General features: G+C 48.4%; 1 protein-coding gene across 1 annotated transcript; it reads right to left on the bottom strand.

Annotated features, from left to right (window-relative positions):
- Positions 1-42,037: 42,037 nt before the first annotated feature.
- Positions 42,038-71,715, bottom strand: Pgd (phosphogluconate dehydrogenase). The gene is made up of 12 exons (XM_077675865.1): positions 71,209-71,715; positions 59,665-59,740; positions 56,490-56,634; positions 55,458-55,677; positions 54,262-54,328; positions 51,495-51,629; positions 50,942-51,067; positions 50,377-50,440; positions 47,821-47,948; positions 47,590-47,723; positions 44,006-44,228; positions 42,038-42,299 (listed from the first exon to the last, which is right to left on the bottom strand). The coding sequence occupies exons 1-12, from the start codon at positions 71,256-71,258 to the stop codon at positions 42,180-42,182; spliced, it is 1,488 nt and encodes a 495-aa protein (XP_077531991.1). The 5' UTR covers positions 71,259-71,715; the 3' UTR covers positions 42,038-42,179.
- Positions 71,716-72,089: the final 374 nt, after the last annotated feature.

Below are 72,089 nucleotides of genomic sequence, written 5' to 3'. Positions count from 1 at the left end.
CCAACCATATCCTCCCCTTTGCTTTCCGAGGTTTTCTTGACTGCCAACCCTTATTTTCTGTCTTATTTCAACGAGCCCCTCATTTCCTATTCTGATACGCTACATGCACAGCGAGGGCCTCTGTTCGGGCAGTCTTGGTGCGATAGGAAGCTTAAGAGAGTTCAACGCTGGTCGACCACTCTGGACATGTCGTAGACACTCAAGTCACGGCCCGGGGGTTAAAAAGAAGGTCCCCTTCACCCCGAGTAGTCCGAGTGGCGCTGGCTACCACCCCCAAGCACAGGAAACAGAAATACCTAAACATAAATACCCCATAAAGTGGAAAGGAAAATCGCCCCGCCGGTAGCGTAGTGGTTATCGCATCAGACCGGTATTCTGGAGGAGCAATTGACTCCGTTCTTTGCCGCCGTGACAGCATTAGTCTTACAAAAGTAAAGACTAAAGCTAAGATGCTATGCAACAAGTTAAACTTGTAAGAGCTTGCTGGAAGGGTAGACCAGTCTTTGAATTCGGCCTTAGAAATATGCTTCAACGCGAAAACGCATAAGGTTCACTGGCCCTTGAGGGCAATTGTTTCTGAGAACGGAACTTGGCAGAAAGCAGTATCTTTGTTTTTACAGGAGAGAGAGAGAAATAATTTTTATTTGTCCAGTTTGTGGAGGAGAGCCAGACCTCCACCCTAGGCGTCGGCCAGGAGCCCTTGGGTCCTAGCAGCGTCTTCGGCTAACTGGACGGCCCAGACTTGATTCGCCGGGTCTGAGCTGAGCAGTACGGTCTCCCACTGCTCATTACTGCTAATTTTGCGGCTCTGAGGAGTCGCCTGAGGACATGCCCATAATATGTGTGCAAGATCGGCCCGTTCAGAAGCTACGGATTTTACATATTAACGATCCCTTCATGGTGAAAAGTCCTTCAGATGTTATTAAGGTTTTGGATGCTAAAGCAGACAACCACTACACGGCATGCTCATTTGATGTCAAAGACATTTATTATTCGATTCCGCAAGGTGAGTTGCTTCAGTTTTTAGAAGACGAGATCGACATTCATGGACCCGTCGCATTTCCGAACGCTGCTGGTATGACGGTTGCGGGATTTTTAGAACTTGCTGCCTTTTATCTGAACTCTACTTTTTCAACCTGGAACGGCGGAACTTATATCCAAAAGAATGGCATCTGCATTGTTTCATGCATCGCACCCATATTAAGTGACTTTTATTTAGCTCGCAAAGATAGGGTTTTAGCAGACCGACTCAAGACAGCCATGTCAGCAGACATGTTTAGCTTTGTTGATGACTACCTAGTAGTGTTTCCATGTGACAAACAAAGCACTAATACTTTGATGCAACAACTCCTAACAATTTTTAATGACTGTTTGAAGTTTCTAGTAGTAACCCATGGACTAACCGTTGGAGGATGCATTCGTTTTCTCGATCTTCAACTCTCTTTTAATCATGAGCAAATTTGTTGGAAATACGAACCTCGAGCAAGAAGTCGCTTCTTGCGTATGACTCTGCCCATTCGAAACTTGTTAAAAGAGGAATTGCGAATCTGTGCCTGAAAAATTCACTTGTTAAGTCATGCGTTCATATGATGCGCTTTAGTTTCATGGATCAGGTTAATCGCCTAATTAATGCAGGTTATCCTACATATCTATTGACGTCAGTTGCCGAAGGTTTGCTGAAGAAAATGAAGACTAGGCAAAAAAATGATCGGAATAACAAAAAGAAAGGGAAGGTTGCAGTATTACCGTACATACATACGGTGTCGCATAATCTAAAAAGAATTTCCAAGCGTGCCGATGTAAGTGTTGTTTTTTCAGCTCCAGATAAACTTTCCAGACTATGTAGACACGTGAACAGCGATACCCCAAGTTCTTAGGTCTGTAGGGAGAAGCACCAACGACAGTTCATCCCATGTGCCACAAACGCAGTATGCAGCATACCTTTATTGTCTGGCAGAGAATATATCGGGCAAACGGGGAGATGCGTTACTGATAGGCTAAAGGAACATAGTTACAACGTGGAAAAAAGCAAAAGTGGCCATCTAGGAGTACATTGTAGGGACTGTCCGGGGTGCGAGCATATCTTCAGTAGTACCGCAATATTGTGTAGCATAAACTGACAAGGGAAATTATTGAGGCTCATAAGATAGCAAAAAGAGAAGAAAAGTGTGTAAGCGTCCCTTCTGTCGCGCTATCATCAAAAGAAATCAAGTATCTAGACGGTTTGTAAGCACGTGGTGGTAGTGATGTCGTTGCGGAATTGTTATATTTTATTTTCACATGTTATGTGTCGATTTCTTTGCCTTGATTTCTGCTGTATTTATATTCCAGACGCGTCACAGCAATAAACTTCAGTTGTTAGTCAGCGCCTGTGTGTCGTGCCCTCCCTATCGTCCTCGTTTCTTGTTTGCGCTGTGAATTCAAGATTACCTCTAGAAGAGAGGAGCCCGCTGATAACGCCGCAAAAACAGGATTTGTTTCTTGGGTATCTTTCTTTTTATTTCAAGCTTTTAGGTAAACCGAAAAAAGAAACCCTGCACGTTTCAGTCTGACCGTGCGATCGGGTCGGCTGTCGTGCGTGGTGATGTCCGTAAATAGAATTAAATATTGCCACACTTGCGCAGCATCAACCGCGCTACCAATTTGTCGTAACTCGGTCATTCCGTGGCATGAGCGTTGGCCGTACACAAGTCGCCATACTGTGAGGAACCATACCGTATACATTTCACCCTTTCTTCCCCCGCACGTGTGCCTAAGCACAGAACAATAGTTACAGCGTAAGATATCTATATTTGATGGACACGTACTAGGCGAATTAACCATTTAATCGCGATATCTTATTTTGCTCTCTTAAAAGCACGGCTCGCGTCTTTCCGGACTAGGAAGGCCACCCAAAACACCTTCTTCCTCTCCAGTAAACGTTTATCAACAACAAAAACATTTTCTCCGTTAAATAATTATTCAGCGAGTGGTCCCCGTTTTTTTTTTCTTTTTAGCTAGCAAAGTTAACTGTTTCTTTTAAAATATTCATGGAGCTACGGAGCTGAATAGCGAATAGCATTGAAATAAACCGCACAATTACGACGGGCATTGAATAGAAACGAATTTTGAAATTTCGACGGGTATTTGCTCGTCATCGCCCGATGAAGTGAAAAAGAAAATTGTAGTTTAAAGTTTTCCCGGTCGCCTCTGCGAGGTGGCAGGGCTATGAATTTTTCATTCCGCCAGAACCATCCGTTACCCCATCAATCAAATTCTGTCAACGCTTTCTAGCTCTAGAAACTGGCGGCTGCTTTTCCTTCAACATCACCCTTTCCATTCCACCTGCGCTTTTTCACGAACGCTCTCTATTCTTAAAGCGAATGTGTTAAAAAGACATTTGTGTGTAATATCACATTCTTTCTCGGGCACTATTTTTCATGGAATGTCTTTAGCGGTACCTACCCACCTTAAAGTTCTGGCGCCTGCGCACGTGCATGTAAATTTTAGGAGAGCTTTGAACCAAAAAAATGCACTCATTAGTAGCAAGGCTGAATCAAAACACCATGTGCACTTGTTCCGAAACTATACTCCCATACATTTGGCCGCGACTGCTATTGTCCGCTGTACTATCATGGGGTTTACCTGCAGGTTTTGTGACCTACTGTGAAGATCAGAAGTCTGAAGCGATTTTCTCTTTTCGATGAAGATGAGGAGGGGAAAATCGGGAGAAAAGATCGCTACAGGCCCACACCCAAGTGAGTAATGCACCCATGCTGTGGATAATCAGAGAACGTGCAGGCCACTCAGTTGCTGGGCGTGTCTGGAGAGCTGTATAGAGGGAAGAATCTGTTTGCAGGTCGTTTTTAAGCACCACGGACAGGCAGCCACAAAATAAAAGGGACAAAGTGACCGACGCGCAAGAAGTATCGGCCCAGCGCCTGCTGCCGAGATAGCTATAGAATGCGCATGCTGTTTTATAGTCGGTCACTGCATGTCAATTTTCTTGAGTTCAGCGGCAGGGCCTCGTTTCTCTTGAAAGCGGGGGCGCCCCGAGCAGCGCACCGAGCGAGCGGGACGATTCGTTGCAGCGGCTGCCAGGGTGCGGCGTGTGCGGTAGCTGCGTAGTGATTCTGGTTCAACTTCGAAATAATATGTGCGTCAGGAGCTCCTATTATCATTTTGTTGGCTCTTCAGACCGGCATTGGAGCAACTCGACGATAAAGCTGGGCGATATGTGACGGAAACTGCGCCGCTTCTCTCCGGTCTTTTTTTTTTTTTTTTTTTTTTTGACAAACCATGCACATTTGTTTTCATTAATACAACGATGAAACGTCCCAACTACGCCTGTTATGCAGTTTAGTGCATATAAACGGCATTACATTGTTTTTAGATTCATGATTTTTTCGGGGCATTCTTTTATTTTTGTCTCCGTCGTGTGACGTCGGTGTATGAGAAATTTTTGTTTTACTATATTTATTATTTCTTATTGCCATAACTTCTGATATTTTCGGGGTTTTTTTTTTAATTTTCTTTAACCATCACCTTCACATTTGGAAACCTTTATATATAACTAATAGAGCCATTGACTTCGGAAACTGCGAGTTTTGTGCAGATATAAGGCGTTACACGGTTAGTGCCATGGGGTACTCGGCAAAGTATGCTTACGTATTAAAAGAGGGCCTGACAAAGACATCTCGGAGCTGCACAGAACTACGACTTCAGCTGCCGCACGCTGCCAGTAATCATGCCGCTCGCTGGTCCTGCCGCGTAAGGCGCCGCCGGATGCTACTTTCGGGAGAAACCAAGCGCTGTAGCCAAAATATTGCGAATTGATACGCATTGACTGGAAAAGGACCCGCATGCGCTATCAGATACATCGACAACAGGCGCTGGCCCGGAAGGTGTCCCGCTGATGCTCCTTGTGCGTCGCTCGCTTAATCCGCTTTAATTTGTGGCCGCCTGTACCTGTCAAAGGGCATTCTCAATTTAACAAGCCAAGGCTCAGCTGATATAACAACGGAGCTTGTATGGCTAGGATTCCGTTTGTTTTTCGCGTCTGCGAACAAAAACTGCCGAGGCTGCACGTGCCTTCGAAGCGCAAGCCGTTTTAAGGCGCGGAGCCTTCCACACACACCAAACTTTTTTAAATCCTTATTACCTCAGAAAGGAGTTGTTTAAGTGGAATAAGGGTGTTCGGAAGTCAATACACCGTTTTTCTTACGTGCCAACACCCATAACTTGTACCTTTACGCCCTTTTGTGTGGCAGAAAAGGTGTCGGTTTTCTGTAGGGTGTTGAAAGTGTTTGAAGTAGGTGTTCAGTTGCAAAAATAAAACCTGGGAGCTGGGGGTCGACCAAGCTTTTTCCGGTGTTGCTAAGTTTTCCCAGGTATTTCTAGGATTTGCTAAATTTTGTTAGGTTTTGCGATGTTTTTGCTAGGCTTGGCTAAGTGCTGAGGGGTGAGGCCAAGTTTAGCCGGATTTTAAAAGGCTGTTCCAGTGTGTTCCCCACACCGACAGCGGATCCAAGGTGAAAAAAAGCTAGGTCCACCCCCAGGTCCGCTGTTTCTCCAGTCTTGCACAACTAGTGCAAGTTGTGCCAATATAGTTTTACGTTTTAGAAGCCCAAAAAGTCTATCACCTTTAAATGGTATAGCATTAGGTATACCCATGCCTCAGTATACGCATGCGCCCCTTATTCTGATACTCGAGCAGTCGCGAAAGCCGGCTTCACTGTTAAAATAGCCTGCCTGCGGTGGTGCACCCTTTACAGGCGGCACAGTTTTTTTTTCTTGGTATTTTTTGCTAACGCCACCGAACCAAGCTAATGCTTAAACGGCTCCACTGGTAATAAATTATGACAATTCATATTGTTTTAATCATCGTAAGGTACAAAACACCCTCCCTATCTCCGTTTCTATAGAATGTTCAAGTCCACCCGTGTATACGGGTAGAAAATACCTCGAAAGTTGGAGGTCTTTTACACAGTTTATCTTTGTTTCGAACACCCTAATTTGTAGCTTTATGCCCATGTGGCAAAAGGGTGCTGAAATAATGAACACCCCCTGAGGCGGGTGTTGAAAGGGTGTGGAATAGATGTTTTGTATTTAATAAAATTTCATGATTTACTGAACATAACCACCGCACGATTAAAAAGTTTTGCAAATCTACATGCTGACGTGTATATACCCACATTAAAACGCATAATTCTAAAACTAGCACCAAAATACCTGATTTTTGTGAAAAGCCCACCGACTCATTATTTAAAGGACTTTCCTCTGTCGGCTATAAAAGCAAGAAGAGCCGATGTATTTCTAAGTAAGTACTCGTTGGTTTTTTTCGTTGGTTTTCTTGCTCAATTCATTTGTGGTCCAAGTGTGACGTGCGTGTTGAATGTGTCTGTATGACATGCTGCGCGCACAGCCGATCCACACTGTCACGCGCAGCAGCGCTGCTCACACCCTTATTTTAGGATGTTAAGCAACTTCACGCCTTTATTTTAGAGTGTTCACAAGCACACCTTTTTTTTCACACCAAATTTTAGGCCCCAAATGGTGTAAAAAGCTTGGTCTTGCACTGTGAAGCGAACTACCCGGCGCGTGTCCCCTCATGTTTCGTACGGCCTGTGATCTCGATGATGACCCACAGTTATAGCACGCACTGGGATGTTCGCCTTCCTCACTTCGAAAGGAGATCGGGACTTGGGCTCGAGAGCGACACACGCAACGAACGCGTCGGGAAAGCATTTCTTTCATTGGTGCTACTTGAAACGCATGTCCGAATGCAAGGCGGACATAGGCTTGTACTTCGTGTATTTTTGTTCTACGTGAGCAAAAACGCTTTACGGCAAAGCCAACTTTATCGCAAATGCGCAACAGAGGGACGGTTGTAACTGCATGCGTCTTCTTTTGAAATAACTGCCACCAACGCTCAAGCGAAATAAAATTTGCTCCTGCCGTTCACCCAAATTCCACCTCCCCTCGATGTCTTGCGCGTGGAAGCATCGCTCGTAGTGCAGCTTCAGATAATGCAATGGCTCAGGATTTTTTTTCTTCCGCAACATCACGTAGCCGGTAAAGGCTGTTCCAATGCAACCTAACCTAACCTAACCTAAGCTAAGATAAGTGGATTCTGTTTTATTTTATATTTTTGTAATGCAATAGGCGCGCGATGCTGCGGGTCGACAAGTTAAAGGAGCCATGAAGACAAAACAAAAGTTTGTTTCATTCGAAAGATTGGGTGTTCTAAAGCGCTTTCCCGGAAGCAAACGATGCTTTCCTCACTGAGAAATAAGGCAATTTAAGCCAAATTTTTAAATCTCCCGCTATGTTGTACATTTCGTGACGTGAACAATGGCGTACATGGAACAGATACTTAGTATGTCGACTCCATATAGCACCCACACGCGGGAATCAAACAGGAACCGGAACTCGTGCCAGAACCGAGACAGCGGCCATTTTAAAAATACTAGTAAAACCTAGTACACCCGCAGCCCTGGTCATGGAATCGCCTGATCCGGACAACAAAGCTCTCACCGAAGAGTTAGGGCTTGCATTTAACAACCTCACACCACTTGAACGGTCGATGCTTCTAAGTGCACGAGCGGCAGGAGTTGTGGGATACACGGATGGACCGGAAAGCGACCATTCCGCGATACCCACAACAGACAAACGCCCAGCCGTCGGCACCGCTGCCTCGTCAGCCCCGCCGCGACGGACGAATACAGACTGGTACGTATGTGCCGTATTTTTATTACGGTTAATGATAGTTCAATTTCAGTAGCAGTATCGCTTATGCCAGTTGGCCGGTGTCGTGTATGGAAAGCCGTTCGCGCGAGCTCTCTGCTCCGGCCAGAAAGATACGAGCGTCAATGCGCGGTGTATACGGCATTTTTTTTTTTTTTTTTCAAGCTCAGAGCGCTTTGACGGCGATTTGTCGAAGTCGGCGACGAGCGGCGGCATGTCCCAGGAGTGAGCTAACGTAATCACCGTAATCACTTCGTCAGAAATGAAGCGGCACACTCGTACTTCCTTTAGCTCCCTTTGTCCTCCGTTTGCAAAGTTCACAAAACATAGCCACGCAGCCACTTGCTTCGCCGAGGTCCGTCGTTGGACAGCGCAAGAAATAAGATCTCTTCACCGGCGGGGATGCCGCACTCCCTCGACGATTTGCCCGTACTACATGGGAATTTCAGGACGTAGCAACGAAATTCCATTGTAAAGGACTCGAACAAACTGAAGTTTTCAGTGGTTGTAAACCGAAAACGAGCTCATAATGACAGCAGCAAGCCAACACGACCACCATTCCGAAACTTCTGCGACGAGTGTTCCTTACTTCCCTCGTTTCTATTTTTACCTTTGCTGGTTGGCGATATGACGCCAACTTCCTGTCAAGGGATTAAGACACCAAGCAAGGTCGCGGCTGTGCGTGCTAGAACGGTTCGTTGACCCGAAGAGCCTCCAACAAAAATTCGTCTGCGCAACGGCGAGATGTCGAGCTCGGCCGGCGGTAGTTTCGTACGCATTGGCATATACGCTTGCGTGTTTATTCGGAACTTCAACCGTTTACTCCACCGTTCTTAGTGTCATAAGAGGAATGTGCAGTATGTTTCACGGGCATATAGCTCGCTATGCAAACTGGTAAGCCCTGCCAAACTTGCGTTTGTTTTTGCGGCCTCCGCCAATCTCAAAGCATTCTAGTATGACACCTTAGGTTCTGTTGCGGGAAATGAGCTTGTGGGTCGCATGGTCATTCCCTTTTTTCCTAATTTTTTTTTAATTCGCATTTTTGCCATGCGGCATATAAAGAAAAGATAAGACATTAGGTAGAATAAAAATACCGGGTACAAAAGCACAGGTAGTCAGGAAATTGATGACCCTGTACAAGTCTAAAGGTAGGCATGGAGTCCGGTCTCATGTAAAAAGTTCAGCAGTGACCTGCAGTAGCGGTCTTCGTTCATCCACCGGTTGAAGTCCCCCGGTTTATCCCACCGAAGACCAACCACTCTTAGCGCATTGTCCCGAGCTGTTCTGGTTCCTGTGCACGTCCACAAGAGATGATTGACATCAGCTTCAGCCGCCGAAGCCGGACACTTGGGACATGTTCCTGGGTCTTCTGGTGCGGGTCTCCAAGTCCAGGTGACTGAAGGTGTGAGAGCCACCCCAGCCCGAAGCCTCCTCAGAGAAACTTTTTTTCCTAATTATGTAGCTTATTTGAGCGAAGTTTGCGTTAAAAGTGGTGTCAGTGTGGTTATAACGAGGCAATCTTTCGAATGAACCAAACTTGTGTTTTCTATTTATGGCTCCTTTAAAGGACTCTCGTCATATGTAGACATAAAAACAAACCTACCTCAGACCTTTCCCGACACTAGCGCAAGTCGAATATCCATTTTCATGAGGGATTGGCCAAGATTGAATAAAAGGTGCTCGCCCCACACCAGGAATGCCGTCTAGTTCGTATACCCTCGCTCGTTCGATCGGAAGGCTCACTTTGGCATTTCATACACCTGACGACTTCCTCGAGGCTAAAGTTTAGTGCTATTTGTTTTACTTTCCTGCACCCTTACGTCCCGGGTGATTTCACTAAAACAGGGCGCGAGCACCACTGGTGAAGTAATACAGCGCAGCGATGAGGCTGAGTTCCGCCGCAAGTTTTTAATTGAACTGCACGCGACAACAGGCTTCAGCGTTAATTAATTTCCTTAAACGAACCTAAAACAAAGCGCAACCTGTCGCACGAATGTTCTTTTTTTTTCGTTAATTTCTAACAAGAAAACGAATTATTCGATGCTCTGACTCTCATTGAGAAACCCGAAATTTTATTCGAGGTGGGCCATTTCATGGACCGGCTCTTTCTGACTTGCCCATTTCACTGTACAGCACACTTCGTGCAATTTTACGGCGAAAAAAAAATAACGCAAAAAAGAATGGAAGAGCTCAGTTTTCAGTCGACGCGCAAAAGCCATCTCTCTCAAGTCTAGGCGAACTGTGACCGTCCCGGCGTCATTTCTGTTCCCGGGATTCGGAAAGTCGATTGCCTAAACGTTTCCATTTCGAACGCACTTTGATGCCGGCCGCTCCCCGCGGCGCCTTGCTTAATTCTCATTTCATTTTCCCCGTTCCCGCACGGTGCTCTCGGAAACGGAAACACAAGCTACGGAAACGGGTAAGCTCCGCATCCCGAACGCGCGCATCACAATGCGATGTACTGCCTTAGCTGTCAAAAGCAGGCTTCAAGACTTAACGTTGTCTATATTATTTTTATACATAAGGAAGAAATTGGAAAACGTAATCGGGTGTTTAAAATTCAGACAGCTGACGCGCGAAGTCCTGTTTTTCTTCCCCCACGATGGCCGACACTGTAAAAGAAAGAAAGAAAGAATAAAGGAAGGAAGGACGGAAGGAAGGAAGGAAGTAAGGTAGGAAGAAAGAAAGACAGAAAGGAAAAAAAGAAGAAAAGAAAGAAAGAAAGACGTCCCACGTGAAACAATCGAGTGGTGTCCACGCAAGCGCCTGGAATCAATTCCGCGAGCATAGTGTGCCCTGACCATTTCGGTCGGTTCCCCAGAGCGTTCGCCTGGTTCGCCGGGCACGACGCAGCGGTGAAGTCCCCTACGATACCGTGGGCGCGATCACAACGCAAAATTTCATCTCGCCCTGCGCCAACTAACTGGATATTCGCCCGCACTTTTCATTTGCCGTTCGTTCTATTCACATATCTGCATCCTTTGACCTACATAACATCATTATCTTCTCGAAGGTCGGCCTTCTTATTAGCGAGGGTGGGCATGCATATGAAGCCCTATAGTAATCCCCTCCGTGGCATAACAATTCCCAGCCTACGCGCAGTGTTGCGCTTCCATGGAAATACCTGGAGCGCATCCCCGAGGATTAGACGGAGCTGCCTGCGCAGCACCGCTGGCCCGTGACTAACAACCCGTAGCGAAAAGGAGAGACCCATCGGGACGACGGAGGACAATTTTATACCTTGGGTTAAGATACAGACAGAAACTTTAATGAAAACTGAAGAAGTAGCCCCACTAACGGTAGGGCTTGCTAATTCAGATGGGGGTGAATACAGTGGGATTAAAGAATGAAATAAGAAAAATAAGGGAAAGGGGAGAATAAAACATCGCGATATATATCGGGATACGGACGGCGACAGACACGATGACACGGCAATTTTAACAGCGGAGCTGTTGTTACTGGCCGTATAAGCTCGCCATTGCAGAAAAAAATACCAACAAAATGCTGAGCGCTCCTGAACGCGTGCCTCGCAACGACCGCCGAGCGTACACGGAACGCGAAGCGGCTTTAGCAAAAAAAAAAAAAAAGAACTTCAGCGCTGTCGTCACACGCTACTGTGCATCTAAAAAATTAAACTCCAGCGCTAATGCTGAAGGTCAGAAGACACTCTGCTTGGGAGAGGTCACCGCGGTTGCCGCATTTTCTTGAAGCCATTATGGACGACTGGAGAGAGAGAGAGAGAGAGAGAGAGAGAGAGAGAGAGAGAGAGAGAGAGAGAGAGAGAGAGAGAGAGAGAGAGAGAGAACCTTATTACGCAATAATGAGAGAGTGGCTCCTCAGTCCAGGAGCTCATGTGCTGTCCTGGCTGCCGTAGCCCTGGTCACAAGCAGGAGCTGGTCCTCAGGTCGAGAGCTGGACAGCAGTGTATCCACCACTACTCAGGTGAAGGGGACGGGTTCAGGTGAGGAAGGTCCGAGTTTCTTGTGCAGTCGAATAATATGTGTGTCAGAGTTCCTGGTTCGTGGCAGAATTTACACTTATCAGAGTACTGTGTAGGAAAGAGTAAATGCATACGGATAGGGTGGGGGAAAATACCTCCTTGAATTTGTCTGAGCGTGATTTGTTGGCTTTTGGTCAAAGATGTGTGAGGACTGGGGAAGGTCTGTCTCGTGGTTCGGTAGTATTGGGTGATTTCTTGGTAGGTGAGGAGAGGTGCGGAAACAGCCCCGGTCTCAGCGGCTCGGTGAGTGGGGCCTCGAGCCTGTCGATGAGCAAAATCGTTGCCCTTCAATGTAGAGTGGGTGGGAGTCCACACAATGTCCACCCGATGGGCAGGCGGGTGTTCTTTTTAAAATTCGGCATGTGGGGACGGCTGGATGACTGGAGACGTGGCTACGAGTGTGCCACCCCTTCCCGAATGACTTGCAGATCCCGCTACCACTGCATATAGTCAATGACGAAGAGCTGGTGGAAGTCTACAATGCTGAGAGTTACTTTGCATCCACCACTCGCCACGAAGCAGACGACGACGTCTTCGATGCATATGACGACGATTACTAGCACAGCAGCTATGCAAATAAACAATGATACTGAAACTTAACTATGTGTCTGGTAACGCTCACCTACCACAGCCTCGCCATTCAAGTCTTGCGCGTGAGTGCAGGCGTCCCTGAATTTTTTAAGTATCGCTACACAAAACATGTTGTAACCGCCTATGATTGGGAGATGCACACATATTTAAAATGTATATGTTCAGAGTAAACAGGGCAAGAACAGCAATTAAAGCTTTTGTCCCCAGCACCACCTCGGACCCTGGTGCAGCGTTGCAGAAAAGAAGCTGTGGTTTATAAGAAGAAAATTAAAACTGGCATCAACCAAAGCAAAGCTTACGGCATATTTGACGCTTGTGCGGCCTACGCTAGAATATGCGAGTATTATATGGGATCCGTATAGGAAATACCAGATTGATAATATAGAAAAAATACAAAGGCGAGCAGCTAGGTTTATTCTGTCGAGATTTAGAAGCACTGATTCGGTTAGTGACATGCTAAGCCATCTTAACCTACCTAGCCTTTCAGACCGACGGAGAATAGCTAGGTTGAAGTTTCTTTTTATGCTAAAAAACAATTCCCTAAACTTAGACACTAGTCCGTATTTAAAACCTAGGAACACTCGCACCGTCAGGGGTAGCCATGCGGGCCAGTTTCTCGCAATTAATTCCAGGGTTGACAGTTTTAAATATTCGTTCCTACCGAGAACAACAAAAGACTGGAATGCACTTCTACAGGCTGCAATTTCCGCAGTCACGGTTAATCAGTTTGAGTCGTACCTGCTTCGTCATTACTCACTTATAATTGATTGATAGCTCCTGTAACGTTTTATTCGTGTGTTCTTGCATTTCCGTGTGCTTCTGTCTTGCGCACGCGCTGTACACATGTTTCTTGGTGTAGTTCTTGCGCATTCCATTGCAGAACACTTGCTGCGCCGCTTGTATGCGGGGATGTTGGTTGGCCGATGAGACCCCGTTGTTGAACACGTGTTGCTCGTTTTCATTGTCGCTATAGCTTGCCACTGCGTGCAAATGGCATCTGTGCTCAAATTTGGTCTTGGTTTTGTGTATAAAAATGCGTCTTTGTATCGGGCTGAGAAGCTTTGTTAGTGTTGTTTGTTTTGTTGTCTACCACCCTGTAATGGCCCCACTGGGGCTAACAGTATCGTTAAATAAATAAAAAATAAAATAAATAAATAAATTACTTTCGGTTAAACCTCTTATATTGTTACATGAAATAACGAGAAGGTGCAGTATTCAATGTCAATGAAAATGCCGACAAGAACTTCTCTTTATGCTGACTATTTGTTTTTTATCTTCTGTCTCAGTGAAGTGTACAAAATGTATCGAGTCAATACCCAGAAAGAAAATTTCGGGGAAGGAAATAAGAATAAGAGCCTATTGACATCAATTAAAGGGAAGCTGAAGCGCTTTCTAAAAAAATTGAGTTAGAGACACGTTTATATATTTCATGTGCGCTGACTCCGAATATCACATTCAATTTTAGCGTGAGTCCAACCGGCATTTATCTTGCAAAACGCGCGGTCCCATTTGAAAGACGCGCGCTTTTCGTCTTTTGACGCCCCTGATTGGTTGTGCCCGTCATGACGTCAAAGGAGGACACCCTTCGGCCGCCCGGCTTGTCGGAAGCATTGGGAACGATCACACGGCAGCGGCTTTTGCCTTTTCGGCAATTTAGCTTGCAGTTTAATGTTCGCGCATAACTGCATGTTTATTTTATAACTTCCCGTGCCGTTGGTTCAATTATCTTGGAGCTTAAATTTGCTTTACATGACTGAGAATCCCAAAGCAGTGACTGTGGCGTCGGCTAGAGGGTTCCGTAAAATATTTATGAATTAGGCAACCAGCCTACGGGGTTTCTATTTCTTATGTTAATATTAGGTACTGCCTGAACTGTTTGCTCCTATATACGAAACCATTTATGCCGAAGATTAAACGGCGTTTTATAAACAATCTACCATCGCAAAGTACGTACGTGTGCACTGCGCGAAAAAATAGCGTTCATGCGCTGTAAACGTACATGCGAGACATATGTTGCCGGTACACGCATGAACCAACAAGCGGACTCTGCTTCCGAATTTCCTTTGTTCGTTGTCGCCCACCCCAGCCCCGTTACTCATCCCCATATACAAACCCAAACGCGCGCGTGAGCGGGCAGCGGCGCTAAGGCGCCTCCGCAATCGCTAGCTGCACTTCGATGTGTGGCGTCTTGCTGCTTGGCATGCATTTATTCTGAAAACACTGTAGCATATTGGTGCGTCCGTAGCACTATCGGCTCTAGTAGGACTTGATTTTAGCGTGTGCGTTGCGCATTCTGCTACAATATTACGGCCCCCTCATTATAATTAAAAGACCAGTCGGACAAGTCAGTTACGTTGTAGTTACGTTACTTTAGGTAACAATCACCAAATGTGTGTGATAATGAATAGTTGACCTGCTTCAGCATTTCTAGATTTAAGCATTTACTGCGGTAGTCGGACAAAGGCCGTATATATTTACTCTTCGCTCCTAATTTTTTTAGTCTCGTCGTAATATATATCAACGAATATTATTGGCGCACATTTGAGGTTCAGCGGCAACAAGTGCTTGCCAGGTGATAATATGCAGGCACACGGAATCTTGGGCAAAGAATTAGGCCCCCGCAGTCAACACAAATTATGGCACGGTGGTGGTTCGGAGCGGTGTTTTTTTCATTCCAGACAAATATTACGTTGTCGTGGCATGTATACTTGCAAAATAAGTAATGTGGTGGTCTTGGTTCTGCTACTTTGTAGGAATACTTTTACCTCTTAACCTGGGGAGAACTTCTATCAGGACTGGCCCCTTGCTTTAGTTTCGCCAGAAATTGGGTTTTTGAACACTGTTGTAAGCCTATAGGGAAAGAAAACCGACGCATTTAACGAAACAGGTATTTCCTAAACAAATGTGACTTTGTTTCTGGAACGGGACGGCAGTATTCAGCATGAAAGTACGGCAGTATTCACCATCCTTCCTAAATCTAGAATCTAATGTGAACATTCACGTCCGTCACATCAACAAAAAAAGAAAGAAAAACGCATTGGAGCGTTTTACAAAGTATCTAACGTAGTGTAGTATATTCTCTATCATCAAGCACAGCCATCGCGGTTGTCGCTTCCGTATGTCATCAAACAACCCGGCGTGCATTATCCTGCTTAGGAATACGGCATGGTAATTACGTATGCCTGGTTTGGCGTTCGTGCATACTTTTTGAACACGAAAATTGTACATATAAATGCTATCAACCACAACAACGACAAGTATCATTCACAAGGAAACACGGCGAAAAGAGCATGGCAGAGGCGGCTGATCCGGCCGGAAGTCCAGGTATGACGTTTTTCAGCCGGCTTTCGCCCGCGCTCTTCGGGCTTCCGGCATTGCGCGGCGAGATGGGGGCGGGGCATCGGGCTACTTTTGCTTGCGCATTGCGCTGCTTCTATTGGATGTATTGTGAAAATATTTCGTACACGGGAACTATTCCATGTGTACTTGCTGCTAGTCAACTTTTCTTTTAAATCTAAAACCGCTTCACTTTCCCTTTAAGGCAATGTGGGAATTTTCGTAAGATCTCCGTCGTGGACCAATTCAGATTTATAATTGAACGCAATCCTAATGCAGCTTACGCATGCGCAAGTACCAGCTCCAGTAAGGTAATGTGCCTAAAGTGCTCGCATACGACTTCGGCGCCACTTTTGATAACTGTTTGAACGGATTCAGAGAATTTTGCGGTAACAAGCACGGAATAGGGCCATGGCCTACTCATGATCAGGGGCGCTGTAATTGTACAGTTGGCAAAAAAGGAAGGATCTGCAATGAAAACGCGATCGATATGCAGAAACTTGCGTTTGTTTAATCCCATTTCTCGCGAAAAGCGGGGTAGGGATGAACGCGCACGCGCACACACACACACACATACGGACACGCGGATGCACACGCGTACACACGCAGAGAGAGAGAGAGAGAGAGAGAGAGAGAGAGAGAGAGAGAGAGAGAGAGAGAGAGAGAGAGAGAGGGGGGGGGGGGGGGGGGGGGGGAGGGAGAGGGAGAGAGGGTCGTGAGGTGAAGTCCTCTAATGCAACGAGCCAAGTGACGGGTCTAGGGTAAACAATACCGCAACGTTCCGACATGTTTTCGAGAACCCGAGCACGCTTGGTTTTCTGCGTCGCAATCTCAGATCCGCATCGCCGGCTATTAAAAAACTCGCATACCGGACATACTTCCGGCCTAAACTATAATACGCTTCATCTATGTGGCATTCCTCGCAAGCTTATCTCACCTACGAATTACAACCTATCCAGAATCATGTTGCATGCTTCATGGTGTCGAACTACTCGCTAAACCCCGCATCTTTGAACTGAAAAGAATACCCTTCCCAGTCTTGAATCACGCCGTCTAATCTCGCGTTCCTGCTTGCTTCACCCTTTTTACTATCACCCAATAGCAAGACACCCTCGAGACTACAACCCCCGCCTAGAATCTCTCCGCGCCTGGAGGGCACGTGCCCGCTCGGGGTGTTCGAATGAGCGTCACGTCGGCTCCATTGAAATCGTTCAATTTTATTGGGAAATCACCCCCGGCGAATGCAGCTGACCACCGAGCGTTCTTCCTAACGTCACCAGGAACACCAGGATACCATCCACATCTCTGTGAGTCCAGAATTCGCAATTTGACAAGCATCTAAAGAGGACAGGCGCGCTAAGCCTAACGCCTCGCCGGCGAGGCAACCCCGCCGCCGGCTCCTTTGCCGGCAAGCATGGCGTCAGCGCGCCCCCCCCCCCCCCCCCACCGACGACCCAGTTGCAAGTTTGTCACCTCCTACAGACCCACCTGAGGGAATTATGGAAGCGAATGACACAGACACTACATCCCCGGCTACCACGGAAACCGAGGAAGAAATCTCCAGCCCATGGATTGAAGTAGTACGCCGCTCGCTTCGACGACGTACTCCTCCCCCGTCCAAGCCTGCTCCCGAATCGCCGCTGCCACCAGCGCTCCGCCATCGCCCATCAACGCGTCAACCCAGGCAACCACCTCTACCCACGGACGACTTTAAAATAGGCATCCGCCCAAGAAACGGCCTACAGCTTTCCCGTGCAGACCCGATTTCTCTCACTGCGTCAATCGCTCGAGAGATCGGGCTCCCCACTTCACCAGCACCTTTCCAGCTCCGCGTTGGCGCGGAGCAGAACGTCATAGTTGTCAGCACACCTTCCCCAGCAGCTGCGCGAGCGCTCGAGAGCCTCCAGAAGATTGTGGTCTTCGGCAACAGACACGAAGTATCAGTCTACCCGATCACTCCGGACAACTCCTGCTGTGGCGTCATACACAACATCGCACAAGAACACCCAGAAGAGTACGTCAAGTCGCTCATTACCGCTCCCGGCTACGAGGTGCTCACAGCTCGTCGACTCGCAGACTCCAAAGCCTTCGTCATTACATTTCGAGGCAAGCGAGTACCGTACTACGTCTACGTCAATCAAGCGCTCCTCCGATGCTACCCATATCGCCGCACCGTCGCCTTTTGCACGCCCTGCCATCAAACGGGCCACCGAGCGGACGTTTGCCCCTGGCCTCCCGCCACGCCCAAGTGTAAGGCATGCGGCGCCTCCCTCAACGAGCTTCAGCACATCTGCACACCGCGGTGTGGGCTTTGTAAAGGCCCACACACAACCGCATCTAAAGACTGCCCCAAACGCTACTTGCCCACCGTGTACAAGGCCAAGAAAACTGCAAACGAGTCCACATCGAACGAGTCCTGCCGGTCGCGCTCCCCCTCTCCTGGCTCGCGGCGCAACCGGGGACCTCATCGTTCGAGCTCAAGACCGAGCCGAGACTAGGCTCACGGGCCACAACACGGGCGTTCAGCAACCAGGGAGCGTTCAACCACCAGGGAACGCCCGACCAGCCAGTCACGCAATCGAGGTACGACGCCAGTGACGCAGCGCAAGCCACCCAGGGACCAACGCTCCACAAGCTGCTCAGTCAACACGGGCACCAGGCACAAAGAACCACGCCAGGAAGACTCTCCCAAGATGAGCTGGGCAGGGGTAGCGTTCTCCAGAGCTGAGGATAAATACGGCGCAATCATAACACATCTGCAAGCTGAAAACGCGGCTTTAAGACAGGAGCTCGCAGAACTGCGGGCCTCGTTAACAAAAACAACAGCCAACTCCCCTTCATCTTCTCTGCAACAACTCTCCCCCGCTATCAAGCGCCCTCGCACTTCCCTCCCACCAGGAGGTGGTGAAACCCCCCCCCCCTCTTCCCACAACCTTCCCCCCCACGTCGGGCCAGGTAACGCCAGCAAATCCCACGCCATTTATCACTCGAGACGAGGTGATGGGTATCATGGGTATGCGTTCTATCCTGCAGCAGCTGACCTCCTCGCAACAAACGATTACGGAGCAACTCAATCAGACCATGCAAGCCCTCAAAGATATGCATGCCAATTGCGGGGAACGACTCGCGAAAATTGAAGCTTCTCCCAGACAGTGCACTCGCGTCACTAACTCCCTTCCTCCTCCACCCAAAGATGCCATGGAAGAAGATGGGTCCTCCTAATAAAAATAGACGGAACCGCGGCGAAACAGTAGTTTGGCAGTGGAACTGCCGCGGTTTTCGCGAAAAACACTCAGAACTTATCCAGTACATTACAACTCAAGAAAAACCCTCGCACGTTATCGCCTTACAAGAAACCAATTCATACGCTTCGCTACCTGGATATATCACCTTTCATGCTGATGGCACTCGAGTGTTACACACGCTGGTACCCAGGTCAGTCACCGCTATACAGCACCCCCTACCCCTCGCAGGAGCCCCAGGCATTCTCCTAGAACTACTGCTCGCCAAAGGCTCAAAGAACTCCTTACCCATCTTCCATCTCAACGTATACTGCAGACCCAAATGTTCCCCACAGGCCCTAAATGACACGCTAGAAGTGGCTAGAAAGAAAGCAGGCAGGCACCAGCTTATCGTCAGTGGAGACTTCAACGCGGCGCACCCGCTTTGGGGTTACGCTTACGCGAATCCAAGGGGCAACTACCTTCACAAGTATATAGACGATAAGGCGTGGGTGATACTTAACGAGCTCAACATACCCACTCGCACGGGCACAAGCACCTGCCGTGATACAACGCCAGACCTTTCCCTGAGCAACAAGCAGGTGACGTGCGTATGGCGAAACAAGCAAGAGGCGCTGGGCAGTGATCATTCTATTATTGAAAATGTCATTTCAGGCCCTGAGCTGGTCCGCACAGTGGGACGTGCCTCCTTAACAGACTGGGTTGGTTTTAGGAAAATGAGGTCATCACGGCATACAGAGGACATCCCAGATCCGATGGAGGAAGACCAGTATTCCGCGTGGATAACCCAACTTATTCAGGACCAGGCCACTTGTACTACGAAGTTACATACAAGTACCGACAATCCCTGCGTGGACACACACCTTCTACACATATGGGAAGCAAGACGCAGCCTTCAAAAGCGCTAGAAAAAACGACACAATAGAAAACTCCGCAAGCGCATTGCGCAGCTCACTGAAAAGGCGGCAAAATAGGCACGTGAACTTTGCCGTGAGAGTTGGCTCTCCCTTTGTGACGTCATGGGTAATCATGTGAGCACGTCAAAAACCTGGAAAATTCTTCGCTACCTCCTGGACCCCTCTACCTCGAAGACAACGTCACTGAACCAACTACGGACCCTCCTGCACAAGCACTCAACAGACACACTTCTGACGAACCTTGAGGCAAAATTCTTCCCACCTGGTCCTCAACAGTGCCGCATAGACTACGATGGCGAGCCAAACCCCACACTGGACAGACATCCTCATCTCGGAGGTACGAGCGGCACTGGCTCGCTTACGGAAAAACACTGCACCGGGTCCCGATGGAGTTTCCAACAGGCTACTAGCCAACCTCGATGACGACTCCATCGTGTCCCTCACCGCGTGCCTCAATAGAGTGTGGCGAGAGGGCAACATTCCTGCCGAATGGAAGCTCGCCAACGTTCACCTCATTCCAAAACCGAACAAGCCCCCCTCCATTGACAACCTCCGACCTATCTCGTTAACATCCTGTGTCGGAAAACTGATGGAGCGTATCGTCCTCGCTCGCCTCCAGCGTCACATAGACGATCGGGATCTCATGCCGGCCTCTATGTTTGGCTTCAGACCTCACCTCGCCACCCAGGACATCCTCCTCCAGATCAAAGAACAGGTCATGACCCCGGCCACCCGGCACTCCCCCACAGCAATGCTGGCATTGGACTTCAAGGGGGCATTTGACAATGTGTCTCACTCAGTCATTTTGGCCCACCTGCGAGAGATGCATTGCGGAGAACGCACGTATGCATACGTGCGAAACTTCCTCACAAACAGGCAAGCAGTGATCCACGTCGGTGAAGCACAGTCCCACCCCATCAACCTGGCGAGCAGAGGCACTCCACAAGGAGCAGTACTCTCACCAATGCTCTTTAATATCGCCGTAATCAAACTGCCACAACGCCTTGCGGCTCTTTCAAAAATTAAGCATGGTATCTATTCCGACGATGTGACAGTCAGGACAGGCACAGGCTCATGGGGGGACATGGAAGCTCGCCTTCAAGAAGCAGCCAATGTGGTTACTGAGTACGCCAAATACTGCGGACTCTCTTGCGCACCGCAAAAGTCGGAACTCCTCGTGGTCCAACCAGGGAGACCCAAACGGGACCCACTCCCACCGGTCGAAATACACGTAGAGGGCCACACTATTCGCCCCACACCTGAAATCAAGATCTTTGGAATGATCTCCCAGCACGACAAACGAAACTCCACTCTCGTAACTCGCCTCAAACACACTACGGACCAGGTGTCTCATATGCTGCGCAGGATCATTGTTAAGAAATAAAGATGCGCAGGCAGGGGGCGACAGGAGAAGAGGAGGAAGAGGAGGATCGGAGGGCGGACTGTCTCGCTAATCGTCGATCACCACACCGGAAGCCCGACGCTGGTCTTCTTTCGCTACACATTTTCTGGTGCCGTGAAACCCGGGAACCGGCGCACGAGCGAATCTACGTTCGCCGGCGCAGCGGCTCCGAGGCACGCGAGGCTTGGATACCTTCGTACTGCTTTATCCTGGAAGCCTTGCCCTCGGCCACCGCCCCTTTCGGCTCGTGCCCAAGCCCGCCCTTGTCCCTTTGGTATTCGCAACCCCAGCGTCTTGCTTCATCGACTGGTGCCATGGACGATCCTCGTATTCGCCGAGATGTCCTGCGAGCGACCATCTCCGGGTCCCTGATAGTCCTTGACGCCTTGCTGCGGAGCCAGGTAGCAACGGCCCTTGACAGACAAAATGTCCTCGACCTCATCTTGCATGACCAGGTGAGCCTTCACAAACTCGACGCTCATGTTCAGGAGAACCTGCAGTGTGAAGAATTTGATGCTGACATTTTGGAAGCCATCGATAACGACGAGCGTATTTGCGCCTTGGGAACGCGTGTACGCTTCTCTGCATTCCAAGACACTGCCGCAAGCCTCGTCTTTCAACCTCAGGTGGCTTTGTTCACCACCCGCATCGCAACCTCAACTATTTGCTCGCTCCCCAAGGAGGCAAGGCGGACAATGGTCCCGGCTGACGTGCTGCCCGTCCGGGAAATAGCTGGTGCAGCGGTAGAAGAACAGAACAACGACGACGGAGGCGCTGCAGCCTTTCAGGACGCCAAGCAAGACCCCGAGGGGCTCAGCCCGGGAGAGCGGCTCCAGCGACCTCCAAACCCTGGTGTTGCTGTGATTGCCGTTGTGGAGAAATCTCAAGAACCCTGCCGAGACCTCGCCGTCGCTGACGCGACTATCGTTTCCGAGACGTCTGACCGGCCTTGCCGCATTCCTGGCGTCGCCAACACGGCTCTCACGGCACAGACGCCCTTCCGCAACCCTCGCTTCGACGACTTGACTACCGCTCTGGAGACGTCGGACCCGTTCTGCCACGGTCCTAGCGTCGATGATGCGACTCCTGTTTTGGAGAACTCCGAGCTTCCCTGTTGCGACCTTTACGTCTGTGAGGTACCTCTTGCTCTCGTTTCGCCAGCAGTGCAGCAACCCGGTTTCGAGTCAAATATGTTTTCATTGGGTTCAGCAACAAAAACGCGGTTCGTGCAGAAGATGGACTCGCGTCAGGGGATAGCGAAGCGCCTGCTCCTCCGATGCCCCGTGAGCGAGCTTCGACGCCGGAAGCGAGCTTCGTCCGCGCTCGTCCAGGCCCCGCGGGGAGGCATCCTGGTGGAGAAGCAGAACAAATGCTTCTATGGTGACGACCCCTACTTCAGCAAGCGCAACTCGATTCTGAACGAGCCTTTGTACTGTGTTGGGTTCGGCGAGAGTGAGGTCCTATGGTTCCCAGAGATAACGGACACGCCGCTGGAACACAACAATTACTTCACGGAAGGCGAATCAGACGTGGACGCAACGGCGATGCCATTACACTCACCGCATGATCTCTGTAAATTTGACCGTCCGAATCAGCTGTTTCCATTCGATCCCGGCGGCTGCCTTCTGGCCGAAAACCTAGAGCATGCCCCGGGTGACCGTATGAACATTCGCAGTCTTTTAGCCCTACGTCACTTTGGTCAAGCAACCCAGCAAGCGCTCGTTGCCCATGATGCTGGCTATGAACTTGTACTGCCTCGCTCAATTGACAACTCTGTCTACAGAGATCGACGGCACCGAGACACCCTGCGAAATGCTCCACTGGATCCCCCCGCCAGCTTACAAGCATCGCTGCTGTGAAATCATGCGCCGCTATTGAAGTCGAAAAACTGGTCGTAGTGGGGCCCGGACTTCGCCACCGACCGTGCCGCTGCCAGCTAGCTCCTAACCAACTTGGCGGCGGCGGGAGTATGTTAAGAAATAAAGATGCGCAGGCAGGGGGCGACAGGAGAAGAGGAGGATCGGAGGGCGGACTGCCTCGCTAATCGTCTCGATCACCACATCGGAAGCCCGACGCTGGTCTTCTTTCGCTACAATCATCACGAAGAGGCGTGGCTTTGGGGAGCATGCGGCGCTACGTCCCGTGCAGGCCTTCATTATTTCCCGCATCACCTACGCAATCCCATATGCTCTGCTCAACAAGCACGACGAAGAATGCGTGAATACAATAATCCGAAGATCATACAAGCGCGCACTGTGCCTTCCCCCGAACACATCCACCTCGCTCCTCCTTCAACTCGGCATCCATAATACGTCTTCAAGAAAATTAAAAAGAGCGCAAAGGACGAGGACAAAGAAACACAGTAGACGGGACGCGCGTCCCGTCTACTGTGTTTCTCTGACCTCGTCCTTTGCGCTCTTTTTAATTTTCTTGAAGCCATGAACCAACTCGCCCAACAATCCATTTTATTAAGTTACCATAATACGTCGTCGGAGCTAGTTGAAGGACATCTGCTACAGCAATACCAACGGCTCTCTCTCACCAAGGCTGGCCGCCATGTCCTGTCAGAATTAGGAATAAATACACCAGGCTACAACGGCCCACTTCCAGAGCCCCTACCCCGACATATTCAAGAACGCATTCAAGTCCGACCGTTACCGCGTAACATGCACCAGGAACACCACAGTGGTCGACGCAAGGCTCGCGCGGAGGCCATCTCACGGCAGTACAGTCAAGATGCTGATGCCGTCTTCACAGACGCGGCAGCACACCCCTCCTACCCAGCGTTCGCCCTGGCAGTAAGCCCCACCCAAGGAGGACCGACTATCACTGCCTCTATAAAAACACGCTCACCAGCTGAAGCTGAACAGGCGGCAATCGCGCTTGCCATTTCCTCAACCAAGGCTACTACTGTAGTGACGGACAGCCAACAGGCCTGCCGGCACTTCCAGGCCGGAACGGTGCACGCTGCGGCCCGCGCCATACTACTACGCCACCCCCCGCAGCGACAGATCCAGATTGTATGGACTCCAGCCCATCTGGGAGTGAGAGGGAAAGAGACGGCCCACGACCTTGCGCGAGAAATGACACGCCGCACGAGGAGATTTACTCCCCTTTTGGCATATAGAGAAATGTCCCAACATCTACGACTGGCCCGACGCACCCTTCCCCCACCCCACCGCCTCCTATCTATAGAGCAGGCACACCACTACCGTGCCTTGCAAACAAACACCTTTCCCCACCCAAAAAGAGTCTGCCACTACTCCGAACACATTACGTCCCCTCGGTGCCCCTTCTATGTAGCAGACTGTTCTCTTTTCCACATGGTTGGTGGATGCCCCTCCCACCCTCTCCCCAAACCGAATCCGTACAACTCTCCCGAGCTCTGGAGGCGCGCCCTGTGCAGCTCATGCCTGTCCGACCAGCTTCGACTGGTGGAGCGGGCTGTAGCGGCTGGCAAAGCATATGGGGTCCTGGACTGAGGACTCCACCTCCTGAAGACGTCACACAAATTTACTACACAATAAAGATGTTTATCCTCCTCCTCCTCCTCCTCCTTTCTCCGCGCCTCAACCACAGCAGTCCAATCGTACACATTCAGTGACATACGACGTCCGCGATGAAATATTTTTTTCCCTAATGCAATAACCCTGTGGAACAGTCTTCCCGACAGCATTGCTTCGACCGCCGACCGCAACTCTCCACTAGAAACTAACAATTCCTTCCACCAAGAAGGTTTTGTTAAAAAGACACTAGCAACTTGCACCCTGTTAGTGGCGTTTCGGGGGGAGGGGGGTGTAAGGCTTGGTGTCATAACACCCCCCAAATTTATGCATGCAAAAGAATGACAAAATTGTTTGGGCGCCCGACGTTGTCTCTCTTCCTTTTGCTTTGTTTTCCCGGTGGCGCAAAACACCTTCCAAATTATATTTCTGGCTGGCTACGCCACTGCCGGTTAGTAATAAATGTTACTTCGATGACGCGATGCGCGCGCTGAAAGCGTAGCCTCGCTCGACACGCACAGCGCATACGTCCTGCTTCGATCATCCCGCGGTAGGCTGCTCTGATAGTACCGGTCGCTGCGCGCTCCCGTGCTCATCCTAAGCGCACTTACTGCTGTACGCCAATGCTTTCCGGAAAGGCACCCCTCTTCACACGCGCACTTCTAGCACCTCTCACGGTTGCCTTGCGGTTTTTAGCTCCTCTACCAACTCGTCAACCTGTACCCTGAGCTGCTGCTTCTCCTCCTCTAGCCGGTCGAGGCGCAACTCCATCACACACACCCTACACATCCTCCTCGATTGGGCACTCCCGTTCGCACCTCATGCAAGCGGCATGTTTAGGAGCTACCTCACTGCCGTCTACACACGTGCTACACTCGAAAAGAAAGGACAAACACCGTGCGATGCTTGCCTACAGCATCTTCCCTTGTTGGTGCGCTGTCAAAAAGGTGCCTAAATCACTACTACCATTACTACTTCCTCACTTATCTTGGCTCTACAGCATTACCTCCCTAAGAGAAAAAGAAAAAAAAAAACACTTATCGCTTTCGTCCTCTGGGCCGTCGTCGCTGTGCTCGGAACACACGTCTTTCGCCCACCACAACTCGCTGACTCACTGAGCTGCGCATTTGTCTTAGCGCCATCTACTAGCAGACACAGATACTGCTCGTGAACTCGCGAGCCCGTTGCTATGACGATGACAAACGCTACTTCATCAGGCTTAACAGCTGAAAAATCGATCTCCTATCTGAAAAACAAAAGCTGTTCGACGATTTAAACTTTAGGTGAGGGTAAGGATGCGCAAATTAAAGGAGACTTCCGCAGCTTAGAACAAGATATAGCATCGAGGGATTAGCGACGAAGCTGTTTACGCCGCGAAGTGGGAGGGCTGTTGTTGGGGAATTCTACGTACGTAAGCAACGTGAACACCGCAACGTAAAAATTCGAATATTACGTACGTCCGTGAGACTCACGTAGGCCCTCTGTGTTCTGAGCATGCGCACTGGTCACCCGTGAAAGTTCTACGCACTGTCATTCACAAAATATGTATACCGGACAAAGGGAGAGGTGCGCGATAACTACCGGTGCGACGCCTTCCGGCCCAGCGCCTGCTGTGGAGATAGCTGAGGGCGCATGCGTGTTCCAGTCCAGTCAATGCATGCCAGTTTTCTCGATCTCGGCCGCAGCGCTTCGTTTCTTTCGAATGTGGCACCCGGCGGTGCCTTGCGCGGTGCTTCGAGCAAGCGGCACAATTTTCGGCAGCGGCCGAAAGCGTGTGGCATGCGCTTACGCACGCAACGGCGCCGTTCATCTTTGCGTATGTTGTCGGGCGCTCATGACGCGCTAGCGTTATTAGGCTCATTTTTAACGCGCTAGCGTTATTAGGCTCTTTTTTTTATTTCCCCGCGCTTGCTAGCCGTCAGCTAACAGCCGTGCTCATCAAGCGCCCACGGAAGTACGTCACACCGGTGCTAACAGGAAACTACAACAGAGGCAGCCAGACAGGAAGGCTCGCCAGAATCGAGAATGCCGAGCAGCGTAAATTATACTAAAGGAGGACAATGATACTATGGCCGAGGCAAACGAAAAGATACGCGATCTGAGCTGGCACCGCGCCTGCGCACTGCAGTTAGTTGCTGAGCAGACACGGTCGCCACCCGTGCCCGCAACTTACGCCGCCACCAGTTACGTCCGACGGAACTTTAAACCAGTTTCTAGGGTTACATCCGATGGAACTCAGAATTGAAAACTAGAGTTCCGTCCGGCAGAACTTTAGGCCAATGTTTTGAGTTACGTCCGGTGTTAAGTAAAGCACACAAAAAAATTTACAGCTAACGGCGCCAGCTACCGTGACGCTTTATATGTGTAATCTATACGCAACATTATTGAAATGGTCGCTTGTACGATAAATGAAGTCAAATTCGGAAACAGAAATGCTGCTGCTTTGCGGCCAAGCCGGTTCAGAATGAGTAAATCATAGGTAACATGTTCGACAGCGCCGGCTCCCCGTCGGTCGAATGGCCAGGAACATGATATAAGCGCCTACACTACTACAGCGATGTGGGTTCGAATCCCAGCTGGGTTGATAGAGTTTTTTTTAATTAAAAGATTCAAATTTTTCTGTACCAGTCCACGCAGACTTCTTTCCATATCCAACACATGCAAGCAAAGGAGAAGACGGGAATTAACAAAATAGAACCTCGTGCAGTGGGCGCAGTGCCAGTTTGTAGCGTCTGCAGTTTGCCGAGAACAAATTTACATGCGTCAAGAGTCTTTAAAAAATGTAATTAATAGGCCTAGGCGTCGGTTAATATTTTAACCCGATTAATCGGCTGGCTTTATGCATCGATTATTCGGTTGTGCTGGTTTGGAAGAACAAATGACCAAAAAGAATTATGTAGTACCAGAAATAAGATCAATATGCTCATACACTTGTTCACACATTTTCCAGATGAGGTAAGTTGGTCATCGTCACAGCGCATGATGCGGGCGAGATGTTTATCAGCTCGTTCGTCACACACATGTTTCTAGAATTGGGAACATCAGCACCCGCCGTGAGTGCAGATGGCGACGAATTATCGTGCCTCGCTTACTACAGAAATAGCTTATACAACGGCAAAATGGTATATATCGTTTTTTGTGCCGTGTATATTTGTAGTTTTTATTCAGAATTTAGCCCTGTGGAATGAAGATACACGAGTTCAGAGGTACACGAACAAGTCGACTTCGTGTATAAAGCTTAAGAGTTGTCGATGAAATATTATTGAGTTTTCTCACCAGCTTAAACCGGTTAAAACAATTATTCGCGGCTAAAGCATAAATTGATTAATCGGAAGCCGATCAGTAACCTATCCCCAATAATAAATAATTGATTAGCGGCAATAAAGGGAATGTCCAGGTAGTCCTTTTTTTCTTCACCAAAAAAAAATAAATGTCGATAAATTTTAGTTAATTGATCTGGCTGACTAAAGAAAAACGTAAGGAGGTTGAATTTTGTTAATTCCCGTCTTCTCCTTTGCTTGCATGTGTTGGATATGGAAAGAAGTGTGCGTGGACTGGTACAGAAAATTTTGAATCTTTTAATTAAAAAAATAAACTCTATCAACCCAGCTGGTACTCGAACCCTCATCACTGCAGAAGTGTGGGCGCTTATATCACGTTCAGTCCACTCGACCGACGGGGAGCCGGCGCTGTCGAACATGTTACCTATGATTTACCCATTCCGAACCGGTTTGGCCGTAAAGCAGCAGAATTTCTGTTTCCGAATTTGACTTGATTTATCGTACAAGCGACCATTTCATATCGTTACCGTGTTTGCTTTACCGTTTACCGTGTTACCGGAAGCCGCTGGCGACGGTGAAGCCTGTGCCGGTAAGTTACTGTTCGCGGTAACTCTCGCGCTGCGCAGTCGGCTGCCGCAAACACGGTAAACGGTAACGTAAATACGGTAACGGTATGCTAAAACTCTCTAGCAATGTTGCGTATAGATAACACATATAGAGCGTCACGGTAGCTGGTGCCGTTAGCTGTTATTTTTTTTTGTGCTTTACTTAACGCCGGACGTAAATCAAAACAATGGCCTAAAATTCCGTCGGACGTAACTCTAGTTTTCAATTCTGGGTTATGTCGGACGTAACTCTAGAAACTGGCTTAAAGTTCCGTCGGACGTAACTTTAGACACTGCGTAAAACGAATCCAGTTAGGGTGCCGAGATGCCAGCGCCGCCGTACATACGCAGACTCGCGTGAATCTAGGCACCCGAATGCGGGCGGAAACATGTCGTCACCTAGCCTAAAAAGGCGGCAGAAGATTAATGCCAGGCTCTCAAAAAACGAGGAAAGCCGACATTCTAACCATGAACGAAATAAATGTGTCCCAATACAAAACAAAAACGAATATATACAGCGTCTAATTACGCAAAATTTAAAAATTTTCGTGGTCGTGTCACCACCGCGAGCTCTGCCGGGAAAGCGATGAATCGCGCCATGCGGCAAAAAAAAAAAAAAAAACCATAACAGTCGGCCAGCCTGACATCCCCTAAAGAATTCACGTAAATTTCCTCGGCGTGGCCCTATCGGCGGAGCCGATCTCACAATCGCCAAAAGTAAAGTAAATCTTTAACCATTTACCCCACAAAGTAAAATGCCTGCAGAAGGGAAGTGTAGAAATGACAGACAGAATTGATAAAACTTGTGCAGGTACTGATAATGAGCCAGGTATCATGCAGCCTGCAGTGCCAGAAACTACTTCCCCCCACTGAAGAAGGCAAAATAAACACCACGATTAGGGCAGCTCTTACCCTCCCAATTTTCACAATCACCGCAAGGCACTTTAAATTGTGCCTTATAATACCTCTGTAGGAATCAGAGAGGTCACTCTCCCATCACAAAAGGAGTGTCTGGGAAAAACAAGATAGGGAGTCCCGGTCATCCTATAAAATATAGGAACATCTCCTGAAAAGAAGTCTGGGCGCCATGGATGGATCAGTCACTTATCCAGCGACTTTCCATAAAATCCCTCCCCGTACTGAATAACATAGATCCAAACCTACGCGAGGACAGGCAACAATCCAGGCTGAAATTCCTTTGAAGAAAGTTCCCGAGCCATAAAAACAACAGTATAGGCCGACGCCGGGACGTTGGAAAGTACGAGGCAACAGTTGTCGTACCGGAGTACTGTTGAAACTGCTGTAATTGCATTACCTTCATACACGCGGGAATTGACTCCTCTTTGCAATTCCCCTAGCGGAACTATCAAAAAACGCTTAAGCATCATTACATCCGCTAAATAGGCATTAGTATCTTGGCTTCAGGCAGAGTATCTGAACATCTGAGAAAGATTCTACAATGCGCAAATGATAAAATTTCACAACACATTAACACACAGACACAGGTGTCTGGAAGCGAGCGACGCAGCCGACCAAGAACCACACGAACACGCATTCTGTGCACCCCTGTTGACCACGACTATCATACTCACCTCTCCTAAAAATACAGAAAGCGTCTCCTCATCCTACACCTAGGGAAACCATCATTTCCCCGTGACCCTGGTCAGGATACAAACCAACACAAATATCCAAAATCTAAATGGGCGAGGTTGTTTGGTAGGAAATGTCCGGCATGGACCTAAAACTGCGCTAAATAAGGGCAAACATCCACTCTCTTCTGCAAAACCTGGTCATATCCAAGGATATTCTGGTCATATCCTGGTCATATCATATCATATCATATATCATATCATATCATATCATGTCATATCATGTCATATTATATCATATCCTGGTCATATGCAAGGATTGTTGTTCAGGCGTGAACAATTAAAACTACATATCCGACTTATATCGACACATGACAGGCTGCCCTGACCAGCTTGTCACCTCAAGGGCAGCGTGAGCTGATTCTGGGGACCTGGAATTCTGGCTCAACCTCTCTCTCTCTCTCTCTCTCTCTCTCTCTCTCTCTCTCTCTCTCTCTCTCTCTCTCTCTCTCTCTGTTTGTCTTATCAAAAACTCAAACTTCAGTCAGGCCAGCACGATAAATACATTTGACACTACTGCTTTCTCTCTAGAACTGACCAACACCCCGCAGCCGATACTTTTCACGCCCATAACGCAAGCGTTGATGGCCTCTGCGTTTCTTGCACCGCGGTGATTAAAACTATTGCGGCTACCGTAGCTCTCGTTCTTGAACCTCAGTACTTGGAAAGCATGAATGGCAAATGGAGCAACTCCGTTTCGAAACGCTCCCTCGACGCCGGAGCAACGCTGGCGCGTTATACATCCTAAGACCCAAACGTAGATGTCATCAGCAACTTTTTTTCTTTAGCGTAGATATCAGCGCCAAATCCACGGTGAAAGAGGTATAGAGAGGGCGGAATATGGAGGGAGGGGCGTACTGACTGCCATAGTCATGTCGATGAGTTCTGGTTTGTCCATGTGTAGCGTATGCTATTGCATCTTCTACTTCCCACATCCTTCGTGATTAAGCAATAGCTAGCCCTTTTAATCGTCATCTCCACCCTCCCTCTTCTTCGTTCATTTTTGCAGCGTGAGCTACACTGGGCTAGGTTGAGCAGCTTCGCGTGGCTCCTGGAGAACCGTGCTGCGCATGTGCGAGGAGCAGTGACGTCTCACGGCACACAGCTGGCGCGCCGGAGGGCTGGAGCCGCCGCCGCCGCGACTGGATTGGATTGGATTGGATTGAATTGAATTGGATTAAATTGGATTGGATTGGATTCGAAATCGCTTTAACAGATGTAAGCATGATAATCAGCTAATCTTAAACAACCAGGAAACCTAAGAATAACCAGCTGAACCTTAGCTCACGCTACATATATCCTGGCATAGCCGAGCTAAGCCACTGCTAATTTTTTAGCTGTCGAAAAGGTCGTCTATATTTAGCCCGGCTTGTTCGCGCTGGCAAGCCTGGATGAAATGGCACTTTTTCTTCCTAATTGCTCTTGGCTTCGCTACACTTTCGTCACACAAAAGTTGGGAAAGTGCGTTCTTTCCAGTGGAGTTTCGACATACTTTTCGTCGAGCGCCGTCCACAACAGACGACAACAGCCTCCCACGCCACCGAAACGGCGCGTGGGCCTCGCTCGAACTGTCTTTCGCAAACAGCTACAGCGTTTCGCCCGTGATGACTAATCATTCGCGACGGCAGATTAAACGACAGGGGTATCGCAGCGTCGAGCGTCATTACGCGCTTCCGCCACGACCAGCCCCGACAGATCTATACGCTGTAGATCAGAATCAAAGTAAAAGTGTCAGCGGAGGACCTCCACGGTGAACGCGGTTTGACATAGCGCGAGTAACATCGAAGCGAATTGAAAAGAGCGCCCGCCAACATCGCTAATCAAATTGACTCAGCGGCGACGTCATTATAGTTACTGAACTTTTTTTATTTTTGTTCAGTGGTGGGGAACGCACTAAGTGCTCGACGTTATGTCAACACGTGCCCTGCCGTCTCCTTCGCGACAGAGGTGCAGCACCGTTGATCAAACACTCGACGGCAAAAAAAGAGTAAAAAAAAGACACACGAGCGCACCCCGGTGGTTCCGCAATGCTCGGACGGCCCGGATTTCCGCCGCTACGAAGGTTGAGCACTCAGTCATGCAAAGCGTACGCAGCGAGTTTTGTCGGAATTTCCCGATATAGAAGTTGCTCGGTTTCGAGCAAAGGACCAGTCGTTACGATGAGGAAGGCCGGGCCCCCGACCGGAGTATTCTGAAACTGAAGCAATGCTCTGGTTCATATTCGCGGGAAAGACTGTTTTCCCCTGATCTCCGCTTCATCCATAATCTTCAACAAAGGCATTTCCAGAGCCCGAGCTGGGTCTATAAGTGAAGCTCTTCCATGACATATATGGCCTCGTTTCAAAATCTCCAAAGAAGGTGAGTTGTTTTACAATGCCCGCCACAGAGGAGATGACACCCTTGAATTGTACAACTATAGTAGTTGTACAATTGGCGACGTGTTCTACACCATATCAGAGAGAGAGAGAGAGAGAGAGAGAGAGAGAGAGAGAGAGAGAGAGAGAGAGAGAGAGAGAGAGAGAGAGAGAGAGAGTGAACAGTCTTTAATGGTGCTGTTGAGGTCAGCCTGGCAAATGCACCTAGCTGGCTACACCAGATGTATGAGAGGAAATGAAATTGAAGTGATGATGACGACTACGATGACGATTATGTGCTCACTAATGAAGCCTTCGTTTCTCTATGGAGGCAGAAAAACTTTATTCGACTGAACAGCTAATATGTGGGCGGGTAAAACCAACTCCGTTGGTTCTACCTGACGTCTTCGCCCTTATCGGCCTATTCGGGTCAGCGCTGGAAAGCTCAATCTCCCTCTGCTCGTAGGTACTGCAAATTCTGTTCAAGTATGGGAGTGCCAGAATAACCAAGACTTTTTTTTTTTTTTTTTTTTTTGCGAATGCACTGTTGCCGCTGCAGAGATAGCGCCTCGGCGGTTACTAACCCCGATCACGCCGTGAGAATGTGTTTCGGCGGCAGATAGCTTTTTGGTGGCTTCCAGGGCAGTTGGACTCCGCGCTACAGACGTGACGAATCTCTGACTGAAAGCTTTTTATCAACATTTGGGTCGTACAGAGACATGAGGTGAGTGATTCCCTGTACCCGTCCACTGGCCTTACTAGCCAACAAGGCCACCCCCTGCGAAAAAGATAAGCCTCGTGAAATCGACGTCAACTTCACCTGGACCACTCGAAGTGACGTTCAGATGAGATCTGATGAGACCGAGAGCTGGTTAGTGGGTAGGATAGGACGTCTTCACAGGTGCGCAACCCTATGAAGTTGACATCAGCCTAGCCATATGAGGTGGGGTCAGAAGCTGCGGCCTCTTGTATGAGTGAGGTTGAAGGTTCCGACGTCAAGCTCAGCAGGTGAGTTTGATTTTGAGGACTCGCTTAAGTTAAAGTGACCGCTGGGGACTGGCGCGTTCGCTTCGGCGCGTTCGCTTCGGGACTGGCGCGTTCGCTTCGGCGCGTTCGCTCCTAGATATTACCCTTTGTGAACTTGGTAATCCATCTGACGACTTTCGCAAAGAATAACAAAAAAAGAACTGAAACTAAAGTGTGGCAAACTGTTCGCATGGCGACGCAGTGAAACATCCCCCTCGCGAGGGGCACGATCAAATGCAGAGCATTTCCGGGGGCGCACGACATTAAGTAGTTTGCGTTACGTTAATGTTGTTGCACTTGTGGCAACTGCTGACGAGAGAGCGCTCGTCAGCAGTAATTTGAATGAGTCAACGATATAAGGCGCGTTCGTAGCGTCCCATTCTGTGTCGGCTTTGTGGTGCAGTGGGTAGAGCACCATGTACATTGCGTTCTGCCCGCGGGTCGAGGGATCGAAACCGGGCGCCGGATAGTATTTTTTTTTATATAGTAGGGACAACGACAGTGCAGACTACGGACGTCAACGTGGGTGACATCGTGAGTTACTGAAATGCTCTGCATTTAAAATAATTCCTCCATACTCGTGCGATCACTTTTCTTTACACCGGGTATCGTAGTTGAGCTTGGAATACCTCAGGCGCGGCGACGAGCACCGCTAGCAGGCAACTTTAAAAGCAGATTTTGCCTCGTTCTCCTAGAGCGCCCATCGGGCTTATCGCATGCTCTGAGCCGTGGCGACTGGGACTTGTACTTAAACGAGCGAAGCTTCCCCTAGGCACCGGACACAAATCAAGTTTTCCTGCCCAGCAATTTAAGGAAAAATGAACGGGAGCCCCCGCCAGGTGTGAAGAGATATTTACGGATGCCCAGATTCCGGCGCTGCTGGAGAAAAAGGGACGGGGAAGAGGCGGCAGAGAATAGCATTCCACGCGGGGTCCGCCTTTCTTTGTTTCGCGCGCATATTTCGGAACTCATTCGCCTCGGCGAAGAACTCACTAGTTTGCATACATCCATGTTAAACAGATGGAGGCAGCGGCCTTGCAGCGCCGTCCAAAAGGGACAAAAGAGGCTCGTCGTTGCGTCGTTTGTATCGTCCTGCTTTTCAACGAGTTTTGTTTCTTGATATTCTCGCTTCCTTATCAAGCGTTTTTCCATCGGGTTTATTTTACCCCGCTCGGTATAAAAAGAAAAAAAGTACGAAGAGGGCAACATTTCCTCCGGGCCCGCAAAAAAAGTATTTTTGTTGTACTTGCTTTGAACGCAGGTGCGGCTTGATTTGGAGGTACGACGGCGCTGTTGAATCGGAAAATCTCTTTTTTAAGCTGAGCCATTTCTCACGCTTGGGTTTTTGCTTAATCGGCGACTGGATGTGTGTTTGTTGTTTGTAGCGATTTACAGGTCGAAGGCGAATATTCTAGTGCTTTTTTTGTTGTACATTTTAATTCGATTACTTGCCTTAAAGTATATGAAGGTGAGGGTGAAAAGAACGAACCATTCATAGAGGAAAAAAGAACTTTAATTGCCTAAAATAAACAAAGACGGAACAAAAGAAAGAAAGAAAGAAAGAAAGAAAGAAAGAAAGAAAGAAAGAAAGAAAGAAAGAAAGAAAGAAAGAAAGAAAGAAAGACATGATAAGTGAGTGAGTGAGTGAGTGAGTGAGTGAGTGAGTGAGTGAGTGAGTGAGTGAGTGAGTGAGTGAGTGAGTGAGTGAGTGAGTGAAACGTGTATTGGAGCCGAGCAAAAATAGAAGGGAGGAAACGAGAAGTGCGTGGCCTTTTCTCAGTCCAGAAATCCACAAGCATTGTAAAAAGCGAAAACATTCAGGTAGCAGCTACATCGCATCGCAAAAGACCGGTGGCAAATTAAGCGGGAGCAAAATACTTGGAGGGCGCCTCTGATAAGAGTGGAAGCGCCGTGGATGCGCCGTCCGCACCCGCACCATACGGTGGCACCCCGGGTGGCACCCCGGGCTTCGCACCCGTGTTCTCTCCGTCCGGCCGAGATAGAGTATACGTACTCAGCCTAGCGGTGGCCCAGAATTCTCCATTGACGAATCAGGATCGCGGCGCCATTCGGCGGACTCTGCGACCAATGGAAACTTTCCACTCCGTCACACTGATTTGGACTCGCCTTACACTGTCCACCAATCACAATTTTCGCGTCCCGCCACCAGCTCTTCTCCTACTCCACCTGCTCAATGTTTTCTCGTTAAAAGCAAAAAACAAAAAAAAAAACAAAAAAACCCAGGCCACCTTCACTAACGTAAAACCTGGGACGTGCGAAGCATGCAGTGCATAAGCGTATTCTTGGCGCCTTGGCGTTTTTGCCCACGGAGAGGAAACCGTTTGGGGGGGGGGGAGGTAGAGGTAAACAGCTTTTCTGTTAGTCTCGTGTTTTTCAAGCACGAAGCGTTCTAGCGCGACTCGTTGGAAAACGATTGTCCTGGTGTGTTCTTTCAGTACGCGTTACGTTCTAGCGCGAGGCGTTGGAAAACGAGTGCCGCGGTGTTTTAGCACCGTGACTACATGAAACAACGACGACGACAGGAGACGCCGACAGCCCGAGCCTCTGAGGAGCTTTGCTCCTACAAAAAACAACCATGCTACATGCTCCATTTTATGAGAGAAAGCGCTAGTCGCATTTCTTTACAGAACAGGCATTCTTTCACAGGTAATTAAAGGCTTATGAATAGTGGCATTCTTTAACCAAACAGAAGGTCAATTTTATTTCAAGGACGAGACAGTTTTCTGATAATTTACTAATTATTGACAGACTGTTTATTAACAGCCGAAATAAAATGACGCATTGCTGTAAATGCTACTTCCGAAATATTTATCAAAGCGGCCTATTATAGTAACGACGTGACGAGCTGGACCGTAAGGCCAGGGAGAATAGAAAGCATTTCCGGGCTTAAACTTGCCACTTTCCCCGCAAGACATATTTTTGAACCGTTTTATGCGGTTACTTTTATTTGAGGACGACCCACCTTAATTTCAAGTAACCAAAATAAAAAGTGCCGGATGAACTCTTGAGCGAGAATTGCCAGAAAGTGTGTAAGCGTTCTTTCCAGCGGCTCATATCTGCATTATGCACTGCAGGCCAGGAGCGAAGCGTATACGCCGTATACGGTGCCGTTCCTTTTTGGAGGCATCATACATCCGTGCCGCACTGCAACATACAGTGCCACAAACTGAAACCGCCACGTCACTAGACGTGCTGTGGCGTGTGCGTACGCACGGACGGACGGACATATTTAGTGACGGAGTAGCCTACCATTAGTATAAAAGTAAACTGTAAAATACCATTATTGCACTGAAATGAAGAAAGGATGAGCGAGCCGAGTGGGTAGCGTTGAAACCGTTGCAAATGTTTACACCCACACGAAGAAATGAAAATATTTTGCAAAAAAGCCTGCTTTACAGCAAAAACTAAAACCAACAATGCCTGCTGATGCAAATGATGTACGCTGATCCTCCAAGCCCCTGGATCCGTAAGCGACGTTCTTGAGATTCCATGAAGCTTCGCAGCTTAATTAAGAAGCCACCCCGAGGGCATTGCCGCGTAATTGGCTCGAAAAATATGCTTATCAGTAGTACCAGAGTCCTTCAATGCTTTACTGGTCACGAAACTTCGGCGCTCGCTTCATATAGGGACCGCGCGCGCCACTACAGGCGCCACCGCCGCACGAAGGTCATCCAGCCGCCGCGCGTGCGGCGTATTTGCCAGCTCTTGGCGTGCAAACGCTCGCTGCTTTTGGTGTCTGCGCACTGAATAAGTGTGTTTTTTAAGTGCGAATGCACTTCTTAAGCGAGCCTGAATCGTCCGCCGCCGTCCGCATAGCAACAGCTGCGGGTGCGCGCGCTCCTCGTCTTCCTCGTCTCCCCTAGCAACGGGGGGAGATGGGCGCGCGCTGCCTGGCCGCTGACATGGCACATACCCACGTGGGGGATCGTCCGCCGCCGTAGTCCGCATAGCAACAGCTGCGGGTGCGCGCGCTCCTCGTCTTCCCTAGCAACGGGGGGAGATGGGCGCGCGCTGCCTGGCCGCTGACATGGCACATACCCACGTGGGGGATTGGCCAGGAATCGGGCGTGAGAAGGGCTAATGCACCCGCTTAAAGGAGTACTGACACGAAATTTCAAAGCTGAGATCCGCTCTAGCAACAAGTACAACGTCAACACAAATAGGTGTCTGTGAATAAATGCATCTTTCTTTCTTTGTAGTTGTGTGTGTGTGTGTGATCTCTCTTTCGCGAACATTACCGAACCGCGCAAATTCAACTCGTGCATTCGCACTTTCACATTCTTCCCCTCGGGGAAATGCGGGGAATTTTTTTTTATTCTTCTTTGCACCTCTCTCCTTTTCCCTCCTTCCTAACGGGAAGTGCGGTTTACTTTGCCGGTTAGTGTAGACGGGGGTGCTAACGATCGACTGCGACAACGGTGATGATTAGTGGTGCATACGTACGAACGCGCGAACAGATTTCTGCTTCCACGCATCATATTCCATGATAAAACACTAGAAAACCGGCGGAAGATGGTCGCGCGCAGTACGCCTCCTTGAGGGCACCCTTCGGGACAATCCCATTTTTCGGCAGTTCTCGTGAAAGACGCGCGTATAATAAAGAGCGTTCCAAGACCTGTCTCCCCAGTGGGCGGCCTCCGCAAGCTGTAAGGAGTTGAAAAGCGCCGAATTCGACCTTTCAAGTCCGGCGCAAACTCGATTGACGCCTTTCAAAGGATCCGCACCGCGAGTTCATGCATCCTCCGAGGGTGCTTTCAACAAGCAGGCTGGGGCCAATAACTTCTCTCTGAACCAAAGAATTCAAATCTACTCCGCAAAAGAGGGAAGGACAGGAAAAGAAATCAATATTCAAATCTCTTCGCGAACGAAACTTGACTAAAGACGCACCTCAATGCGCCAGTTCTTGCCATTACTATAGCCGACTTTCGTACTGACGAACGAGAATAAATTCTTCGACGTCTTTTACAAGCCTACTCTAGCGTTAACGCAAAGACAAATAAAAAAATACATCAACCACTCGTGAAGTTATCTGATTTCAATAGTGAAGTACGCATTTTATTCTGAAACCGTGTAAGAATGGACCTAATCGCTGGTTTTATAAGAAGTCACGTTTAGGTTTCTGGCTTTGCCACGAAGGCTGACGAGTAAGCTCTTTGTTCACACGAAGAAACTTTTATTGAAGCCCAATCTGACTCTGCGTCCGGAGAGCAGAAAAGAATTCAGTCCTCAGGGCTCGGAATCCTCATGCAAAGACACCGCGGTGAAGTTGCAACTGTCCGGGACAGGTCAATCAGACAGCGCTGAACTTACAGTTCCATGACGACGTGTTCTTGTGCAAGTTGATATCGACTGGAATATAATCACAGCTGCCTCTCGAGAGGCGAAAGTCCTCCTTAATCTAACCGTTACTTTGAACATCACGCAATCTGCTTCCATTCTGACTCGACGCAACATTCTCGACTTAGCCCTTATTTCAAACCCAGAGCTGACCCAGTCCATGTCCAGCATTGATGGAATTAGTGACCACTGTATTATCTTATTTACCCTGTCCACTCTTATTCCCCTCCGGCAGCCATCAAGGCAATACATTTGTGATTACAGGAAAGCAAACTAACGCATTTAACATGCCATTCCTACCACGTGCCATTGAAGAATGGAACAAGTTGCCAAATTTTGTTGTCCAGGAAAGCAATCATGCTAAATTAAAAAATTATTGTCCTCTCGGCTCACCCGTTAATCCCTAATTGTCCCTATGACTTGCCGCCTGCTTCCATTTCTGCTTATTTTGCTATTGCTTTATTTGGTTACTTTGCTTTATTTATTTTTTTATTTATTTGCTTGCTTATTTTGCTATTGGACAAATTTTGTTATGAACTGTACATGTATTGAACTGCTTTCGTTTTGTGCCATTTTGTACTACGGCGATTCTACCCCCCCCCTTATGTAATACTGTACTGGGATCCTTAAGTTGAATAAATGATGATTATGATGATGATGGTGGTGGTGGTGGTATTGCAATCTTTAAAAAATCATAGCACATTAACTACAGAGAATTCGAGAAGAGACAGCGCACAGTATAGCGCCGTGTGCTTTCCCTTACGTCCTCTGCCCTTGGTGCGGTATCTGACGCCCTAGCAATTCTCATTTTCTAGGTATTGCCTGTATGTTTTACGACTCCACCCCCCCCCCCTTTTTTTTTTGTTTTTGCGCAGACCCGTAGAACGAGAAAAACTGCTACCCTCCTACTCAGTTCGGTACGACCTCTCCCTTCGACCACCTGTTGGCCTCCGGCGCTTCACACTTTGATATCACAATGCGTAAATTGCCCCCCCAAGAGAATGTCTTTCTAGCAACGCATTTGTGTTTACAAGTGAAGGCGACTGCAAGGAGCTTGGTCTAAGTTTGGTCTTCGTAAGCTGGCTTTCCAACATTGTGTGTTCTGCGGTGAAGCCTTCTCATAATGACGAATTCTTTCGACAGAAAGATGGTTGAAACGCGAAGCTTTCACCGACACAAATGCGAAGTCCACAATCCAATCACCCGAAATCCCAATCTACAACAACGCTGCGCTAACCGAATGCGATGTTATGATTTTGTCTTGGGTCATCTGAATGTGCTGATTCGGTAAGCTCAGCGTTGCTGTTGACTTGGGCTTCCCGTTGGTTAGGCGTGTGGAATGAGCGTGCCATCTGTGCGCATCTTAAAGAATGCTTCCATCATCTTCACCGCACAACCGTATGACGCTAAACTGCATTCGTCTGCCACAATGGAACCCGTCATCATGCATGTAAAGACAACCTATTGTTCATCCGGTGTGTGACTGACATGTCCTCTGTAAAAACCATTGTAAAGTTGGCTTTCGTGAAGCAAATCTGGCCCTGCTGTAGCGAGTTTTTTCCGCCACCGCCACAAGTGAGACGAAGAACGACTCTTTAAAAATAGGCGGAAATAGGAGTGAAAGCAGCGGAAGGAGACCGACGATGATCTGGCCACGGACGCCAAATGTAAGCACAATGTCCATTAAGACCCGGATAACTAGGAGGCGGAAAACACAAGATGTCGGCATGGCTAGCGTCCCGCTGAACGTGTTCCCAATGTGACGGTGTGGTTTGAGCAAGAGTTTATGGCCAACCAATAGCCCACCATGCAACAGCTCCACTGGTTATCCACCCTTCACAGTGGAATGGCAGTGAATTTTTTTCCCCTTGGTAGAGTCATAGCTGTAACCTCAGCCCCTGTGCCGCGCATTCAAGTTACCTAAAACAGGCTGCCACTAATTAATAATCTAAAATAAATCTCCTCTGGCGTTTTTTATTGAAATACATGTGTTCGAAACCAGTATCACCACCCCACACAGCACTTTGATTGTCTATGTTGTGAATTGAGAGTAAAATGGCATTGGTGCCATCTACAAGATTTAGAAGAACTGCGAGTTGGGCTTGTTGGTATAGGTTCATAATGGGAAACAGCGCAAAAACAAAACTTCGACAAGAAAGACAACGGGACGAAGCGCTTAATGGGAAACAGCGCAAAAACTAAACTTCGACAAGAAAGACAACGGGACGAAGCGCTTAATGGGAAACAGCGCAAAAACAAAACTTCGACAAGAAAGACAACGGGACGAAGCGCTTCATCCCGTTGTCTTTCTTGTCGAAGTTTTGTTTTTGCGCTGTTTCCCATTATGAATCTACAAGATTGTTTTCAAACAAAAAACACAGGGTAGGAACACGTGGATGCAAGACTAATGTACATGAAAACTTCTGAACAGTGTTTTTCAATAGACACAAACTTTATATTGTTGCAACTTAATGCTCTAGCATCACTCGCACATTACTTGGCTTGGCAAAAAAGGCTGTGTCCCCAAATCCCCATACTAAAAACCTGCCTAGAAAGTTTCCTCTGGCTCTGTAGCCAGAGACTTCAAATTCTCACTGGCAACGAATGCCTGTACGCACCTGCCAGATGTCCTTGTTGACTGAGATGCGTCATGTGGCTGTGGACAAGTTTTTGGCAGCCTGATGAGAGATGGGTTAGAGCTTAGCATGAGCTCCAACAAAGTGCTTTGGGGTCTAATTTTATCAACCGCGGTACCTACAGCTTGCTGTACGAGTTCGATGTTGCTTGGCACATCGTCAAACTCAACATGTTGAGCTGAATATATGCCCAAACAATGCTCGAAACCAGTCAGAAGGATTGGCCAATGACACCGAGAACTGCCATCAGACAGCCACAGCCAATCCACAGCCGTTAGGCTGCAATGTCAACACACCTGCCCACCTACACTTTCACAACTCAAAAAGTGGCACCCTTGCATTCATTCATCATAAAACCATGCTTGCACAAGAATCCCAGTAACCTTTTTCGCTTAGATAAGTGAAGACAAAATTTATAAAAAAATCTTTATTTTAACCGTAATAGAATTAAGACAACATATCTGAAAAACGGGTGTTAAAAATCTGACAAGCTTTTCCTGTGAAAGAGGGAGCAGTTGGCAGGGGGGAGGGGGCAGCTTTAATTGCTCCAGAGATCACGCATTATAGGACGACGACGAGACTGCTCCTCCGGTCCCGGTCCAGTTGGTGTGGACAAACTTGCCAGGCTCCGAAAGCCGCTCGTAGGTGTGTGCTCCAAAGTAATCCCGCTGGGCCTGAGAAAAAAAAAAAAAAAAAAAAAAGTGGCTGATCCTTCTTTCACAGGAATCCGTAAAACACAAAAGTGAAATGTGCCTTCACAAGAGCATTTGAATATTTATTGTGCATCGATATGAACTTGCGCATCGCTATTTATATTTCGTCGGTATGGCACCGTTAGACGCATCAACATTAGACACTGGATTACACGCGCCAGAGCATTGCGTTCGCAAACCATGTGAATGAAACCGAACGGGTTGTCAGGAAATCGTTTGGTGAAGTCCCAGTACGCTACAACGAAAGGAGCATGATTTGCGGGTCGGCAGCAGTCTTGTGGGTGTGCTTAGCGAGCCACGTCCTGCTGGCGACCCTCGCTCAGGCAAAGGTGTGATCACATTGTTCCTGCTCTGTGGCGTGTACGCCAGACGCTTGCGTTGCGACGAGCTCAGCTTACAGAACTCGAGAGGCAGAGTTCGTAGCTCGGTTCGCAGAGTTCGGCCGAGGGATAAACACAGCAGCTTACGCTGCTATATGCTGCCCTATCGAGGCGCCAACTATCGGTGCTCATTAGTGTCATGACACAGTACTTTGCGACACCTCTCCTAGACGGCAGCACCATCTGAATGAACAGGTTAGAGGGAAGGACATAAGGCGCGTTCGTACAGCCATGCGGGTTTGACTTCATGGCCAAGTTGGCAGAGCGTTTCACACCTCCCGTTCTGGCCAGAGTGATTGTGGGGTCGAATCCTAGCACCGCCGTGTTAGTGGAACTTTTTCTAGTGATGTCATTTCCGTGACGGATATGAAGTCGGTGATGTTTGTGTATCCTGGCATAAAACACTTTCGCACGAAAAAGAGCAGGAGGGCAGAGTTCAGCAGGAACTGCTTTGATGTGAACAGAAGCCAAACAAACTGGGTGCAAGCTCCGCATTATTCCTGACAAATGTTATTGCATTTCTAGAGCATCTTTAACTGCCAAAGAGCAAATATGAAATACACCTGAAATGTGGCCACACACCTACAAAGGAAAGCTATGCAGCTTTCTCTGAAACTTCGCCGTTGGAAAATACATCCCGGTCCAAGCTTGGAACCAGAGACCACTGCCTGCCTAGGGCACTCACTTTGCCAACTGAGCAACACAGGAGGCTAGCAGTTGGTAGCACAAGAAAAAATTAACCGCAAACTCAAAGTGAGGGACAAGTGTTGATGGAAACGTTTAGGGGAGATCTCATAGGTGCAGTAAGTTTCTGTGAAGGGAGAATGACATCTGCCTGGAATGGAGCCGCACGACTACACATTTTCCCTTGGAGTTATGCTTGTTGCTCTGCTGGCCAAAATCTTTTCGTGGGGTTGCCCCGTAATTATGCGCGAAAGTTGTCGCACGGTATGCACCTCCAAGCTAGGTTCGACCACTCCCAATGTCTACCTTGAGGAGAGGAGCGGTTCAGGTTCCCATTTCACTCAAAAAAGAGGAGGGAACTTAATGAGGATAAAAACCTGGCTTCACTAATTACACATTTTGCTAACGTGAGCAGAATGTCATCCCAAGTGAACGACCGCCATGAAAATGACCACTCATGATGTACAAAGCAGAGAAGTATATTGCTACAGCCTGGCACACTCGTATTCTGTGGTAAAATGCAAGATTAATCACTATTTTCAGGTATTGGCAAGAGCACTGGGGAGAATTGGAGCAGGGTTGGCCGTACGTTGACTCGCTCACCTGAATGAGGTTGGCTGGCAGGGTGTCCGAGCGGAATCCGTCGTAGAAGGCGAGCGCGGTGCTGAACGCCGGCGTGGGGATGCCCAGCTGGGCAGCAGTGGCCACCACATGGCGCCACGACTGCTGGCATTCACGGATGGCATCCACAAAGAAGCTGTCCAGCAGAAGGCAGCTCAGCTCGGGGTTCTTGTCGAACGCTGCCTTGATGTTGCCCAGGAAGGCACTGCGCATTGCGGAGGGCACCGTCACATCACCACGACTGACAATCACTGGGAGAAGTCAACCCTACAGACAACCAAGGGTCTCAGGATAGCTACGGCGCAACACTCATTCCTTGACCATGGAAGATGCTGCCGCAGCCTTCCACCACAGAATTTCATACTCAGATGCATTAGAGGAAAATCTGGCACTACTGCCTAGGTGAGCTGAACCTCAATGAACGTGGCATTGTAGTTCGCCGGGAAGTGTTCTGTTCTTGACACGGCTTGCAAACAATCTCAAAAGTTGCAAAAGTTGCCTGTGGCTGCAAAAATCATGTTAAAAATATTGGTCTTATCAATAAACTGCAGTCAATAAAAACAAGAAAAAATGCCCCTGTTGTTGCTTTCGTAACCTGTTACTTTGTTTACTGTATCGCATCTTGCGTTGTTGAAGCGGCAACCTCTGGTTAGTCCACGAGTTGCTACAAAACCCCACCATTGTGTTCACTCTTCTCTCAACGTAATTGTTTGATTTTGCAATTACACACATGCTGCTTTCACGCCAAGGCAGCACAATGGGAATGGCGAACTGCCGTACAGCACACACACAAAGGATACAAGACAAAAAAAAGGATGCCAGCCATGAGCTGCAGGAAACCTTGTTGGAAGCCAAGCCAAGTGGAACATTCAAGCTGTTATGGCAGCTCCCCCAATGGCATGCAACTTACAGCGACAGTTTTGGACTATTTATTGATTGATTGTAGGGTTTAACGTGCCGACAACACGGGCGATGAGGCACGCCGTAGTAAAGGGCCCTGGGTTAATTTTGACCACCTGGGGATCTTTAACGTGCACCAAAATCTCGTACAGACGGGCGTTTTTGCTTTTCCCCTCCATCATAAAAGTGGCCGCCGTGGCCGGAAATCGAACAGGTGTCTTCCTGCTCAGTTTAGGCCCTGAGCCACCGCAGCGGGTCAGTTGAACTATAATACATTAGCTAAATCTACGCGCTCCACAACTACCCTATGCATCCTCCTCAAATTTATGTTTGGTGTTATGCTGAAGCATGGGTTATGAAGGAACCCATTGAAGGATTACGAAATGGCATAAACAACATGGAGGTTCTTAGTATGCACTAAATCTGAGAGCTTGCAACATACATGGTTGTAGGCACGTGAGTACTACTTCAGCATCATGATACAGTTAAAGGGTTAAAGATGTAGCCATCGCAAGTGGGAGCGTAACTCATCTTTGTGCATAGCAATTAGTTCTCAGTCTACATTCCCTGTGCACTTAGGTCATTTTGCTTACTACCACTCAATTTTTTTTACCTGCTGATCTTTTGCCCAATTTGCATTGCCATCTAAGGCTGTTTGCAATGCCCATTTTAATTTTTTTTTTTATGAAGTATGAGAACACCACGAGCTGGTACAGTAAACCCCTAGATGTTCCTGGTGCTGCCAATTACAACATAACAATGTAACAAAGGCAGTTTGCTAGAGTAGCTGGGAAGAGTATTTGCTGGAGCTTGTACAAACCCCAATATTTGCCTGTGCTTCCAGGCAATGATGGCCAAACATGCTTGGGCAGCTTTAACACTGAAGCTGTTGAGGCCTTCCTACGGTTTTATAGGAGTAGTCTATTTATTCGGGGCTTTACGAGTCAAGGCTGTACACCTCAGCCATGAGGAGTGTTATAGTGAGCGGTATCAAATATGGACTGCAACAGCAAAAATATGGGCAGCTGTCAGAGGAGTCACTACCTAGAAGTTGAATGGTATGCAACTTTTTCTGCATAGCTTGTATCACTTTCCTGTATAACAACACACCTTCAGGCTTCCTGTTAGCATTTACACATATTTGAAAAAAATTGCCTTGGGTAGTAAATGTGGCAAGGTGCCCGTAGCTTGATTAACTGCACTGGTGGATTAAGAAGAGCCGCTAGCACACAAACTCAATATGAAGCGACAGCAGGGTTTGTCTGCGCCGAGTGCTCAAAGTGATAAACCCACTAAATGCTTTGACATGACGCATGAAGGATGTTCACGTTCACTGCTTCAAAACAGGCACGTAAGATGCTCGATTCTTGGTCGGTTTCATATTTCATTCTGCTGAACACTGGCTGACACCTTGTTTTAAGGTGCTTTGGCATTATGTTAACCTCACCCTACAGGGCGTAACACCGAGTCTGAAGCTTTACACACTGGCATAGGTTATGAAGTTCCAGGTAGCACAAACTGGCTCGACAATAAGTGTACACTCAAGATTACTGCCTTCAGATGCAATCAAATATTCAGAATATCTACTCCAGCGCTCAACTGAGCACTGCCGAGACTGGATCCTTCTGCAAGTTTAAGTGAGGGACACAAGCCAGTCAAATGCTGTATGGCACGTCTCCTATGCAGAACAACATTCTATAAAAGAAAACAGTTCTCTAAACTTTGTTGTAGAAGAATTATTCGCAGCACAGAGGTGGAACTTCGAGAAAAACTGCCCACTCAAAGCATTTACACCACCATTTTAAGTGAAGTATTAGTCAAGACATTTCAGGAAAAGCTGCTTCGGTAGAGTAGGCTTAGAGAAAAAAAAAATCTAGTTTCATTCAGTCTGAAATCTGCTGAAACAGCCGAACTGTGGGTGGTTTTTAGGAAGATCCCGTTTAGCTCGAACTTCTTCCTTGAGTGTAATGTTAGTCGTCTTACAGACTAATTGTCATGCTTTGTTTACGGATACTTCTGGTAAAGCAACAGTTACAGCTGTTTTCTGTAACCATACTCCCTCTGTAGATGGCCATGTGTTGATGACAATCTGCAATGTTTACAACTTCACCGTAAACTAACATTATGACAAGTAAATCAAACTAACGGTAGAGTCGTCTCAACGGCTAATTTTCGTATAATTTGTTTCAGGATAATTTCAGTAACACAAGAGTTAGAGTTGCTTTTTGTAATACTCCCTGCGGAGATGGCCGTGCTTCACTGCACAACAGGCCACGTGGAAAAACTTAGTCAGCTTCTCTGTACACAAACGCATTGCTGGGAACACATTCTGCCAGGGGAAACATAAGCAGCCTTGTATCAAAATATGAAGGCCCTAAAACCTTTCCTTCAGTTATGAATTTTTCTATACTGAGAACTGGCTTTTGCCATCTGGATCCCAGCTGTAAGCGTGACAGTGGATGACGGGGACGGAGCTGTTGTCCATAAAAATGCAGTCATGGCTGCAAGGGAATGCCGTGGATGCCAGGTGTTCCTAGGAAGGGATGCACACACACCGAGACGTGTACAAGACCAGCTGCTGAAATGTAGCAACAGCTTTTATGGAACCAGCACGCGCACTAAGCACATTTTTGTTGCTCTTGCAGGAACTAGAAAAGTGCCCCTACCTCCTGATGATGCAGCCACCCCGCCACATGAGAGCGATGGCCCCGTAGTTGAGATTCCACTTGTAGTCTTTGGCTGCACTACGCAACAACATGAATCCCTGGGCATACGAGACTATCTTGGAGGCATACAGGGCCTGCAAATGGGCGGGAGGGGGAAAGCACGGAGCACATGAGAACATCCCTCTAGTCATGCGAACTTTACATCTTTCTTTAAAGGGTACGAATTCTCACCTTCCGAATGTGCTCGACAAATTCATTTGTGCCGCTCGTGAGCTTTCCTGTTGGACCCGACAGCACCTTGCTGGCCTCAACTCGCTGGTCCTTGAGGGAGGACAGGCAGCGGGCGAACACTGCCTCTCCTGGACACACAAGATGCAGAACATCTTAGGCTGTCTATGTGCACACTGAGCTGCTTGAAAGTGTCTTGCAAAACATGTTGAAAGTTGCTATTTACATGGCAATATCAAAGAACCTTACAAAGGTTATGTCTACCTGGGTATACTCAGAGTCTCATAACCACTAACACTGATCCCATGGATAATTCTCGATCGAGGCAACATGACCACATTTCTTCCATTTTGAAGTTAGATATTCTGTAAATTCGGTCCAAAACATGTGTTGAAACTGTAAATGGGGGGGAAACTCAGTTTTTAGTTATATATTTCACTTTCACGAAGGATCATACTGTCCAGCAGCATTCTTCAAAGAAATAGTTAATGCCTGTGGCTGAGCTAGGAGCTAAGGAACTCTTAACACTGCAAAAATAGTTTTAGAACATTTTTTTTACCAGGCATTTCAGACTGGCAAAATATTGTCATGAAAGCTTTCATAACATGGGCTTAAATGAAAGTCACAAATCTGCAATTGCGAATGTTGATAGTAAAGAATTTGTGGTGAGCTGGCATAAGGGCATAAGGGTGGGCTGGCAGCTGATCTATGCAACTGTATTTTAGCTATCCCCTTCAATCACGAACTTATGGAATTCACTCCCCAGCATGTTTTCACAGGTCACACTGTACTATACAGAATTCTGTGGTTATGAAACACCACTATGGTGATGTTTTCGCTTTTAAGGAATACCTGCTATCTTTATCTATGCAGCGAATTTTCACTTTGCCAGAACTAAATCGTTTCAGGCCATCAAATTTTTGTGACCGTTAATATATTTGTTAATCGCAAATTTTGGGAGAGAAATTGGCAGGTTTTTACTGGGCTTGTTCAAGGAAGCAGTATGAGGCAATACCGGGTTTCACCCAAAGGAAAAGGCAAGTGCAATAAATAATTAAGGGATTATAAAGACAACCTGCAACTCCAATTTACTAAAAAAATGCATTTCATACTTTGCCAGAACTTTGAATGTCGGCAAACGACAATTCTATCCCAGAGTTATACATTTAACAGGAAGGATGTCGAACATTCTGTTCATTCCCTAACAGACACCAATCACATACAGAAATTTCTTTGCAACGGTTATGTGGTAACAGACAATAACAGTCTGTGCTGAACAAAAAAAAGGTTGCAAGCAGTCTGGCAGGATCCAAAATTACATCGTCTGGTAAAGCCTAGTGGCGCATTTCGTCTCTGATCAGAAAAATGTCTAGCTTCGGTTTATGGCTCGCATCTCAATAGAACCGACCTAGAGCTGAAGTGAACTCTCCAGTGAGATCACCATTAAGCGAAACAAAAAAGACAAAGGACGTGACAGACAATGGTGAACCAATGCAGAGTACCAACAAGCTTGTGCCCAAACGTTGTGAAGTCTCAAGATCGCATGTGGCCAGAGCAAAATGAGTAGTGCTTGTGTTGTTCTGTTAGAAGAGCCCCAAGTATCTGAAAACAATTTTGGCCAATCCACACAGGCCACCCGGTGACATTGCACTGCAGCGCAAGTAAGCACGGGAAATACCTGAAGGCTTTTAACTGCGTGGTTTAATTGATAATTGCGTTTATTGGCACAAGGGCTACTAGGCCAAAGAGCGCCAAGGAAAGTGCATTGCATCTCAGGTTGCAGGCACCATGTTTTGGTTAGAGGTGCTTGTCAAAAAACCTGGTTTATTCCTGTCATAGGAATCAGTAATACACGAAAGTGAAATGTGTAGCGAAATCTGCAGCTGAGCATGATTTGCGGGTGTGCTTGGCGAGCGACGTCCTGCTGGCAGGTCGCTTCAGCAAAGGTGTACTGGCGTCATTTCCGTGACAGATATGACATCAATCAAATCTGTGTATCCCGGCATAAAACACTTTCGTTTTAAAATATAAAACCCAAAAACTAACAACCCTATGTATAATGTACTCTTTAGTACTAAAGGTTGCTTCCCTGCAAGAAGACCCCATGTGCAGGGTTGCACCCTTTACAGGCCGCTTGTTTCGTTGTCTTGGCGTCACTTCCATGAGTGATATGACGTCAGCGAAATCTTGGTGTATCCAGGAATAAAACAGTGTTAGAATTGATATGTAGGGCTAATGGGTAGTGCGTAAAATCAAATTTGAAAACAGTTTCAAGCGTATAACTAGGCTGGGCTTCAAATCAAGGTTCTTCGAGGAGAATTTTGCTAAGGTAAAAAAACTGAAATTGACTATTCCTTCATCAGATAGAAAAATGCGCGGCCTAACTAGGCGTGAACTGAGCTAACTTTGGCAGATTCGTTTCAATCGACATTTCTATGGCAGAACAATGTTCTTGCAATGGAGAAAATGAAGAGGGGGCACGCATGCAAAGAGGCAGTTACAAGAAAAAAAATCTCTTGCTGTCAAATGCTGTGCAGAAAACCAAAGGAATGTGCTTACCAATCAAAGTGACTGGGATGCCGTGTTGAAGGGCAGCAATGGCAGTCCACTTCCCAGTTCCTTTCTGGAAAATGAGAGAACCAATCAATTATGTGGAGGGAAACGCAGATATTAGTGCTTTTATGCAAGCCGGTAGCAATATGGAAGCCTTGGTCACAATAAGATCTTGAAGGGAAATATAATCGCCTTAAGTACGTTTCACAACGCTGACCAAGAAGTGACCAACGCTAAAAGTAAACAAGCCTACACAATGGCCATTATATTTCCAGTTTCTTTTAAACTCAAAATAACTTGTGGTCGGCGTCCTGGTCTTCTTCAGAAATAAAAGTGACCAATTACAGTAGCTTAGAAGCAAATGTGCCAATTTGTTTTGATGCATCAAAGCCAAAGAGAGCACCTTTGTACAACACAGTGGTACTAAAATTAGGGGAAGCAAATAGAGTATGCTGTAGGGGAAAAAAAATGACCCGTAACAGGAGCTGCAACGATAGGCAGAAGCATTCAGATGGCGTTCAAGCAGCCCCAAAAAGCTTGCTCCCAAAGCAAAGACTTTTTTCTAACTGACCTGGCCAGCAGAGTCCCTAATCTTGGTCACGAGGGGCTCATTGTCGGTGTCTTTGTACTTGAGGATGTTGCTCGTGATTTCGATAAGGAAGGAATCGAGAACACCCTTGTTCCACTCTGTGAAGACCTAGAATGAAAAATGCGAAGATATACAATGGTAGTGCTCTCTACCATTGTATTGCTACCATTTCTCTCTCTCTCTCTCTCTCTCTCTCTCTCTCTCTCTCTCTCTCTCTCTCTCTCTCTCTCTCTCTCTCTCTCTCTCTCTCTCTCTCTATCCCTCTCTCTCTCTCTCTCTCTCTCTCTCTCTCTCTCTCTCTCTCTCTCTCTCTCTCTTTCCCTTCCCTCCCCTCCCCTCCCCTCCCTCCTGTACACACTTTTAAAAAATAATTTTTGATGGATCATCAGACTAAATAAAATTGCTCCCCGTCCTTGCAGCAATCAAATTAATTTCAGAGCAAGACGAAATAGATATGCATCAGCGAAGACTGGCAAGTTCCCCTTCCTCAGAATACACATCACTTGTCAAGATTACGCTGATCTTGGCAGCTTACCGCACTCATCTGGTCGTGATTCAGGCCCGCTGCATTCTTCATGAGGTGGTAGGCTTCACAGATCAGCTGCATGTCACCATATTCAATGCCATTGTGGACCATCTTGACAAAGTGACCCGAGCCTCCGTCGCCAACCTGGGTAAAGACAGTGCATGCCTCATTACAGAAAGCCAAACAAACATGAGAACTTGGGACATGGTGTTCAGTATTTCACCTGCAAATGTGAGGTCGAGAATGTGAGGTCTCAAATGTGAGGTCTCAATCTCAATTATTGTGTGAGAAAACTACAGCAGTCGCACTTTGTTTAGTCTCAATTGAATCCGCAGTTCCTAATTAGAAATGCAAAGGCCATTAGCGAAATTTTACACATAGGGCCTTGACTAATGTCAAAATTCTTCCAGGTTAAACAGCTGTGGAGGCACAGTCGCAACTAAATTCTCCCCCCAAATGATGCCACTGGCTGGAAGAACCTGGAGGTGAAAATAAAAGTGCAGCCGTTCTGTGAAAGCTCACCTCTCAGCCCAGCTGCAGCTTTAGCACATGCTGTCTAAGAGCTATGCCTCGTCGGACCCCGATCAGAAACTTTCAGTAGTCAGCTTAATCAGCGTACAGCAGGCGACCAACTGTCAGTGTACTTGGAAGCCCGGTCTGCATACATGCTTGCACCCATAGCTCTTAACGTTTAATTTATCTTGGATTAATGATAAATGTATGCGTCATTAATCACATTAAACAAGACATTTTTTCGTGCCAAGGCCATCAGCTACACAGTGATTTGCTGCAACCATCATCATCCGCAGAAGACCTCATTCATGCAAGCTGAAGGCCTCTCCCATAAACTTCGAACTGCCATCCTGCACTGTCTTAATCCATGCTGCACCACCACATTTTTTAATCTCATCCCTCCATTGAGTTATCTGTCCTCTGCTCTTAGTCTCGTCTCTTGGTAGCCAGCCACTGTATTGTCTTTGTTGATTGATTGTGGGGGTTTAATGCGCTGACGCAACGCAGGCGATGAGGCGCGCCATAGTGGAGGGCTCCGGATTAATTTTGACCACCTGGGGATCTTTAACGTGCGCCGAAATCTCGTACACACGGGCATTTTTGCTCTTCGCCTCCATCAGAAAAGCGGCCACCGCGGCCGGGAATCGAACCCGCGACCTCGTGCTCAGCAGCGCAACGCCTTAGGCACTGAGCCACCGTGGCGGGTTATATTGTCTTTGTGGTCCACCAATTGTCACTTTCTACATTACAGGTTCAGCCATACTCCGCTTTTTATTTGAGCTAGGACATTCCACCCAAGTTCGGTCCCTAGTCCAAGACAGTCATTTCTTATCTTTAAACATTACTTGCATCACCGATTTTCAAGTCCAAATCTGTCCCATAAATAGTCTCCATGAATATGCATTGGCTCCATACCTTTTTAGTAAGAGAGGTAACCACCAGAGGTTCATTACTTTAGAGTGTTTGCCGAATGCTCTCCAACCCAAAGAAATTTTACACCCGATTTCCCTCTCTTGGTTTGGATCAGACTCAACTTTTTGAAGACATTCATCCACTTATTCTATCATTCCATTTTCCAAGAGGAAGGGGAAAATTCCAGCATATCTAACAATGCTTTTAACTTATTCATATTTATTTTTAGCACTACAGCTAAGTTTCTCGAGGGCAGTTCCTGGAGCATTCTTTGCAGGTCTTATCCCAAATAGCTGACCAAGACAATGTCTCCAGCAAATCTCAAGCCCAAATATTCTCCATTAACTCACACCTCCAACTTCTCCCAATCATGCTTCCTAAATAACCCCCAACTTTTCAACACGTAGTAAAAATTTAAAAATTTTGGCGAGATAAAGTCCCCTTTGGTGATGTCCTTCTCACACTTCTGAAGCATTATTGCACACGCACACCTATTCTGTATGCCCTCCATGAGCCCTGTGTACGCCTTTACCCCTGCACTCTCAATACCACAATCTCTGCAGGGGTTTCTACTGCATCAAAGGCTTCCTAGTAATCTATAATGGCATGTAAAAAGGTTTGTTAAACTTCAAATTTCTCCATTACAAGGTGGATGGCATGGTTGTTGAGTACCACTCTAGGGTACCAAGATGCAAATAGTGTACAAATATCTTGGTAAACAACTATTATCTATACAATTCTAAAGGGTCTAATTCTTAAGCTCTTCGGCAATACCCTTGTGAATTAGAATTGTGTTTGTATTTTTCCAGGCCATACCACTGGCCTGGAAAAATACCACTTTAAGGTCCCGTAGCTTTCTGAAAATAATTTGCTAGCTTTTCTAGTACATCAATCGTTCTTCTGCATTTTGTTGTCACCTGGAGCCTTGCTTCTTTTCATATTCATGCGCCTTTTCCAACTCATTTTTTGTTACTACTGAAATTTCTCTGGCCAAGTTAGTCTCTTCAGTGCAGTTTCCTCATAATGTTCCAAGAATATAAATCTGCATAGAACCTTCTACCACTCATTATCTCATCGATGTTCGTAATGTTACCAGTTTCGCCTCTCAGAGCACACATTCTATCCTTTCCCAATAGCCCGCTTTGTTCCCCTGAAGTTCCCAGCTTTGGCAAATGCCACTTAAATCCCTGCCATGTACTAGGCTCAAATGTCACTTTTCTGTAGCTCAAATCTGGGTTACCGAACCTCCTCTTGAAATTGCTATCCAAACTGGAGTGAGGTTCGTTCAAAAACCATTCCATGCGTGGAGAAGTAAACTATGGGTTAAAAGCAGGCGAGCAGTGCTACTCACCCAGTCGCAGCAGGGCTCGCCATCTGCTTTGGCGGCAATACCTTGGAAGATCTCCTTGATGTGGGGCCTAGGGAACGGGAAGGGAAGTCAGAAAGCAGAGCTCCCTTGAAGCAGTAGGTTGATTGGCTGTGCTTGCCAACATGTACATAAGAGGAGTGTAAATTACCCCCGGCATTCGAGCTGAAGCAGCTGGAAGGCTGGTGGGCATAAGACAAGTGAGGTTGACCACAGCAATTATAAAATGATGTTGAAGCTGACAGTAAGAGAAAGCACGCTTCTTGTTAAGGCTCAAGTCTGTAGGAGGCGCATTACTGGCAACATATATGGTAGAAAGTTTGTTGTATCCCATGAGCTCCAAGCGAATGACCAGGACAGTGGGGCGCTGAAAAAGAGTGCCGTTATTGGTTACACACACTACATGCAGCCGAGCTGCAGTTACAGTGGAAGCTAGCCTTTTTAATGTGATCTCAGAGAAAATGGTAGCTGGTCCCAGCTAGCTTATGGCCAAATTCCCAACTGGGAATTTTGCCATAAACCAGCTGGGACCAGCTACCATTTTCTCTAGCTACCTTTCCTTTTGCATGAACGTGAACTAAATCGCACATCACACAAAATTCACTAGGCACATGCTCATGGATTCTTTGCGGTCCCTTCAGGCGCAAAAATTAGTGCTAAGATGTCCTGAGCCATACATTTGTATGTTCCTTGAGAGGCAGGGACATGTCATTCTAAGTTGCTTATCCCTACGTATGGCTTATAGGAAATGAGATTGTGATTTTGATCACACTGCAGTATCTTTTCATAACATAAGCAAAATGACATGCCTGTCTCTTATGGGCAGCAGAAATGCGATCCCACTCGTACTACTTGTGCCGGTGAGGAGCAGGTCACCCTGCTATTTCAAAATTTGTGGGCTTAACGTGCTGAAATTACATATGGGCTACAAGGAGTGCCATAGTGGAGGGCTCTGGATTAACTTTGAAGGCCTTGGGATTTTTAACAATAACTGAAACGTCCATTTGAAAACAGCCACCACGGCCGGGATCTAACCCACATCATTGGGCTAATAAGCAGAACAGTCTTAGCCACCAAGTCACCACAGCAGGTAGGTCATTCTGTTATTAGGAATGGGCAAGTTTTCAACGGGAGCTCAAGCATTCACGGCATTTGGGGATGAAAGAAGGGCAGCAGCGTACCAGGCCTCGGGATTGCCGCCGGGCATGAGGGAGGGTCCGTGGCGGGCGCCCTCTTCGCCGCCGCTCACCCCGGAGCCCACGAAGAGGATGCCCTTGGCCTTGAGGGCCTCGCAGCGCCGCTCGCTGTCCTGGTACTCAGAGTTGCCCCCGTCAATGATGACGTCGCCCTTCTCCAGAAGGGGCACCAGCTTGTTGATGAAGCCGTCCACGGGGTCGCCCGCTGCACAGTGCGCACAGGCAGGCTCTGCACTCGCCACTCAAGGGTTACACGCCACGAGGCAAGCTGAGCCACTAAGAAGCACACGTTGGAAAGCTTTGAATCCCAATGGCCCAAAACCAGAAAAAAAAAAAAAATCTTGGAAATCTGTTTAATGGATACACCTGCAGTAAACAAACACTGAACCTAAGAGCTTGCACATGTCGTACATGCAATGTGCAGCTGCACAACACTGCAACTAGCAGCCCATCTAAGTGGATCAATGGCCTAGGACACGGCAACACACATCCACACCAGAAAACAGGCTTTAAGCCACTCCCCCAAAACACACTATTAGAAAAACAGTGGACAGGTTAATGTGAAACCCAATACTAGTACAAAAGAAACATTCAGATGCAACATACACAGGGTCACCTCTAATACTCAAAGCAAACTTCTAAAGCACACGTACAATGAAACAAATCAAAAAGTTTTTACCACAACTATAGTTTTACAGTGTTTCACACTATCTGACACTCGTTCAAAATGTGCAGCTCTACATTTATTGACAAATGCAGAAGGCCATGGTGAAAAAAATTTGTCAGCTCTAAACACCTACACACTATGCATGGTAAAAGCAATATATGAACTCTTCGAAACACTACCCTCACTCCTTCCTGCCCATGCAAGTTGAATGGGTGGTTGAGCTGTACACTAATGCCCAATTTTATTATGAATCTAATGCAGAACCTGTGTGCCAGTTACCTCCAGGTATGAGGTAGGAAGAAGTCATTCAGGATCAGATATTAGTCATACAAGTTGAAATGGGGCCCTACCTTTCACCAGCAGTACGATTCGGCGCGGCGTCTTGAGCTTGGAGACGAATTCTTCCAGGGAGTGGGCTCCAATAACCTTAGTCCCTTTTGCCTCCGTCTTGAGGAATTCATCAACCTTCTCGACTGATCTGTTAAATGCGCATACCTGGAACAAGTTATTTCACATTGTTTATGATGGAAACTCGGGCCACTATTTCATGGCACTGACAATGTGCGGTACAAGATTTGGCTGGCAAAACAGGAGCTTTGGCGCTTGACACTGAAAGGAACAATTGCCCTATCAGGCGAACTGAATGGCCAATGAATAATGTAGCCTACCTTTCACAGTCGAATTGGTGTACTAGCTGAGGCATTGCTACTGTAGTAATGTTTATACACGTAATTGAAATCATTTCTGATGGCGGCGAATTTAAATCAAGATGTGTGCAATGATTTCAGCTCACTAGATTGTCTCCCATTGTGGCGCACCTTATGTAGCCCAACTGTATAAACAGCCTTTGAAACAATGGGATTACAATCGAGATGAAAAGCTGAAGTCTAGCTTTATAGTAAGCTCGAAATTCCCCTCATGCCGACTAAAGGTATGCGAATATTTAAAGCTTCGAATAATTTGCGCACAGCGTTGGCTATTCGATTCAACCTGCAGCGCAGTTTTACCGTTCGAAGTATGCTCAAAGTTTTCGGATATTCAAAATTTAGGAATACTAATCAAACAGCAGAAGTTGGCTCGGCCGCACGACATGCGAACTTCGCAGCTTCACTGCACGGCATGCCCCTTCACGTTGGCTTTTTCGCGCGACGCCTAAGTCATGCAAGAAAGCCCAACAAGTGCAAGCCTTGCGCGAAACAAATGTACGCCAACTTTGGGGTATGTTAGCGGAAGTGGAACACTGCTTGTGTAAAACTTATAAGCCGAAAATTTTCATACCAATATAGCGACATAAGCGAGACATGCAGAACTAGTACCCGTTGGCTTGCAGTAGGGTCATACCAGCCACAAGCACCTCTTAAACGACTGGTGGCACTAACCCGACATACCCCCTGTACTCGCAGCAAGTTGAGAACCTTCGTTTCTTCCCAGCAGTGTCGTCATTTTTGTTCCACTGCCTTGCCATTTTGTCTTAATCTTACTTTTAATTTCCTGTACCATTTTCTTACCACGGGCGCCGATGCATCAAGCCCTGACTACTCAAGTTTATTTCTTGTAGTTATGTTTGAGAAGCTCTGCGCACGCTAAAGCAACGACACTCGTATTCGAATATATTCGATTGGCAGTCCTACATTGGACATTCGCGCACCTTTAATGCAGACATTCATTCTTCGACCACGAGAAAACGGTCACTAGTTAGGAACCGAGCCTACGACCTTGCGCTCAAGACGCTGCTACCTAGACAAGTGTGTGTGGCATATGCCATTTAGATTGAGGCTAGCTTATCTGGGCCGCAATTTTTCAGGAGGTTTTAAAGAGATGCAGTAATATAGTAGGAAGCTAGCAATGTCACCTATCGAGAATACGCATGTCAGAACTGCGTCAAGTAATAGCTTGGCTGGAACTGGTGGGCAAGTTTCTATTCGTACACGTGCACTGCAAGGACAGACGACAAACATGCATCGCCAAATATACATTACGGTATCTGCCGTACAGAATTTCACCGGGATAAAACCTAGCACACCTACTATGGCGGTGTGCTCCAAGGAATATATGCACCCATGCGAGCCATTTCAACAGAAATTGAAAGTCCTTGGAAGTACATGCGTTCGCGTGCAGCTAACAAAAAGATCGGGACGGACGAACCCTTTCGCTGCCGTTTTCCTGCCTCCCCGCGGCCTCTTAACACGAGGTGTAGGTAGGCCTAAAACAATGTAGCTCTTGTTCTCCAGCGCACAGCTCCCGTAGCCCCGACCGTCGCGTTGAGTTCCCCAAAGCTGGCTTTCCCCGTTGCCCATTTGCTTTGTGGCTGAGCTCGCTGCATTTTAAAGCGACGATCTCAAAGCGAGCTCAAAGCACGAAATTATTACAACAACCAATAAGCGGGTGGCCAGCCCCGCCTGCACTCACTGCCGAGCGCCCGTGCAGTCCCTGCCGCACGTACTCTACGAATGCCCCAAGTTTGCGGCAGGGCGGGCAGAGCTGCTGGTCGTGCTTCAAGGAGTGCGGCCACTTGAGGAGCTGCTTTGGCCCCCGGGCAGTGTTAGGGAGCTGGACCAAGTGCTTGAGGCGCTGGGTACATACCTGGGGGCCTCGGGGCTACATAGTGCACTCCACTACAACTCCTCCTAACTGCCCAGATTGTAGTGGAGTGCTGCTGCTGAAGCAGCTTCTCTACTTGTGTGTGCGTGTGTGCCCCCTAGCTCTTACATGTGTTAAACATAGTCATCTGTAGTTTTATGTGTTGTCTATATCTGCAGTGTTTCTCTGTAATGCCAGTGTCCTCAATGTGTAACTCTTTTTTTTTCTTTTTCTTTTGTGTTTTATATTTACCCTTGTGTGTGTTATATACATTGTAATGTCAACCTCCCCTATCGGAGCTGCTCCTATCCCTATGTATTCTTTCCTCCCTGCCCCCCCCCCCCCCCCCCCCCCGCCCTACACCAGCAGGCGTTCCGGTGTCCGCCCCCTAGGCGAGACAATTTACGCCTGTTGGTGGATCTTCCTTTTCCAATGAACAATAAATACAGATACATACATACACAAGCGAATCAAATCAGTCAATGAAATCAATCACGTCGCCTCGAATTCCGGAAATAGCAAAAAAATATATATCAGCCCTTCAACCCCGTACAGCGAACAGCGTACAGCGTACAGCGAAGCTGATGCTATAATAAGATTTGCTAGGTTAAAGTTTTGGTATATTTGGAGTTTTCTACGTTGAATTATAAGGACAGTGGTGCAATCTCTACGTCGCAGACTAAGGACATACACGACTGGTGGGTAGAGACAATGAAGGCTCTAGTACGCCGCAAGGTGTATTAGCAAAAAGGTGTACGAGCAAATGAGCAAAGGTGTGAGTAAATGAGCAAAAAAAAAAGGTCGGGGACAACGAAGACTAAACACAGGGAAACGCGACGTGTTTATATTTCGAGTCGTGTTCTTAAAACGCCGATGAAGAAATTACGACTCTCAGCTCAGCGCCGAAGTAAAGATTCACCCGTACTGTCAAATTCGTGCACTTACCACGAAGCCGTGGTCATTCATGTTCAGGATCAGGTTCTGGCCCATGACTGCGAGGCCGATGAGACCGATGTCTGCCCTGCGCACACGGAAGGAAAGGAAATATATACTCACCATTCAAACCTCAGCATCTTCAACGAGCACATACAGAAGCGTGACACTGCAGATAACGTTGTATCGCTTCGCTGTAGGCCCCATATTCAACAAAACCCAGCACTCACAAAACTTCGCCACACCCGAGACAGTCACGCTGAAATGCTTGTTTCTACAAACAGATTTTTTTTTTTTTACCATTTAGAAGTAGTTTCTGAAATTCACGATCTAAGTTGAAAGTTGAAATGACCCTGCCCCTGACTAATTTACTTTGTTGCAGAACTCAATTTGCCTATTCTTAGTCCTTGGTTGAAGATAGTTGCAATAACACCGCGCATATCGTGGATCCCTCCAGCCCCTGCACGGCTATCTCACGCAATCCCGAGTTTTCGGAAAATCACCCGAGACCAGCTTTGCTGTTTACAAAAAGCTAAGGTGCGACTAAAGAGCGGTCCCATTAACACAGAAGAGGCAAGACAGCTACCAAATCCCAAGTAGAGTCGGCTGCGTAAGGCACTGTGCCGATTTGGGTCGCGCTTGTACAGGGGTGCAAGGAGCGTGGTGATCTTTGGGAGCGCGTACTCGGGCGGTTCGCCTACTTTCTCATCCACTGGTTGAGCTTCATCGCCCCTCAAGCAGCTCAGGCACGGGCAGCAGCACGGGTTCGCCGTCAACGGGGCCCACCGCTCCCCCATCCGGCTCTCCGTCGGAAGACCAGGGTAACGATGATGATGATTAGAAAGTGCGCAGCCGGCAGCACGAGTCGTCTTCCTCGGTGCTGTTGCCCAACATACCCACGCGATGTTCCGATCCCAGATAGGTACAGGCCGCGTACAAGGATGCTTTGGTATCTTCTAGGTCGGTTAGTAGCGGGCATACCAACGCACTTAATTTTCTGCGTCGCACCGGAAGTGTCTGGCCGTATGTAAGCGTAAAAAGAAGCGATCGCTGGGAATCTACAAAGCAAGCAAACAAGAGATCCGGAAATGGAACTTTTATGACAACAATAAAGGTAGTGCGTTGCTCTTTGAGGCGCGGGCTGGCGGCTTGAGAACTCGAACTTACATGAGACAATATTCGTCACAAGATGAGACGTGTGGGATGTGGCAGGTATAAAGAAACAGTCGACCATAGAAATAGAATGTCAAAAGATTCAGCCGGATAGAATTGGGGGGAAAGTCCTACTTCCTGAGGCACTGGGCTTCGCAGTTGATGGAAGCATTAACTGGTCAGCAGTAGGTATTACTAAGCAGCGGCTAGAGAATTGGTGGAAAAAAAAGCACGGAAGTCGAGAAAATATCATGCCAGCCAGGGGTCGCGGGAGGACAGAATTAAAAAGAAATCCGAGTTGAGGGAATTTAAATTCAAACTACTAAGATAGGCTAGATGGCGCACGCCGTCACCCCGATTCAAAGGAGAGGCATTTAATCATCATCATCGTCGTCATCATCATCATCAAGTGACGGGCCCACAGCGCAACGGAATCTCTCCATACTACCTACGAATGGGGATCGGCAAAACTGGTTCAGGCTAGGCTAGCCTGGTTCAGAAGCCGCAGCGCGAGTCAGCAAACGATGGTGATGAGCAACTTTATTTGGTTCAAAACTAAGAAAGGAAGGGTAGGGAGTTTGAAATCTCGGAAACGCACAGCTTATACAGGATACTCCATGAGCGCGATCCGTCTAATTTCGCCCTGCGGACAACGTGGCCGAACAGGCGACACAGACATCGCACGGGAAACAGTAGGTATACGAACGCACTGCGCTTTGCTCGCGAAAAAGAGCGTGCAAATAGGCCGAAACAACTCGAACCACGGGTGGTTAGGCAGCAGTAATCACACTTTTCTACTCTCCTCACTGCCTCCTCTACGCCGAACCAATCCAGTGTGGATTACCTTACTAGTCCGTTCCAGATAACCCTGTCCCCCTCTTTCTTTCGTTCTCACCGCAACGAGTCGTCACCAGCTCTCCTCTGCCAACCTTACCAGCAGCGTCAGGTTTCGCGCGCACAGCCCATTCGTGACGGACGCGCTTAGTGCGTCCTCGGTGTACGCAGCTAGAGCCATCACGACTAGCGCCCACAAACAGAAACACGGCGCGGGCTTGAAACGAGTGGCCAAAGCCAACAAACGAGCGAGCAGATCAGGCGCCGCAGCTGACTCGACGACGTCTGCCGCCTACTGAGTCGACGGAGCCGCCAGACGACCCATTGTGTGCCAACGAGCAGTGTGTGCGCAACCCTCATTTGCGGAGATGGGGGACAGCAGATAGGGCGCGCTAAGGGGAACGCGCCTATCCACTTCGGCACCCCGCAGTCCGAACGTAAACACGCCGGGGGACCCCGTTTAGTCAGACAACAAATTCAGCCGAGCAAGAAACGCATTCGCCGCTCGGTCGGCGCTTAAATAGAAATTTAAACACGCGAGCACCAGAGCGGAACAACGAGGTGCAAGCAGCGTTGCGAGGCGAGCATCTATACCGTTTGCAGAGCGACGTCGGCAAAACACGCTTTAGAACGCCCGAGAAGCCTTGAGGAACACCCGGAGAGCCGTGCTTTGGCGCAAAAAATCAATCGCGGTTCAATCTCTCGGCCACCCTGTCGTGACCGCCTTTAGAAGGAGCGCTACTTCCCAGAGTTGAAGGTCGGTCACGCCCGGGAAGGCCCCTCGCGGACACAAGTTTCGGTTTCGCGGCTGTAGGGGAGACATCTCCACGCCATTCGCCATTCCCGCCTAAGGCACTCGGAATTCTCAAAAATCCTCCTACCGCGACCATCGATTGATTATAGGGCTGTGGATTAATTTTGACCACCTGGGGGATCTTTAACGAGCGCCGAAATCTCGTACACACGGGCGTTTTCGCATTTCACCTCCATCAGAAAAGCGGGCCGCCGCGGCTGGGAATCCAAGCTGATCTGGACTCCGGCCTACACGTTCGTGGGGGAAAATGAGGCAGCACATAGGGCCGCTCGAGAGCTCGCCGTCCGAGCAGGCCCTATCCTCAAACCCTTGCACGGAGCCCTTTCAGCTCGAGAAAGCCTCAGCCTCCCATGACATACGGCACATGACCGCCTCTCACGCCGCCAGTTCCCTTCTGTACAGCGGGATTTATTCCAACGTCGAAGAACGGTATGGTACATTCACTTGTCGCTACCGCGTGTACAGTATCCATCTGCCCCCTCCCCCCGAATGCCCTGCCTGTGAAGCAGTCGGAACGCTCGAGCTCTGGAACCGTCCCCACAACCCCTATCCCCCCTTACCAGACGGTCGGCTGAGGCGCTGGGCATCTCCAACCTGACTACCCAACGAGTGGTCACGGCGGGGGCTGCTACTGCGGTGTTTCCCCACCTCTCTGTAATTGCCTCGGTGAAAGTTTTCGCTGGGCTACTCATAATTAGGACTGGACTAGCGGATTTTCCGTACAATCACCTCCGCCATCCTTCATGTAGACATCCGTTCTTGCACCCCCTTCTCTCGAGTGCTCGCATGATGACTGCCACTTGTGCGTTCGTTTGTTGAAATTGAAAGTTTTGATAACTGTAGGGAATAACTCAGCTGTAGGCCGAAGCGCCTTTCGAGCCAACTCTGCTGCCCTTCCATTTCAGGTCACTTCCCTCTTGCGAACGCATCAATAATCTAGGACCGGCCACACGCTTGAAAAATGTGCATATCCGGATTTGCTTTTCCATCAATACAACTTACAAACACATTCGTAAATGGCGGTATTAGTGGCATGAAATATCCGACTTGAACACAGCACGACGTCTTCATTATAATCTTTACAGTCGAACTCCGTTTCCGGTCATTGCATGTCCCCGGCAGTTACGTCGTGAAAGCTGTCCTATTCAGAGTTCCATTGACTTGCCTTTTTTTTCACTCACATGGTGTGTGTGCGCGCGCGTGCGTGTTTATTATTTGTGTGTGTCGTCGTCTTTTTCTTAAGTGTCAGAAGAAAGGCTACGGCTGTACCTGGACACTATAATAAAAAAGACTGATTGATTGATTGATTGATTGATTATCTTGTAGCATCTCTCTCACTTGCCTCTCCTACCTGACATTCCCTTCCCTTTCCCCCACACCGGCCGGCATTCCGGTGTCCATCCCTAGGTGTGACAAATTGTGCCTGCTGGTAGACCTTTCCATTTTCTAATCAATAAATCCATTCATACCCATCGTAAGAAGTTCAATGGAACCTCGGATAACACGTTTCTCTTGGTCCACTTGGTAGTCCCCTGAAAAACGAAGTACCGAAGCTATGCTGTCACAGCTCGAAAGGGCTCGCAGCGGTAAGACTGCGAGCCCTTTCGAGCTGTTAGAAGGCGGAAGTGTACACAAAAGGTCCTGGTCAAAAAAAAAACTTGTGGTATAAAAAGACAGCGCCTATAAGACTCGCAGCAAGAAAGGTCCCGAAAGCAACGACAGGCATCTTTTGAAGTTGCGTTTTTTCCCCCGGTGCGCTTCTTCACATTTACGTTATTGCAGGCTAAGATTTTTTTCTAAACTCAGCCCTTTCTTGCAGTTTGCATGCTTTAACTCAGTGACAAAATCGTTTCATGCTTGCTATCGGTTGGGCAACACGCTCGGACATTGAGAAAATTCTAGCGTCACAACAGACGCGGCACGGCACTTTTTTTTTTTTTTTGCTTGCCGTACAAACCATGAGCAGTGTTTGCACTGGAACTGCAAGCGCTCATGATCAGTCCACGAGCATTGGCCAATATCACCCCCCTGCACGTCTAAACACGGTCAGAGTGAATGCGCAGAAAGCAGTTAGGTTCAGTTCCGAAAAAAACCCTCTCGTTGAGCTAACAAACCCGAATGAAATGTTTTCCTATCAAGCCGTGTGGTTTTCATTGCATCCATAGCGCATGCGAATATAACACGCAGTGATCGGATATTCGAAAATAGTGAATATTCGATGCTCATCTAACGCGAATCGCGCGAACATTCAATTCATATTTAGAATTTAGATATTCCCTCACACCTTTATGTATACACGTGCGTACCTATACGGATAAGCCATCTTCGATGTCATTTGCCATGCTCGAAACTCCGAAGAAATATTGAAAAGGATAACCCGGACGCCTTATTTCTGGATCTAATCAGTTAGCTGTCTCGTGACGTTTCAATGGGAAATCAATGGGGCGCTATAGTTACGACGTACAAGGTTATCTGAAGAAACAAATCTGGCAACGCGCAGTCACTCAAACAAAAACCAGATAGTAATTACTTCTATTCATGCTGCACCCGTACCGATCAAGTCCGCGACTGCACGCAAACAAATTTGTTTCTTCGGCAGGGATGCTGGTAAGGTAAGAGCGGAATGAAACAATATAGAACATACGCCTCGTACGTTACGGCCTTTCCTACCGTGCGTGACTCTGCTGTTAGAAGCTTTAACTAAACTAAACAACACCGAACTAAACTAAACTAAAACAACAGGGTCGTTGAGAAGGCAGGTTCGCAGTACACGCTAACCTCATCGCCGGAGGCCTGTTTTCAAGTTGCCCACGAGGCCGCCTCAGCTTTCAGTTTAGATAACAGTAGCCGCCGACCCAATCAATCAAGACAACACGCACCCATTAAAACAATTTACTCCCTCACGCGGAAGTTAGGCCACGCGGCGAGAAGCTACTTGACATTAGGCTCGCGTACGCCGCCTATCGCAAACGCACAAAGGAGGGCCGCCGCAGCGGAAGAGAAGAGGGTGACCGCAAAAAACGAAGCCGTCAGCACATCAACGATCTGGCGATGCTTGTGGTCTCGGTGTTGCGTGCAGTGTGGCTCCCCGAGCGCTTTCGAGAAAAATGCGGAAGGAATTTCAAAGGCGCCGCGAGCGAGAGCGCAATCATCCCAGTTTGGCGTTTAACTGCATTTTACCTCGCGCAGATTATATTCTTGCGCTGAACGAACAACTTCATTGCGTCACTTTGCTTACTTCATTCACCGATCCCAGTGGGCAGCATTAGAGAATTCGGTTAATACGCGTCGCCCTTTTTTTTCCAACGCGTAATTTGTTATTTCTAGCCCTGTTAATGCGTTAATTGTACGTCCGGAGTGCAGGTCTAATCGGCCAGACGCAGCTTCCACAATGCTGCACGGAACGAACTCAAAACTGGCGCTTCAGAGTTTAACAACAAACGCGTGCACAGCGAAAGGCACAGACACCAGCCGCGATCCGTCACGGCGATTACGCGTGCCGCGCCGCTAATCGGCCCGTGGCAGTCTTCGCAGGGCGAACGGTTACGCCAGACGTGCGCCAAGCGGCTGCGGCGGCGGCGCCGCCGCCTTGGGCGGTACGTCGAACTTCGCGCCAAGCTGCAGGCCGGACTCCACCACCCTAGCTGACTGCGGCGGCCTTGTGCCAGAAAGGAAAACGGGCGTCCCTCAATTACTGCCCAGGGCCGTTAAACGGGCGCGTTCGCGGCTTCGCGCCGGCGCGCCCAATGATTATTGCCCTTTTTCATTTTCTCGGTACACGCACCTCCTATATACGTGTGTATACAGCATCCCCCCCACGCCCCTACCTGACTGGCGAACACGGAAATCACGCGCGAAAGCTGAACTCCGCAGGTCGATGACTATATACGCATGAATACAGGGCGAAAATGTTGCTTGTATGCACAAATGTACAGTGCGGCTGTCGATAAGAGCTTTAACAACACTGTAAAGGGCACGAGTGACATACAAAGCTCGGTACCGAAGAGATACGCTCGTTTCCGGGACTTAGCAATCATCAATGCGCCTTAATGGACGGAAGTGTTGACAGCGGCGGAAAACCGCGCCAATATTTTTTTATGGGTGCGCCTCAGTTGGCACCGGCGGGGTTGCCAACTGAGCACCCCCCACAATTCATCCGCAAAAGGGGTACACCGGTCCCCTTTCCTTCCACCGGCCCCCAAGGGGTCCCCCCTGGTCATGCCGCACGGTGCAACCACCGAGTTCCGCAATGCAACACACACATCGTGTACGCGTCCCCACTCATCTTAATTTAAATACAAGCAAAAACTACTTCTACCAAGAGGGTATTTCGCTCGCGGCAATGCCATTTGAGAGAGTAAATGGGGCCGGTGATCGGCCGCGTCGACACACGCTCGCGCAAAGAACAATACGAAACAATTAAAAAGGCTACCGCGCCGACAAGTTTGCGTGCTTTTCAGACTGCCGGCATTCCGTCAAAACTGCAGCCAACAGGCACGACAAGTTGCCCTCCGGCAAGCACTCGTGATGAAGCTCGTTCCACTGACACGAAAATGAGGCGCCGGCGAAAACAGCTGTCAGCAATGGCGGAAATCGGTACAGGCTTTCACCGCGTAACCTCATAACGGGGAAGGAGGCAAGGAGCAATCATCTTTCCGTACACACCTCAGATGCTGTGAAAGAGGCCGGGGAAGAAAACAGGCACGCGCCGTTATAGCCTTCTTTGCTCTTACATACATACATATACATACACATACATACATACATACATACATACATACACGAATTCATACGGGAACATTTCGTGAATATTCAGTTTTAACAGCGCAGCTATTTAAGCTTGAGCTTGGCCACGGTGGCGTTGGCAAAAAACGAGAAAAACTGCTCCGCCTGTAAAGGGTGCACCCCCGCAGACACGGTATTATAACAGTGAAGCCGGCTTTCGCGCCTGCTCGAGTGTGAGCACACGGGGCATATGCGTATGCGCTCCCCTTACTATAACGTTTTAGAGGTGATAGTCTTTCTTGAGCTACTAAAACGCAGAAACAAAATTTGCGCAGCTTGCACTGATGGCGCAAAGATGGGGCTCGACCTAGCCTCCTCCCTGGGATCCGCTGTCAATGTGCAGGACCGACCGGAACGGCCTTGTAAAATGCGGCTAAACTTGGCCTCACCCCTCAAAACTTAGCAAGAGGCTAGGTCGACCCCCAGCTCCACTGTTTCTCCAGACTTGCACTACTACCCGTAAAGTTCCGTCAGAACGGCCACCCAAAGTACAGAGATATCGAGTGAAAAATACGGGACGGACGATCTTTCGGGTCAGGTGCGGAAAACTAGAAAAAAGTAACCGCACCGCCAGCCAGAACTGCCGAGATACCGAGAAAAAATACCAGATGGGCGAACATTCGTTTCAAGTGCGGAAAGGACAAATAAGTGACCGCATCAGTAGATGAACAGATGACTCGCGCTTATTTTGTGCACTCATCGGCGCTAAAGCCATCGACTTTAGGGGCAGGACGATCTTAGGGGTCTTTTAGTAAATTGAACATGTCACCCATGTTTCGGGGGTGGGCGTTCGCTCGGAACTTTACGGTAGTGCGAGCTGCGCAATCTTTTTTTTAAGTGCGATGCACTTTATAAGCAACCCTGAATCCGCCGTCCGCAGTGCTCCTCCTCCTCTCCCCTAGAAACGGCGCGAGGAGCGGAGAGGAGCGTCTGTAGCAACGGCGCAGCGACGTCACACCCCACGTGACCCGCGCGCGCTCCGCCTCCCGCGCCGTGGCTGCGCGCGCCCGCGCCGGCTCCCGCACCGCTCCTCGCGCCGTGACGTCACACTCCCACGTGACCGCGCGCTGGCGCCTTTGCGTCTGCTCCCCCTCTCCTCGCGCCGTGACGTCACATGCTCTGCAGCTGGCGCGCCTCTCCCCCCGTTAGGTTTGCACTCACCCTCGGCGCGCGCCTCTCCCCTCGCCTGACAGCTCCCCCTCGCCGGTACTGCGCCTCTCAAGGCGATGGCAGAATTACTACGCCGTGTACTCTCGGCGCAAGAAATGCATTCGCACTTCCTCACGATTCCCTTCGGGGAGGTGGGGGCAATTTTTTTTTCCATAATTGACTGGCTAGTGTTTGCTACGACTTGCGATAATCATATCGGCCACTCAGCACGCGATCGCTTCCTACAGCGCAGTGACCGATCGGAAGGCGGGCGGAGAGGGGGGGGGGGGGACCTTTACACCTCCACTCTCTCTCGAGGATACGCTTTCAGGGTGCCAAGGCCAGAAGGATGAATAAGCATAGTGTAAAACAATGTAGCATAAGGCGTCTGGTATCCCGAGCGCAAAAGTTTCAGCACGACGGCACAATCTTGACCTCATACGCAACAACCCCATTCCGCTGTCACTATAGCTCGAATAGAACAGTTTCTATTCTGGTCACTGCACTTGGAAATGTCCCCCCTTGTTGTTTTTTTTTGCCTTTCATTGGTTCAGTGCAACAGCTTAGCTCAGAGCGTATTATTTTCGTATGAACGTGCACTGCAGAAATTATTTGTACAAACTTTTCTAGATTAAGCAGTGACGGTTGAAAACGACTTATGCGAAACACGACATTCAGAAGCGACCAGCCAGCGACACTTAAATTCCCCCCTCTCACCCACATGGACGCCCGCAAGCACGACAGGAAAATACCTGAAGGGCCGCGCACACAATTATGACGGGCAGCGCTTGCATCGTTTCAGCTCCCTGGCCTCTCTGCGCGTCTCCCATTACTACTCCGAGGAAGCGCAGCAGTGATGGTTTTTGCGAACCAATAAAGGCAAGAACAGCGGCGTTTTTTTCTCTTTCGGGTAGCCGCGAGCGAAATGGACGTCGAGAAAAATGTAGACCACTTCCGTCACTTGCAGCCAACGCTGATGTTCTCTACGCGCAAGTCGACACGCGACCAAGTGCGCCTTCCCATTGTGACCCCCATCCGCTAATGATTCTGCAAAATTGATCCAGTTACTTTATTTTTCCTTCCTTGACCTTCCCCCTCCCCCGAAAAATAGCTTGGCATGTTTTGGGACGACTGCGGTGAGCCACGGTAAGGATGACGCATAGCACTAGGCTTAAAGGGGCCATGAAGAGAAAATACAACGTTTAATTTGAAATGGGATTCAGTATCTCCCTCAGCTCCATTAGAGACACGAAAGATGTTTAACGAAAAAAAAAAAGCAAGAAGTATTTAAAAACTTTCAAATTTTGCGCCACAGTGACGTGTTATGAGCAAGAATGACGTCATACGGGCCAACAAGAAAATTTTCAGTGCGTTAACTGCACGTAAGAATTCAAGTGATGCGGTCAAATGGAACTAGAGGCCCCATTACAGACGTTCAGTCATGTGCCGTCGCGACAGGTCAGTTAGGCGGCCGCCAATCGCACAAACAAGGTTCCGTGACGTCATAGGAAAGTTGCGGGAAACTGGCTAGGGGGTCGCGACTGCTTCACACGTTTTCTTTAATATCTCTGTTATTTGTTCGAAGATTGTGATAATATTGGTATCATTGTTATCGGGACTAAGCAGTCTTTTTAATAAACCCAACTTGTATTTTGCCTTCATGGCTCCTTTAAGAATCGACAGCCAGGTAGTACGTCAGGGGAATGCGTGACCGAAGTGGCCGGCTCACATTCCCGACTAGATGCTCGCAGCACGCAGCAAAGCGCACGACTACGACGTATCGATGTGAAGAAAAGAGACGCGCTATACCGTGTGGACATAGGGGTCCCGTCGTTCCCTTCCGGGCGTCACCAGTAAAGCGAACTCTTTCGTGTTCATCTGGTCACACCCCTTCATCTGCGGTGCGGCAAGAAGAACGCTAAAAAAAAAACGACTTGTCATAAAACCCTAATCTTGGGACTATCGCGTTCGAAAAATAAGGCGTATGGCCCCGTGAAGTTTATCCACAACCGGCCTAGCTATAATTAACGTGCATAAACTGTAATGCACACGTGCAACTGTTTTTCCCCTCCGCGAGACGAAAAAGCCAAAGCTGCCCGGAGTCGAACCCGAGACATTGCATACAGCAACAGGATATAAAAGAAAAGCTTTGGCTATGTTGTCCGCTCGGCATTCTCTGGGTATAGTCCGAGCTGGTGAGCGCTGTGACGTTTAATCTATATCCGAGCATTGTGAACACGCGCGCTAACGCTGGACTTCAGAAACGTGCAGTACATCGTTATATATCGACAGGCCCTAAGTCTTCGGCGAACCATGCAGTCACTGTAGCTTTGAAACACGTCAGACATCAAACCCGCAATGCTCCCGCATCAGAACATTCCGGGACTAGTAATACAGTCGAACCTCGTTAATTCGAACACGTGCAATTCGAACTTCTGGTTTATTCCAACTGACGCTGCGGTCCAGGCAAAGTTGTGTATTTAAATAGCTTTCATTAACTTTTAATTCGAACAAGTTTTCGGGCCCCTTCGAGTTCGAATTAACGAGGTTCCAGTACAATACTATCTAGCGCGGACCAAGCGGCACTCGCCTCGTTAAATTGGTGGTGAAAGTGAAAGACTGCAGAGCAATACGCTTGGGTGCGACAGCAAAACGCATCTTCGCATCCATATCAATTTAGAAAAAAAAAATATACGCGGTAGTACACCCAATTCACTTTCAAAATAATAATTATCGGCCATTAGCCCATCCGTGGCGTGCACACAGGCGAAAGGTGTATCAGCGGAGAAGGGAAGAGCAAAGTAGCCACGGGGCGTGCTTACTCTTTTCCAGGCTGCCATTTCGCCGAGCGGCTGCAAAGTCCGGCGCCCATCGTCGGCTGCACGCGGTAGGAGAAGAGCTGCCGGCTTGTTCGGCTAGGGCGTGAGCAAAGCAAACGCTGCTGGAGGGGCAGGCCGCGGTACGCCCTCCACGTCCGGTTCGCGAGGATTTCCCAAGCCGTCAGCGTCAGAACGGCCGAGAGGGTCAACTGCACCGCAACGCACCGCCGGTCGACGTCCTAGCGCCGGTGAAGAGCCGCTTACAGGTAGCGCAGGCAACAGCTGACGTCGAACACAGGCGACTGCGAAGACTGAGTGGACAGCGTGCCAGTACGCTGGGGGATGACCGACTGATCCAAGCACGCTGACGGCGTTCTTCTAAGCGGAACGCAGCAACGGGCCACGACGGAACCAGAGTGGACCTTCTTCTGGAGCTGACTAAGGAAGGGGGCGGGGTTCTTTTCCTAGGATAGGTCGGTCGCAAGGATGACGGCCACGGGCACCAAGACGTGTGCGCCTGCGTAGACACTCGGCGTTGGCTGATAACACGTATCAACGACACCTCCCGTTAACCGGCGGCGGCTCGCGCACTCCCCTCTTCGAAGCCGATGCGCGCACGCACAACACACGCACTCACGCACGCGCGGTGATCTAGTAGCAGTAAGCGCAGGGCGCGAGCGACGGACGTAGTATGTCCTCTCGGAGTTTCTCGGCACAGAGCAAGGCGACGGAGAGAGCAACGAGCCGACCCGACCCGCAGCCAGCGTCAGCGGCGAATAACGTCGGGGGCAGCGGTTCGCAAAGTAAAATTAAACGAGCCGCCGTACTACCTGCGGCGACGCAACAAGAGAGGAAAAAAAAAACGCGGAACCCGTTTTCTGCGG

Source organism: Haemaphysalis longicornis, unplaced genomic scaffold (genome assembly GCF_048455015.1).
Source record: "Haemaphysalis longicornis isolate Haplotype H1 unplaced genomic scaffold, Haemaphysalis longicornis Haplotype H1 scaffold_7, whole genome shotgun sequence".
Taxonomy (NCBI): domain Eukaryota; kingdom Metazoa; phylum Arthropoda; class Arachnida; order Ixodida; family Ixodidae; genus Haemaphysalis; species Haemaphysalis longicornis.
This window is presented reverse-complemented; position numbering and strand designations above follow the sequence as displayed.

Coding starts and splice junctions, on each gene's coding strand:
- Pgd (XM_077675865.1), bottom strand. CDS start 71,258: ATGGGCGCCGGACTTTGCAGCCGCTCGGCGAAATGGCAGCCTGGAAAA. Junction 59,741..71,208: donor AAATGGCAGCCTGGAAAAGA/GTAAGCACGCCC, acceptor CCGTGTGCGCAG/GGCAGACATCGGTCTCATCG. Junction 44,229..47,589: donor GGTGGCTGCATCATCAGGAG/GTAGGGGCACTT, acceptor CGCAATGCGCAG/TGCCTTCCTGGGCAACATCA.